The sequence below is a fragment of the Piliocolobus tephrosceles genome, chromosome 18 (genome assembly GCF_002776525.5).
Source record: "Piliocolobus tephrosceles isolate RC106 chromosome 18, ASM277652v3, whole genome shotgun sequence".
In the NCBI taxonomy this organism is placed as follows: Eukaryota; Metazoa; Chordata; class Mammalia; order Primates; family Cercopithecidae; genus Piliocolobus; species Piliocolobus tephrosceles.
Genome location: NC_045451.1, coordinates 50,788,938 through 50,861,026, shown reverse-complemented (window position 1 = coordinate 50,861,026; position 72,089 = coordinate 50,788,938). Strand labels below are relative to the sequence as shown.

Below are 72,089 nucleotides of genomic sequence, written 5' to 3'. Positions count from 1 at the left end.
CTTTCTTTCCATGCCTATTGGCACACCCTGATCCAAAATTATACCATTATCTCCTTTATCTTTATGGCTCTAGGTCAGACTGTGTTCAGTACATGTTAGGCACTAATACCTGCCTGTAAAATGAATATTTGTTGAGTTATCCTTCTTCAGTCACTTCTTAACATTTTTACCAAAATCATCTCTTCTATTAGCTGTAGATTATGGGAAAAATCTATCTTTTAAAAGAATAAATTATAAAAAGATGTGTTATTAACCTTTCTGGGGTAAAATATTAGATACTTCAGCTTCTTGCAACCAAGGCTTGCAACTTTGCATGACTGGATTGAGAATTCTATTCATACTTTTGTCTAATTCTTGGATAAGTCACATAAAATCTGTTCTCATTTCTTTGCTTATTTATAAAATTAAAGAATTTGACCAAATCTGTGTTTTTCAAATTTTTAGTCACACCTCCAATTATGGGTCACAAAGTCAATTTAGCATGCCTATCTAGACCAACATTTTTAATGAAATTTAATAAAATTTTTTAAAAATCTGAATACATCACACAAAGTAAGAGTAAGTATTGCCTTAAAAATTTTGTTTTGCTTCTGTACATGTGTCTGTGTGTATGTGTGTGTACTTGTTGGTGGCATAACTATGTTTTTAACCATGAGTTGTGGTTAAAAGAAATTTGAAAGCCACCAGACTGGTTCATTTTAGGTTTCCTCAGGCTCTCAAATGCTTGAATTCTATGAGTAAGTTGAGAGAGATATAGGAAGGGTTTTAGTGCTAGGAAGAGGGAAACTAGAACAATAGACATAAGGCAGGATCCCCCGGAGCAGAACAAATGCTGTGCATGTGAGAGATACCATCAGTACACTCGATATTATTCACATCACAGGAAGTTAAGCACTGGGTAGGTCCTTTCTACAGAATACCTCTTCTGGAAAAGCCCTGGGAAAATAAGAAAGTCATTAAATCCCTAGAATGCAAGAGGAGAATTTGTAAAAATGAGTACTCAATGATCCTCACCTACTCTAGGCTCACTGTAATCGTTACTAAGGAGAGGCAGTTTATCTACATGGAAATAAGGCTGTGGTTGTAGGTGCATTACATTTCTTCACTCATTTAACTGAAGCCTAGAAAACCCCACTTTTGACTGTCTTTGCTTTGATCTTCAACTTTTGAAATATAAAATTAGACCACATCCTGTAGATGTTGATACATGTCCCCCTTATCTACTAGCACTTTGTCCTCAACTCTGGCAGGCCGTGGAAGGGTAGACCAGTCCCTTATCCCTCTGGGCTTCACAGTCATCACCTTCAAAAAGTGAGTTTCTTGGGCTACATAATCTCTGGGTGTTAAATTGCCCAGTTGTCGCCTATTCCTGTTTAGCAAGATAATCCCTGTTGGATAAAATATCTTTCCTGAATGAGAATGACTTGAAGATTCCAGGCATTTTGTTCAAGAAGAAATCAGTCCTAAAGGATCCTCTTTGTGAGTAAAGCTGCAGGTATGCAATCCCTGGAATGTTTTATAGTCAATTGAGAAAACTGGACAAAACCTCTTGGAGAGCAATGAACAATTGTTCCCTGAGGGACAACTCTTTGAAATTCGAACTCCAGAATTATTTGGGATTTTGTGTTAACCTCACCTCTTTCCCTGTGTTGTCCTTGTTGGGCTGAAAGAGAAGGGGATGTAACACCTTTGTCAGGATATCCATCCCCCTGATCGATGGATGATGATAGATGATAGATGGATCAGGGGAATGATAGATGGATCAGGGGGATAATAGATGGATCAGGAGGATGGATGCTTGAACCTGACCCCAGTAAAGGTGGGGGTCACGTTTCCCCCTAACACACAGTAGTTTGCTTTTCTTCAAGCTCTTGCACAGCAGATTTGAATTAAATCTAAATGAACATCAAGCACTTTAATTAGTTGATTTTTTTAAGAGTGAGAAAAAGTTATGTGGGGACATTTACATTTTTAAGTGAAAATGCAAAACACAAAATTTTCCTTTGATAAAGAGGTTGATACAAGCTTCAGATCCTCATTCTGCCCAGAGGTAATGAGAAAGAGTGAAAACACAAAGGAGGGAAGTAATAGAAAAAAAACACAGAAAGAGAAGAATCAATAGGCAGAGAGGGAAAAAAATGAAATAGCAGGAAGGAAAAATGAGGGAACAAGAGACAGTAGAAAGCCAGGAAAGAGTAGGCTGAGTCCAGAAAGACAGGAAGAAGGGCACACCCTGAAAGATGATTAGAAGCCAGCCCCTCCCACCCAGCCCAAGGCAGAGCAGAGGGAGAGTCCGCCTTCTAGAACACAGTCATTTCCTGGTTTGGAGTTGGGTGCACCAAGTAGCTGCCTCTTCTGATTCCTTAAGTTTCAGACACTGAAACTTGCCCATATCCTACTGTCTGAATTGATGTCACTGACCCTGATCTTAGATTTCCTCCCAGGACCCCTCAGCTCTGTTCTTTGATGTAACCCTCAGAGGAATGATTTCTAGCTCATATTTTGCTCAGGCTTTTAATCCACTGAGTTCACTTCAGCTCAACAAATATTTATGCAGTATCTGCTATGAATAGACTAGGCATTGGGGGTACAAAGAGAATCCCACACTTGGGGGAATCAAAGGCCAATAACAGAGATCAAATTTAAGCAAACATTTCAGTATAACCTTTAAGAAAACTCTACCTGGGTGCTGTGGGCATGCAGACACAGAGCACAGGCTAGTATGCGAGCTCAGAGCCGGGTATCTGGAGAAGACGGATCCTGAGCTTAGTGATAGGGAAGCAGCTAGGAAGGGGGTGGGGGAGTCCTGTTCCAGCAGTGGTGGGGGAACCACCAGCAGTCTGGTATGTCACACACATAAAGAGCATAAAGTCATGCCAGGGAAGGACAGGAAATTAGACTGAAAATGTCATTGACCAAGCTTTGGAAAACCATGTGTCACTCAAAATAGCTGGAAGTTTATCTTACAGTATTTGGGAAGACACTCAAAACACTTAGGTAAGGGAAACACATGTTCAGGTTTGCATTTCAGATGTGTATTTTTAGTGCCTCTTTGGTGCTGGCACTGAAAAGACACATCTGAAATGCAAACCTGAACATACGTTTCCCTTACTTAAATTTCCTTTACTTAAACTTACTCTTATTATTTGTGGAGAGTAAGTTTAGATGAAAGCAGGAAATTGGGCTGGTCCAGCTTTCAGGTCTTTATTTCTCAGCCCGTCTAGACCTGTAACAGTCTGGACCTATTGGGCACCACTGAAGTCAGCTGCACAGATAAGCCGCTTTGTCTTTAGACCTTGAAGCGTATTACCATGAGCTAGTTTAATATCTTTAATATTTGGTGTATTTTTGCAACTGTTGAAATATTTTGGAACTTGTTTCACAGGTTAAATAGACCATCACTTCAGATCACTAGACTCTCCCTTGGGGTCTTCATTCCTATTTAACCTGAATCAATTAGCAGCATTCAGACAAAAAAAAAAAAAAAAAAAAAAAGCCAAGTATAGTAGCTCATGTCTGAAATCCCAGCACTTTAAGAGGCCAAGGCAGGAGGAAAGCTTGAGCCAAGGAGTTTGAGATTACCCTGGGCAACATAGCAAGACCCCATCCAACCTTATTTCAAAAAAAAAAAAAAGAAGCAAGTGGGTCAATCATATGTTATGCTGTCTTCCGATAAGATGCAATATGAAGTATTTAGGATGCATTCTGGACAAAAATATTTAATTAGAATTTGACAAACCTTTAAATATAGGAGTAAAGCACAAGGGATTAGAAATCCAAGGATAGAGGAACAAGTTAAACAACATCCCAAGACCAATACAAAAGAGGAACATTTTGTGGGATAACTGCTTCAGTTTTTTTCAACAAGTTGATATTAAAAAGAATAATTCAATAAAAGGACACTGCTAAAGTTAAAGAAATTTGAGGAAAAAATTGTGTTTCTGAATCAGATCCTGATTTGGACAAATGAACTATAAAATCATGTTCTGTTTATTTGAGGAAATTTGAATATGGACTGAGTATTAGAGAAGATAAGTATTTACTGACATTAAGAAGATGAATATTTAATGAGTTCTAAAAGGTAGAGCTCATTCACGCAAAAAGCAAGTAACAAAACAGCACTTACAGTAGAATCTTACCTTGGTACAAAAAGACAAGTAAATGTGAATAGAAAAGTAACTGGAAGAATTTCAATCAGGAAAGGGAACTAATATTTATTAAGTACCCTCTATGTACTTAAATGTTACGCTAAGTATTTTTTTAACATCACTTGTTTAATTATTTAATTCTCCCAAACACTTCTTGCAAAGAAGATGCAATTTATCCCATTTTACAAACAAGACATGTACTTTAAGGTTTTAATAAAAATACTCTCTGGTAGTCAGAATTTGGTGACTTTAATTTCCTTTTGGACTGGGTGTTCTAACTTTCTGCAATGCATATTTACTATTTTTGTAATACTAAAAAGGGTTTTTTTAAATTGTGAAGACACTTCTAAATAATACATGGGTCAAAGAAGAAATTTCAAGATAATTTTAAAATGTTTCAAACTAAACTTATGATATTTGTGGAATGCAGAGAAAGGAGTGGTTAGAGGAAAATTTATAGCATTAAATGTATACACTAAAAAAAAGAAAAATCTAAAATCAATCATTTGAGTTTCCACCTTTGGAAACTACAAAAAAAAAAAAATCAAATTAAATTCAAAGTAAGCAGAAGGAAAGAAATAATAAAACTTAGAGCAGAAATCAATGAAACTGAAACCAAGGAAAACAATAGAGAAAAATCAGTGAAATCAAAAGGTGGTTCTTTGAAAAGATAAAAAAAAAATCAATAAAATTCTAGCTAGGTTGAGTAAGAAAAAAAGAGAGATGACACAAATTGCTAATATCAGAAATGAAAAGGGGACATCACTACAGATCCCATGGACATTAAATGCATAGTCAAGGAATAATACGAATGACTCTATGCCCACAAATTAGAGAGTCTAGATGAAACAAACGTATTCTTTGAAAGGCATGATCTGCCAAAACTGACACAAAAAGAAATACACTGTCTGAATAGGCCTGTATGTGTTAAAGAAATTTAATAAATAATTGATAACCTTTCCAAACACAAAGCAACAGGCCCAGATGGGTTCACTGGCGAATTCTATCAGATATTTAAGGAATAAATTATACCAATTCTCTAAAGTCTCTATCAGAAGATAGAAGCTGAGGGAATACTTCCTAACTCAATCTATGAGGCCAGCATTCTTCTATACCAAAACTGGACAAAAATATTACCAAAAAAAAAAAAAAGAAAACTACAGACCAATATCTCTCATGAACATAGATACAAAAATCCTCAAAAAAATAGTAGCAAATAAAATCCATCAACATATTTTTAAAAATATATACCACAACCACATGGGATTTATCCCAGTATGCAAAACTGGTTCAGCTTTTTGAAGTCAATTAATGTAATTCATCACATCAACAAGCTAAAAAAAAGAATTCAACCCTCATTCATGATTAAAAAAAATATATATCAGTAAACTAAAAATTGAGGGAAACTGTCTCAACTTGATAAAGAATATTTACAAAAAACCTACAGCTAACATCATACTTAATGATAAGAAACTCTAAGATTTTCTCAGTAAGATCAGAAAAAAGGCAAGAATGTTTCCTCTCACCACTCCTTTTTAATGTCATATTGCACTAGTTAATGCAGTAAGACAAGACAGTGACATAAAAGGAATATAGATTGAGAAGAAAAAAAATAAAACTGTTCTGTCTATGTAAAGAATCTGAAGGAATCAGCCAAAAAATTTCTGAAACTAATAAGCAATTACAGGAAGATTGCAGGATACAACTTAAAATAAAAAAATCAATTGCTTTCCCATATACCAACAATGAACAAGTAAAATTTGGGATTTAAAATACAATGTCATTTATATTATCATCCCCCAAAATTCAGAACTTAGGTATAAATTTAACAAAATATGTTTAAGATATATATGAGGAATACTACAAAACTTTTGAAAGAAATCGAATAAGAACTAAATAAAATGGAAAGATATTTCAGGTCCATGGATCAGAAGCCTTAATATTGTCAAGAAGTCAGTTCTTCCCAACATGTCCTGTAGACTTAGTTATATCCAAATGAAAATCCCAGAAAATTATTTTGTTGATACCAACAAGCTGATTTGAAAGTTTAAGTAGAAAGGCCCAGGCACAGTGACTCACACACACATGTAATCCCAGCATTTTGGGAGGCTGAGGTGGGCAGATCACTTGAGGCCAGGAGTTCAGGACCAGCCTGGCCAACATGGCAAAACTCCATCTCTACTCAAAAAAAACAAAAAACAAACAAACAAAAAAAGTTAACTGGGTGTGGTGGTACATGCCCGTAATTCCAACTACTTGGGAGGCTAAGGCAGGAGAATTGCTAGAATCCAGGAGGCAGAGGTTACAGTGAACTGAGATTGTGCCATTGCACTCCAGCCTGGGCAACAGAGTGAGACTACATCTCAAAAATAATAATAATAATACAAACAAACAAAATAAAGTTTATGCAGAAAGGCAAAAGATTCAGAATAGCCAGAACAATTTTAGAGAAGCAAAAAGTTGGAGGACTGGCACTACCTGACTTCAGGACTTGCTATGAACCTTGAGTAATCAAGACAGTGTGATATTGGCTAAAGACTAGCCAATTAAATCAGTGCAACAGAATAGAGCCCAGAAATAGACCCACACAAATATAGTCAACTGATCTTTGACAAAAGAGCAAAAAAAATGCAATGGAGAAATGACAGTCTTTCATCAACTAGTGCTGGAACTGGACATCAACATGCAGAGAGGTGAATCTAGACACAAATCTTGTACCTTTCACAAAACTAACTAAAAGGGATCATAGAGCTAAAATGTAAAATGCAAAACTATGAAACTTCTAGAAGATAACACAGGAGAAAACCTAGATGACCTTGAATATGGCAATGACGTTTTAGTTCACAGAAGGCATGATCCGTAAAGGAAATAATTGGTAAGCTAGATTTCATTAAAATTAAAAATGTCTGCTCCGCGAAGACAATGTCAAGAGAATGAGAAGACAAACCACAGACTGGAAGAAAATATTTGTAAAAGACAAATCTTGATAGAAGACCGTTATCTAAAATATAGAAATAACTCTTAAAATTTAGCAATAAGAAAACAAACAACTTGATTTAAAAATCAGCCAAAGACCTTAATAGACAGCTCACCAAAGAAGATACATAAATAGCAAATAGATATGCTTCACATGATATATCATCAGGAAAATGCAAATTAAAGCAACAATGAGATAATATTACATATCAATTAAAATAGTCAAAATACTGATAACACCAAGTGCTGTCAAAGATGTGGAACAACCGAAACTCTCATTCATTTCTGATGCAAATGTAAAATAGTACAACTTCTTTGGAAGACAATTGGCAGTTTCTTAAAAAACTAAACATACTCTTAACATATGATTCAACAGTCATACTCCTTAGTGTCTACTCAAAGAAGTTGAAAATTTATGTCCATGTGAAAGCCAGCACATAGATGTTTATGGCAGTTTAATTCATAATTGCCAAAACAACTGAGAAGCAACCAAAATATTCTTCAGTAGGTGAATGATAAATTAACTGGTACAGACAGACAAAGGAATATTATTTATCACTAAAAAGAAGTGCACTATCAAGCCATAAAAAGACATCTAAGCACTATAAATGCATATTGCTCAGTGAAAGAAGCCCAATCTGAAAAGGCTACATTCTGTATGATTCTAACTATGTGACATTATGGAAAAGACAAAACTCCGGAGACAGTAAAGATCAGTGACTGCTAGGGGTTGGGGAGGGAGAGAAATAAATTGGCAGAGCACAGAGCATTTTTAGGGCAGTGAAAATACTCTGTATGATACTATAATGGTGCATACGTGTCATTACACATTTGTCCAAATCCACCAAATGTATAATACCAAGTGTTCCCTAATGGAAGCAATGGACTATGGTGATTGTGATATGTCTGTGTAGATTCATTACTGTTACAAATATGCCATTCTGGTAGGGGATGTTGATCATCAGGGAGGCTATGGGGGGTAGGGAGTATAGGGGAAATCTTCTGTGCCTTCCTCTCATTTTCACTGTGAATCTAAATACTTCCCTTAAAAATTTGTCTTTAAATTTTTTTTGAAAAAAAAAAAAACAAGTAACTCATAACTAAATATTAAGATATTGTAATTCCTTGATTTTTTAAATATAACTTCAAAGATAAAGATTAAAACAGTTTAAGAAGAGAATGAACACAAAATACACAAGTACAGTATTTTTCAACTTTTATAAACCCACATCCCCTTTTGATAAACATACAAATCTGTAGTTATTTGAAATTCTAATAAATACCATGATTTTTAAAAACCAAAGTCATAGCAGATAAGACTGCTTTGTTTTCAGTCTGCAAATAAGGGGACATGAAGACTAAAAATGTACTCTCTACCAAATTATGAACTGTTCTCTTATGTAGTTATACCTTTCCTTTCAGAGTCATTGGTGCTGTGGGAAAAGCATGAACTTTGAAGTCAGACAGATCTGGTTCAAATATTCAGCTACACCACTTACCAGTATGGTGATTTTGAATAAATTACTGGGTTCATCATTTCTGAGTGTTTGTTGCCTTGTCTATAAAAAGAGTTAATAATCTTTTTTTTTTTTGAGGCGGAGTCTTGCTCTGTCACCCGGACTGGAGTGCAGTGGCCGGATCTCAGCTCACTGCAAGCTCCGCCTCCCGGGTTTACGCCATTCTCCTGCCTCAGCCTCCCAAGTAGCTGAGACTACAGGCGCCCGCCACCTCGCCCAGCTAGTTTTTATATTTTTAGTAGAGACGGGGTTTCACCGTGTTAGCCAGGATGGTCTCGATCTCCTGACCTCGTGATCTGCCCATCTCGGCCTCCCAAAGTGCTGGGATTACAGGCTTGAGCCACCGCGCCCGGCCTAAATACATAATATTTTTAAAAATAGCACCACAATTAAGTATATAAAGGGTATTCAGTAAACATCATCTCCCTTGCTCACTTGAAATAAAAGTGTATTTGGGTGTTCAATGATCTTTAGAGTATAGCCTCAAGGGGATTATGGGGACCCCCCCCCCCCCCCCCCCGGCTTCTAGCTTTTATTTGACTAGCTCTATCTGGAGCACAGCTAAGGATCACAATTCAATTCCCTCCATCTCTACTCCCACATCCAGTGATTCATCCTTCCACTTATTTACTCAACAAGTAGCTGTTGAGAGCTAAGTAGTGGACCAGGTGAGAAGTGGCAAATGAGAGACTTGACCCCTGCCCTCTGAGAGCTTACAGTCTAGTTCCTCCAAAGGAGACCTACTCTTTTAGGCTGCATGCTTTTTCCTAAGTTGCTTGCATGAATTCAGGATTGCTTTGATTTATGATCCAGCCACACATCTGAAGCCACTGCCTAGAGACCCCACTTCCTGTCCTGGTAAGCCTCTTGAATTAGACCCATTGGAGAGAGATGCTGGCTCACAGCTGACAAGACTCTCCCAGATCATTGCCTTGGGCTTGGTGATGAGGATAACTAGCCTCTATGCTCACCTGCTGGGAACTACCCACCTGCTATGGGCCAGAGTTTCCAATGGTACAGCTGGGATCACTTTTTGAAACTTTTTGTGCTCCTAGAAATTGCTAGTGAATCACAGTGCCCCTAGTAATGTCACTTTTTTATTGACACCCATTGCCAGGACAGCAATTCTCTCCCTCTGTCTTCAGCAGTAAGAATGCTATTTCCAAAGTAGTGAAAGATGCTCTTTGGGGATTTCATTTCAAACTGCTAGTAAAAATAAGGTTCTTCCCTATTTTTTCCCCTGTCTCTTTTAATTCAAGTGCACATCTCTATCAGTCATGTGAAAAATAAATGAACATAGTTGATCACTCTGTCAATACCTTCAGCAGCACGAGCAGAACTGAAGCATGTGTTTTCAGACCACATTGTTCTTATTTAGCGCAAAACACATAACTCAGAGAAATCCAACAGCAGAGTATTTTTATGCTATTTTTGTTACTAGACAAAGCTCTAAAATAACAATTACACATGTATATATATATAAAACTTTTTCTAAATAGTTTTAAACATCAAATAGTAAAGTTCATCTTTTTTGAGATTGTTTTAAACATCAAATACTAAACTTTCTTTTAATAGTTACTACTTTGAAAGGAAATATATTAAACATATCAATGACTTTTTTAAATTTTAATGTTTCAAATATGTATTTAATTTGACATAGATGAATAAATGTGGTGTTAGGATACGTATTCCAGAGTTCTCAGTGAAATCTTTTTCCATTTCCTTTATAGCTTAGCTACCTCTCCCCTCAGTTAAACACATCATAGTAGTGTTTTCTTGCATTAAAAACCCACTCTAATAGCCTGTCTTGATCCTTCACAGTTTTTCTATGTTCAAATAATCACTTACAGTCATATACAATACACACACACACACACACACACAATATTACATTCATTATTCTACATCTTGCTCTTCTCACTCAACAACACTCAGTACGTATACCTCTAAGTCACCTGGTATATCTCTAATTAATTATTTTTGTTACCTGCAAAATATTATACTTTATGTATTCTATGTATCTATTCCTAGAATAATGACATATCTGTTAAATGTTAGGGAACCAACATATTAGATGCAAATGAGAAATAAGGTATAGAAAAGAGATAAAATATATATACATAAGCTTTATAATTTGTAACATAATAGATGTGGGTGATATGGTTGAGATGGGCAGTCACAGTGAGCATCCTAATACTCATCTCAGAATTGAATTTTCTCACCCAGTCACAGACAACCCCCACAACCATGGCAGAAAGATGGAGGGTGCCTCTTTGAGCTTATAGCTAGCATAAGCACAAGATGCGTCTTGTCAACAGACTGGCTTCAAAAGAGAGAAAACTCTAGATGAGGATTCATGGGGGCAAGGACAATGGGCTGAACCAAGTAAGTTTAGTTTCTTCTTCCAAGCTCATCAATCAGATGATTTCTTCCTACATCCAAAAACAGGCACGAAGGAGAGATGGGGAGCAAGGTCAGCTTTCCTGTAGCTGAAGCCTCCCACATAGAAATGTGCGTTCAGAAACAATAATTATATCTAACAGTTGCTTTTTGAATAATAGTATCCTTATAGTAAATTTTGATATCTGGTAAGACAAAACCCTTCAATATTCTTCATAATTATTCTTTTATTAGCTTTTAGGTACATATCTTCTTTCACATAGACTTTCAGATTTTTTTCATTCTCTCCCATCTCTATTCCCCACTTATACTATGGGTCAAGTCTGAGAATTGCATTAAGCATTTTTTTAGTAATTGATATTTTATAATAGTAATTATTTTCATCCAGAAATCTAATAATGTCTTTCTATTTTCTTTGATCCTATTTTATGTCCTTTATTAATATTCTTCTGTGGATTCTCAGGAAAGTAACTTGCAAGAATTTTACAATTTCTAACTGAGATTGTGAATAGATTCTTTTTTTCGATTCACTCTCCAGATCCTTATTACTAGGATAAAGAAAAGTTATTCTATAAAAATTTACTTTAAAATTTCTAAGAAAAGTACTAAGTGCACATATGTAATAATAAATTTGAAAACATTGGGAGATATAAATAATTTCCTACAAAATGTAAATTATCAAAATGTAGCCCCCAAAAAGGAAAACCGTAATAGATCAATTGAATATTGAGGAGCAGCCTAGCACAGCAGCTCATACTTGTGATCCCAGCACTTTGTGAGGTCAAGATAGGTGGATAGCCTGAGCCCGGGAGTTCAAGGCCAGCCTGGGCAACATGCCAAAATGCCATCTTTACTAAAAAAAAAAAAAAAAATATATATATATATATATATATACACACACACACACACACACACACAAAAATATAAAAAATTAGCCAGGTGTGGTGGCATGCACCTGTGCTTTCAGCTACTTGGGAGGCTAAGGTGGGTGGATCACCTGAGCCCGGAAAGTCTAGGCTGCAGTGAGCCATGATCATGCCACTGCACTCCAGCCTGGGCAACAAGAGTGAGACCCTGTCTCAAAAAACAATAATAAATAAAGAATACTGAGGAGGTTCAGTATAGCAACACTTAGTAACTGGAGATAAAATTTCATAAGCTCAAAGCACTTCCCTTAAATGAAAGCAGACCAACCCAATTTAGCAGAAATTGCATCACTTCAGAGTCTAAAGAAATAAAGAGGTGTTCTGAGAATCTGTCCATCCTGACTTCACACTGAAGACTGACATTAAGCCACCATGTTGCACAAGTTGAGCAACAAACATCCATAAAATTGGCCTGGTGTCTAATGCATCAAAAAGGAAGCCTAAACTGACTCATGGACATGCTGTGCTAATGAAGAAGAGCAGAGGTGGAGTTTTCTCTACCTTTAATCTCTTTTAGGCGTACCTTCCAGAAGAAAGGCCAGATATGTTGCAGCTGTGCCAGTCTCAGATCAAAAACATCAATTTATGCTGCAAAAATTGTGCTTTGAGAAGCACACCTAGAATTCAGACTGAATGAATCCATGGGAATCTTAAGAAGTTTCAATAAAGAAATTGAAATGATGTTAAATGTTAATATGAAACAATAAAGAAAAAACTATAGGCTAATAACGCATTTTTCTGTAAGACAGATTTTAATTTAAGTAGATAGTTTATTTGAGTTAAGCTAGAGGATTGCAACCCAGGAGCATAGATATAAATTCAAGTTGCCCTCAGTATATACTCCAGTTAGCAACAAGTGGATTTGTAAAGGCAAAAAATGGGGACCAGGAATAGGCTGATACAAAGTTGTTTGTCAGAAATTCTCACTGGTTTAAAGAAACAATACTGATTCACGATTGGCTATACATTGTTAAGCTCTAGGATAAACTTGTCCAACTTGCGGCCCATGGGCCACATGTGGCCCAAGACAGCTCTGAATGTGGCCCAACACAAATTTGTAAACTTTCTTAAAACATCATGAGTTTTTTTTTTGGATCATCAGCTATCATTAGTATTAGTGTATTTTACATGTAGCCCAAGACAATACTTCTTCCAAATGTGACCCAGGAAAGCCAAAAGATTAGACACCCCTCCTGCAGGTTACAGGTTATGGTGTCCAGTGCGGCATTATTAAGTTAATTTACAGCTGCCTGTGGCAATAGCAAGGAGTTTCAGGAGATGAATACATAGCTCAAAGGGGAGAGTAGGGCGTGACTGCAGTCTCATTTTAATGTATAAGACAGATTTATTAACAATTCTGGTAAGTAATAGATTCTAATCATCTTCTTAATGTCAGTGAATAGAATATTGTGTTTATTCAAAGGAAAGTCAGTTAAACATGTCCAAAACTGCAGAGAAAACAGTCGTGCGTGTAAACTAAAAGTTTGGTGCTTTCCTAAGCACTACAGATCCACTTGAGATAAAAGCGTTATTCTGTCACCCGAAAAATGCAGCCAAAAAATAAATAAATAAGACACTAGAAATGGCTGTTCTCTCTGAAATTAATCTTTTCAGGAGGTTTTGTAGTTCCTTCTTAAAACACCAACACTAAAACACAGAGTACAATAAGTTGTGCAAGTTTTACAGGTTTGACAAACGAACCTGGAACTTACTAATCATAAAAGTATCAGTCTATGATGCCCCACTAGGTAAAAAGCCGGTAATACATGAGTCTTTGGTAGAAAAATGCGCTGACTCTGAAGAATAAAGAATGACAGGCTCCTCTTTTAGAAGCATTTCCCTTCCTCCTCATGGTAGAGCTAGTGGTTGTCAACTGCAGTCATTCCTGAAATCCTTGGAGGTCATTTCTCCTTAATGCTCCACACTGTTTTCAGACTCCATTCTTCTACAGATAGGCGTCTGCGGCATGGCAAGAAACACAGATGCTGCTTCATACATTTCCATTAGCAGGCAGGACTCCAGGCATGTGGTTTCAGAAGCTGGTGGAACTGTCTACATGTTATTCCTTCCCATGGGTGGAGATCTAAATTAAAACACTCATAAAAAAGAAAATCTCCCTCCTCAGAAATTACCAACAATAAGACAGATACAATATGATTACTAGAAAAACAGAAGCCAACTCTCCCATGTTACTTAAAAATACTTGAGGACTTCTGAGAATTGTGCTCTTTATCATCAAAAGGAAGATGTAAAATACACAAATGAAGGGAACATAGCCGAACCAAAGAGTGTAGTAAATTAATATATGACTTTGCATAGTTGGTTCTCATCTTTTCATATCATATCATCCTATCACCTGACATGATGGAAGAGTTAGGACAATGTTAGGTTCAGGATGGATGCCAGGTCCCCTGAGTCTGACCAAGATCCAGAACTTTCTAAGTTCTCAATCTGGTGTCTTAAGTTCATATACTATTGATATACTTTACCTTATTTTAATTTCTTATGTTGTAATAAATTATTAGAATATTTAAATAACATTTAAATTTCTAACTAGAGCTAAAATATGTTTTTTCATGAGTGCTATTTTTCTCATAAAAGAAACAGAAAAGATTTACCAGTAACAAACTTTATGGGAGGGAGACAGACAAGGAGGAGGGACAGGCATTCTCTTACATTATCGATGGGAACATAAATTGGTATAGTCTTATGGCTGACAATCTATGAAAAATTTGGACTATATGTGCCTTTTGATCTAACAGATATATTTGCACAGATTTTTTAAAAGTAATTTCATTTATTCACTCTGCAAACTGTTGAGAATATTCTAATCAAAGGAATAGACATGATTCCTCCCCAGTCAAGCTCACCGTTGAGTGGTGGAGAAGGGCAATACAAGCAACCCAACTAAGAAATAAATTCTGCCGTGTATACTAAGCACTATACAGGAAACAGACTGGGATAAATGATTTTTTAAAATAGGGATAAGGGTGCTCAAGTGTTGGGAATAAAGACATCTCTGAGAAGGTCTCATTAGCTACCACTAAATGATGGGGAGGTTCTGCGTGAAGACTTGAGGCAGAAAGAGCTTAGGGCTTTGGAAGAATTAAACGTGTGCCTATGAGAGAAAGGGAGTGGGCGATGTGCCTGGAGAGGATAATGGGGAATGGGTCAGGCAGTTCCTTATACGACATGACAAGCAGTTTCTGTTCTGTTCCAAGCACACTGGAAGCCGTGATCTTTTTAGAAATAAAGCACACTCAGTGTGCTAAGTGAGGGACAAACTGGACAAGAGATGAGAAAAAAGCAAAAGTTCAGTTAAAAACCCACTGCCCAGGCTACATGAGAGATGTTAAATATTTAGCTAATGACGAAGCTCAGAGAAGAGAACTAAAGTGGATTCAAAATACATTTACAAGTAAATCAAAACTTGTCAGTTGTACCTCTGACAAATAAGAACTGAGGAAGAGATTTTCCTAAAAGAAATATTTTCTTAAAGTGAGCATTAGGTTAATTTGGAAAACTCCTTGTCTCACTTTTTATAACCTTACAAATATACTCCCACAAATAAGCAATTACCTGACCAGACTAATTCAGAGCAAAAAGAGGTTGACTCTGGTCCACAGCATAAGTAAAATGTTTAGAAAGCTATGTTTATCTACATTTACTCTTCTGAAGTCTGGGTTTAAATCAGCATATGATAAAAATTTTGCAAATCTTTTTACAGAAGTAATTCCAGGGATCAGAGAAGCATGGTGAACCATGTTACACACCATCTAAAAGGAAATTGGGTCAACAGCTCCTTTTACTAATTATTCAAGTACAGACTGTTCTCTACAGATGCACAATTATTGCATTTTGTTAACATTTCTGGATATTTTCATATGATGATCCTAAATGGAAGAGTTGTATGATTTCAATTACTTCGAATAACAAAAAGTGATGATAGATCGTTATTTTTGCAAGCCATTTCAAGATGTATGTGTAACTTTGGGTTTTTTTGTTTTGTTTTTTGAAACAGAGTCTCGCTCTGTCACCTAGGCTGGAGTGCAGCGGCGCATTCTCGGTTCACTGCAACCTCCGCCTCCAGGGTTCAAGAGATTCTCCTGCCTCAGCCTCCCAAGATTACCCTCCTGGGATTACAGACTCGAACCACCACGCCCAGCTAATTTTTTGTATTTTTAGTAGAGACAGGGTTTCACCATGTTGGCCAGGCTGGTCTCAAACTCCTGACCTCAAATGGTCCGCCACCTCAGCCTCCCAAAATGCTGGGATTACAGGTGTGAATTACCAGTGAAATCTTTAACCTGTGTTCAGGTAAGCTAACAGTGGAATGATCATTACCATTTTTAAGCACTAATTAATTAAAATTGTTAACAAACTGGAGTTTTAGAAAATGCAAATCATAACAAAGTGAATCATATCTAGAATTTAGTCCACAATGCAACTTAATAGGTATGCTTACAAATATAATTCACTGGCTATCATTTTAAAAAATCTCCTTTGCCTTCATCACAATAACACTCTGAAGAGTTGCAATATATTAAATGATGGGGAAGAAAAAATCTAAAAGCGTATTGTTTGTCTCTTCTTCCCTGCCTCGAAGCTTAGAAAGCTATTATTCATAAAGGCCAGCTTTGTTCACATTATTTTTCAAATAACTTTCTTTTTTAATTATTAAAAAAGGTATTCTCATTAAAAAAACAAAATCAGAAAATATAATATATAAAGATGCAATGAAGAAAAAATAAAAAGACATCTACAATCCCCTCATTCAAAAAATAAGTTCTAGTATATTATGGGGTTTGTCCATGCTTACATATGTCCTCAAATTTTATTATAAGAAAAAAGCACCCATATACATCCACATGAACCCAAACTCTCACCACTCTGAAACAAATTCAAACACTAAATTCAGAAAGGTAACCAACATTTTGGTCACTGAATTCCGCATTATATAAATCACTGACAAATTCAATAGTACTCAGCTCAGATTTTATCACATTTATTTGTTAACTAGTCTAGTCACAGAGAAATCGCCTCCTAATTTAGAAAAGACCTTGTCCTGTGTCTGAGTTTTCTCATGTTGGAAAGGATTCAGTAGTAGTTCACTTTTTGATTTTAGTCAAAAAGTGCATAAAATATGATATATAGAATTTAGCGGGAACTCTACAAAGAACACCAAATCTGGTCTTTTGAAAATTTCCTTCCTAGTGGAAGCAGATTTTAAGGGTTCCCTAATTATTTCTCTATTAGCATCAACACTCATCAGATTTGTTACAAATACCATTTCAGATATATGGTATCACTCAGGGATGAGCAATTTTTCTTTTTTTCTGTAAAGAACAAGAAAATATTTTTGACTTTGTGGCCGTACAGTCTCTGTCCATATCAACTCTGTTGTTACAACACAAAAGCAGCCATTCACAATGCATGAACAAATGGGCATGGCTGTGTTCCAAAAAAACTTCATTTACAAAGTCTTTGTTTCAAAAACAAGACTTTTCTGGAAATGAAGGGTGGTAATGGTCGCGGTTGCACAACAATGTGAATGTATTTAATACCACTGATTTGTACACTTAAAAATAGTTAAAATGATAGATTTTATGTTATGTATATTTTACCACAATTTAAAAAGTAACAAGAACAAAATTTTGCTCACGAGATATTTTTTCTAACTCCTAGACTATACAATCCTTTCTGCTTAAAATACTCTGTGATTGGTTGGGTGCGGTGGCTCACGCCTGTAATCCCAGAACTTTGGGAGGCCGAGGTGGGTGGATCGCCTGAGGTCGGGAGTTAGAGACCATCCTGGCCAACACGGCTAAATCCCGTCTCTACTAAAAATACAAAAATTAGTCGTGCGTGGTGGCGCGTGCCTGTAATCTCAGCTACTCAGGACGCGGAGGCAGGAGAATCACTTGAACCCGGGAGGCGGAGGTTGCAGTGAGCCGAGGTCCTGCCATTGCACTCCAGCCTGGACAACAGAGCCAGACTCCATCAGAAGAAAATAAAGAAGAGCAAAGAAAGAAAGAAGAAAGAGAGAGAGAGAGAAAGGGGAGAAAGGGAAGGGGAGGGAGGGAGGGAAAGAAGGAAGGAAGGAAGGAAGGAAGGAAGGAAGGAAGGAAGGAAGGAAGGAAGGAAGGAAGGAAGGAAGGAAGGAAATTCCTTTGTCTGTACTACTCGGGAGACTGAGGCAGGAGAATTGCTTGAACCCGGGAGGCAGAGGTTGCAGTGAGCCGAGATCGCACACTGCTCTGCAGTCTGGAGGACAGACCAAGACCCCAATTCAAAAAAAGCAAAAAACAAAAACACTCTGTGATTAAGTGGTTTCTAAAACCTGATGTGTAATACTTGAAAGATAAAACTGCTCTTCCACCAAAACTTTCTTTCAATATTTCTGAAACTGTAAAAAGTACTTTAAATTCTAATGTTATAAGCAAAGTAGCTAAAATGGGGTTGGTAATTTTTCCCCTCTGTTTATCTTGAGTTAGAGTCGAAATATTTAAGCACCTCCGACTATGTAACAGCAAGCAGGTTCACCACACTGGGGAAAATGTCTTGAGTAATGAAAAGAGCACCAAGATAATCTACCTTATTAGGCAATCTAGGCTTTTTTGAAAGTTATAAATGAAAAGAAATACAGTATAAAAGATGTCATTTGAATATTAATGGAGTAATTTTGCAATGCATTATTTATATATTTCAAATATCCAAAGCACCATATAACTGTTCAACTTTATTTCTTTTTTTTTTTTTTTTATTCAAAGCCTACATTCATAGTTGCTTAATGGGATGTTTTTCTTTTCTTCACATTTTTAGTGCCTTTCAATAAGATATATCATTTCTTAACATCTACATTTTGCTTAACTTTAGATCTACCCACACATACTGAGGCTGAAAATAAATGCTCTTTTACAAGTTAGATTTTGGGGGATTTTGTATGTTTTGCTTTGCTTTTCGGTTTTCATTGTAACCATAGTCAACTAGATTCAGCCATAAGACATCAACACTGACAAAGAGTAGTCCGGACTAGCTTTTGCACTTCCACATCATGATTAATTTACTATTCATCTGGTACCTTCCTATTAAACTTTGTCTTTAGCCTGTGAACTTTTCTTTCAGCTTCCAACAAAGGATTTCATTGCTTTAGGAATTGAGGTGTGGCTAAGTTTTTACCTGGGAGCAAAGGTGATGCAAGCGTTTCTGGTGAGACCTACCCTTGGTTTAGGGTGGGGAGGGATCGCATAACAGACCATCTGTAGACTCCTTCGGAAGGCAGCAGAGAGGAGACGCCACCGAGGGCTTTTCTTAGCCATCATCTGCAGACGGCTGGCAGGATAGAAGCAGCGGCTCACTTGGACTTGTTCACCAGGGAAATTGGAGACAATGATGGGGCTCTTGCCCAGAACCACAGGGGCTCTGGCCATCTTCATGGTAAGTCCTGTATTTTCCTAATAATCACAAACTTCCCTGCTTCATCCCTTGTTAAAGAATATTATATTTGATTGCTCAATCTTTATTATAAGTTCTAAAAGGAGTGCGGTGCAAATCCACACTTTAAAATGAAATTGTGAAGATTACCAATTTCCTTCTTTTGTTGTTTTCTGTTTATGTTATATTTTACATAGAAAAATAAACCGGAAAGAAATGAGTTTTAAAAACCATTTGGAATTTCTTTTTAGTTAATGAATTAAGTAATCTTAATCACAGGTTATATTTTCCACAACATTTTCACTTTCTTTAAAGTTATGCTTTTATTAGCTTTTCTAACCCACAAACAAGAACACAGGAGCCACTTCTATTTTCCAAGATTACATGTCTCTTAGCATATAGCTAAGAACTCTACACGCCTGGGCTTGATACCTGACATGCTTTTAAAAGTAAAAAATCGCAGAATTAAAATCAAAGCAGTGTTTGACTCTAGAGAAGTTGGGAGGATTATTAAGTAAGTATTTATGTTTAGCTATTATGTGCCAAAAGAAAATGTCAGCCTTTGGGAGTGGGGGTAAAGACATAGAACATTTTAAAGCCAGTTTTTCAGAAGAGAAATACTTCTGTTGATTGAGAAAGTTGTACATAGTATTATCTAAAAGAGAAACGGAATGTTACAGACTGTTTAAAACCTGGATGTTACAGTTTAACTTACTCCTTAACTGTGTTCTTATAGCAAAAAAAAAAAAAAAAAAAAAAAAAAGTCACAATATTATCTCTTATATGGAGATATCAAAGTAGTTAAACATACCTTAAAAATGAACATCAAAACAATTTCTAATGCTAATTGTAATGGTTTCCATGATAAGCTGTGTTGGTCTAGGCATCAATTTACCTTATTTCTTCATCTAAAAACATTGAGATAAATGGACTTCAAGAAGTCACACGAAGATAGATCTCAAGAAAGGACTTTCTTAGCTCTCCCTGAGATGATTATTATTATTGTTATTATTATTATTATTATTATTTTGAGACAAGGTCTGGCTCTGTCACTCAGGCTGGAGTGCAGTGGTGTGATATCAGCTCACTACAACCTCCGCCTCCGGGGTTCAAGCTATTCTTGTGCCTCAGCCTCCTGAGTAGCTGAGATTACAGGTGTGCACCACCACAACCAGCTAATTTGTTTGTATTTTCAGTAGAGATGGGGTTTTGCCATGTTGACCAGTCTAGTCCCAAACTCATGGCCTCAATGGATCCACCCACCTCGGCCTCCCAAAATGCTGGGATTACGGGTGTGAGCCTCTGCACCCAGCCTCTAAAATTCTATTTCTATTACAACAATGTGACTGTTTTCAGTACCTGATGAGTTTATTTGAAAGGAGGATGTTGTTCAAGAGAAATGTGACAATTGTATGACTTTCCCACCTTTCCAGATGGGAAATGTGGGAGCTGAACTCCAGGTAGTCTGATAATCCCTATGTCCAAGCCAATGGCAGAGCTCGGGAAGTTAGGGGCCATGCAGCATGGGCTGTCAGGATAGTGTTGCCATGAGGACATAGGATTGGGCCACCACAAGCTAAGGAGGCCTCTTTTTCTTCTGCTTTGACATATAGGCCACTCTCACTTACCCCTCTGATTCTGGAGTGACTGTGACATCCTTATATTGAGGCTAATTTTTATTTTTATATTCCCAATGCTTATTATATCTATCTTAGAGTGGACATGCAATTGTTTGAAGAATGAATAAATGAATGATTTAATGAACCCTCTCTAAACAATAAACCTCCCCCATAATGTCCCTATAATTCTAGTCATAAAGGAAACTATGAAATGACATACATTTGGTTCCACTCAGGAATATTTTACATACACACACACGCTATTTAAACAACAATATCACTTCATACATAATTGTTCAACTGAGTGGTCTCGACCTACTCTGTCCAATATGGTCCACTAGCCACATGTGGTTTTAAACCACTTGAAATGTGGTTGGTCTGAATTGAGGTGTGCTGTTTAACATAAAATATACATCATAATTGGAAGAAGACTTTGAATGAACAAAAGAATGTAAAATATATCATTAGCAACTTTTTATGTTGATTACATGTTGAAATGGTAGTATTTTGCATGTATTAGATTAAATTAAATATATTGTTAAAGTGCATTTCACCTCTTAAAAATGTTTTAAATGTGACTAAATTTTTAAATTATATGTGGCTAGCATTTGTGATTCTTATCTTTCTATTGGACAGTACTGGTCTACTATTAATGCTATTGATAGAAGGCAGGGTCAGTCAGGAGTGAGGCAATCAAGTCCTTATGGATTCAGTGAAATTTGAGCTGATTTGGGATAAGTATAGATGCGCAGGCCAAAAGGAGATCTCGTGGGTTGTCAGAAGAGTATAATCAAAGGCAGGCACAGTTAGGACATTTGCCTAAGGGAAATGGACACACCGGTTTGACTAGAATGACAGTTTGCTTTGGAGAATCTGGACATGAATTGGAAAGGCAGCTGAGGGTCAGATTGAAAGGTGCATTCTGTGAAGGCTCATGGAAACCTTTTACAAGTGGGGAGCCACCCAGAGTTTTAAAACAATGTGGTTATGGGGGGGAAAAGCAATGTTTTCTAAAGCATTCTCAGGTGGGAATGCTCATCTTTTGTTGTTGCAGGTGGGGTGTGAAAGTTGGCAGATGTGTTTAAAGGTTTTGTAATAATCCACCATCCATACATGGGTTGCCTAGAACAGTGAGAAATAATAGCAAAGTCATAGACTTAAATCTCTGGCTATGCCACTGACTCACTACAGGCTTTGTTTCCTCAACTGTCAAATAAGAATCATACCCCACCCCCTGTCTAATGAAAATGGCCATAGTGAGAATAAAGCAGCAGTGCATGCAAAACAATTTAAAAGTGCTGTGAGAAAGATGAAGTGGTTTGTACCCTCTAATTGTTATCACTTGTACTATTTTTCGTAGTGGGGTAATTCTTAATATCTTCTTCATATTGTGTCTTACTATCTTAAATAACCATGGATACCAGTGTTACTAAACCAAGAAAGAGCCTACATTTGTCTTCATCTAAACAGTATATCAAAAACAGTTGTCATATCAAATTTTAAATTGACAGGAAAAAATAAAAGCTGTATTTGGGAGGAGAAGAGATGGGGAATAACTGTCTACGTTAAAAAAATGTAATATTTATCAGTTTCTTGTGCTTGTTTGATCCATTTTATGCAAAGTAAAATAAACGTTTTTGAGGAAAGGACTCGTGGTTGAAAATGCTTATCTTCAGAGATTTAATCTTTTGAAAAAAAATTTATTTTCAAAGGAAACCATTGTGTTTCATAGTCCACCAAATTCAAAACAGTTTGTCATCCAACACTTCTATGAGCATTTGAACAATTTGCTATATAACTTTATGTTACTATATTAGGTAAAGCTTTCCTCACTAAAAATTAATAGAGATGTTTGAAATCTAAAGATTTTTAGAGTACAATTTTTTTAAAGAAGTTGGTGGTAGGAAAAAAAAGAGAGAAGTAGTTTAAATACCAAGTTTGAGTTAGCAAGTGCTCTAAATAGAGCACAACTATCTTCAACCACTTTGTTTTCTATAAAATATCTAAAAAAGAAAATCTTTAGAAAAAGAATTTTAGGCTAAATGGCCCAAATGTATAACAAAATGAAAAATCTCTGAGGTATCTCTTCTTCTCCTGATTGACCCAGTTTCTAGTACTGCTAATACATAGAAAAATAATGTCCTACTGAACCTCTCAAAAAGTTAATATTCTAAAATCAGAATAACCTTGCCAAGTGGTTCTTCCAGCCCTGCCTACTTGGGCAGAAGTCGGGAAAGATGTAATTACTTCTACCAATTAGCACTCCCTCTTGCTTCATACCTGAAACCGGTTTTCATCTGGAGCTAGAACACTCAGTGCTCATGAAGTTTCTCACAAACCTTTTAGCCTTTGGCTCTTTCTGTCCAGTTAAGAGTCAATCTGGTAGCCTAAGGTGAGGCCTTGCCTTGAGTAGTTCATCATAAGAAAATTATATAGACAACTGGTTACTATCCATAATCATAAGATGAATATTTGAATCTATCTAATATATACCTTTTTCTTGGAGAGCTGCTGTGCAGCTGGCTAGGTTGTACACTGCACAACTCCAGGAGTTGCATTCACATAAACTACAGTGTGAACAGTGCCCTGGCATTATTCAAGGAGCAACCTACACAGTTGTACAGTGGAGTACTATTTCTTTTCTCTTTCTCGTGGTCAAGAAAGAGAACATTCTTATGCACCTTGATAATGAATAATAACAGGTCACTTCATATAAAAATGGCTCTTTTAGCCTGGGCGCAGTGGCTCACACCTGTAATCCCAGCACTTTGGGAGGCCAAGGTGGGCAGATCACGAGGTCAAGAGATTGAGACCATCCTGGCCAACATGGTGAAGCCCCATCTCTACTAAAAATACAAAAATTAGCTGGACTTGGTGGCACACATCTGTAGTCTCAGCTACTTGGGAGGCTGAGGAAGGAGAATCGCTTGAACCTGGGAGGCGGAAGTTGCAGTGAGCTGAGATGATGCCACTGCACTCCAGCCTTGTGACAGAGCGAGACTCTGTCTCAAAAAAAGCCCTTTTATACCTCTTTTTGAAGTTTGGTGACAGAATTGGGTTAACATTTTATTAAATTTCAATGTCAATTTAATAAAACTAACTTACTATGGGCTAGGGCCCACCTATGTGCTTTACACCTAATTAATTTATTTAATCCTCACAACAAACCTGTAAGGTAAGTAAAATTAATATTCCTGTTGTACAGATGAAGAAACTGAAAGATTAAGGAATGTTCTCAAGTTATATGCTAGTACATGGTTGAGAGTTGGATTTAAATTCAGTGATTCAGAATCCAGTATCCAATTTTATATTATCATACTTGACTGCAGCCTACACAGCATTTCAAATGAGCATTTAAGAATATCCAAGGATATTTATTTTTCTTAGCATTCTGTCATGATACAAGGCTTAACTTTCTAAATTAATTGAGTTTACTCTAAAAATCAGTTATTGGAAATTGAATTCTTCACAAATAGTTTCCATGTAATTAGACATATATCAACTTTGTTCAATTAAGAAATTTGCCTTGATAAACACAGAGTTTATCGCAATGTTTAGGGTTTTTAAATTTTAAATTTCAACATATATAGAAAGCTGTGAGATATTATGAAATATGCTAATATGAATGATATTACTTACCTGTGTATATTTCATGACATTTTTCCCAAAAAAGTTTAATAAATACAAAATCATGTTTTAAATTTGGACTGATTTATTTGAATTATTTAATTCATTCTACAAATTTCCACAAGAATCCCCATACTAGAAATCAGAAGTGTAGTCAGGCCCTAGACCTGGCTGGGATGAGCTCCCTGCATCTAATCCATAGTCTTATGTTCTGTCCCCTGCCACACTAAAGTATGAGGTAACCCTAAACAAGATCTCAGCCAAAGTAAAGAGCAGGTGCTATTATAGTTGTTTTTTGTTTAATCTAGCTACCCCTATCCTCAGATTATATTTGTTGTGTACATACCATATTCAATAGGAACCTTAATGATATAACCATACACCTTTTTATTAACAAATAGAGCATATGGATATCAAATTGCTTTATTTCATATATTTTTAAAATTTAATAATTAGATTTGCTTTTGATAATATTTGTAACTCATATCTATACCAAGGCATTAAGGCTATATCAATGCTTTAAAAATCATATAATTAAAATTTACAAAATAACCAGAAAACAAAAAGAAACAAAAGTACAGTAATTCTCAAAATAAGGGAGGTTTACTCCACATTGGTATTTCCAATCCGGGCCACCAAAAGAGACAACTTAGTTCATTCAAATCATCAGAAAACTATGTAAACATTTATTAGCTTGATTTAGTCATTCCACCGTTTATACATACCTCAAAACAACATGTACATGATAAATATATACAATTTTGCCAATGAAAAGAAACAGATTTACAAACAAAAACACATAAATTGTTTTTAAAATATCCAAAATTATTATATTAGTAAATTAACTAAAACAAGTAGCCCTTATATAAATATTAATTAACTAAAATAACTTGTTTTTTAAAAAATACTATTGAAAATAATGTAAGGCTGTGATGTCCTGTAAAAATCTAAAGATCATTGCAATATTCAGAAATGTCTCCTGCCACCTACTTCCCAGGAAAACAGAAATTGTACCTTATTGTCTATTAGAAGAATCATTCTCTGTGGGGCTAGTCCAAGCATGATTCATATTTTCGGGATGACTCTCCAGTTTTCCTGTAAAGGGGAGCCTGCCTGGCCCATCCCTCCTCTCACGTGTAGCTGAGTCGTTCTTATTCTCTGAGAAAGGAGTTGTACAGTTACTCCCTTGCTGTGGTGTTTTCTACCAAGTAACTCAAGGTACTTGAAAAAAAGAGCAACAACGTTGGAAAATCATTTTGAGATTTGTTATAACCACAAGTAATTGTTCTTTTCCATGACAAATTTGAACACATATTCTTTGGAATCAAGGTTTCAGCTGGAATGTCTAGAACGGAAGAGTTCTGACTTCTTATGTCTGACATAATTACTCATTTGGTTCAGACTTGGACTAGTCTATTCATTTTAACCCCAGAAAATAAACAATGTAATAAATCTACATTGTTTCAGGAGCAACCACAGCCTTTGGCCAAATAGAAATCTGAATTGACTGTCATATAATTGTCTTTGTACCATTAGTTTTTGTTTGTTTGTTTGTTTTCTATTTATGACAACTTTCGTTAGAAGTTAGCAGTAGTTGGCTCACACCTGTAATCCCAGCACTTTGGGAGGCGAAGGCAGGTGGATCACCTGAGGTCAGGAGTTCAAGACCAGCCTGGCCAACATGGTGAAACCCCATCTCTACTAAAGACACAAAATTAGCCAGGTGTGGTGGTGTGCCCACGCCTGTAATCCCAGTTACTCGGCAGGCTGAGGCAGGAGAACCCCTTGAACCCGGGAGATGGAAGTTGCAGTGAGTCAAGATCGTGCCATTGCACTCCAGCCAGGGCAAAAAGAATGAAAAAAAGAATTTAGTAGTAGGTACCAGAGGTACATGCTCTGGAGTTAGGCTGCTGCGGTTGCTGTCCTATTATGGCTACTAGCTAGGGCAAAGTATTCATTGCCTCACATCTCCAATTCTTCATCCTTATACTAGGGCTTATAATACTAGAATCTCCTTCAGGTGCCTGCTGTAAGTATTACATGAGGCAATAAGTATAAAGCTCTAGGAATAGCAGCTGATACCAAAACTACACAATAAACATTAGCTACTGTTATTACTCTTCTAGTTTTTTTTTTTTTTCCTTTTAACTAATTTTCCACCATTATTTTTCTACAGATTCATCAGATAATCAGTGGATTAGCAAATACTTGTTAAGCACCTGTGAGGGTTACAAGAAAAAAAAAACTAACAGCACTGAATTGGAAAGTTTACAATTCTCCTGGCTTAGCACAGAAATTCTTTTCATGCTCATAAAACAAGAAATAATAAACTGTGGTAAACCATCATGGGCTAAATTTCATTGTACAGAATATGTATTATACAAACGCAGAAAAAGAGACATCAGTAAAGACAGTTTCAGGGAGGTTGTCGAAACTTGATGGATCTGAAAGGATGAGCAATATTTAAGTGGGTGGAGTAGAAAGAGGTAATGCATGCCAGGCAGAACAGAAGATGAAAAATGACACAGATGAACATCTCATATACTCTTGAGAAGGTGAAGACCCTAACTTACATGGCTTCATTTTACTCTCATTTAATTTTTTTTGGACCAATCTGAAAATTAAGTTCAATATTTAAAGTGAAGTAACAGAGCAGAGATGAACAGATCCATGCCTCACTGCAAACAGGGTTTGTGACTGGAATAGCAGATCCTCATCTTTTACGTTTTGTTCTCTAAACCAGACTGGTTCCATTCCATTCTTTTCACTTGTACAATTAGAGGAAATGTTCTGTAATTGCAGAGGACTAATACAGGATCGCCTTCCTACAAATCAGTTGGGTGGCTGATGGTTTCTAATAATCCCCTGTGGCCCCGTTCTGAAGCATTTCACAATGGTGCTTACCAATGTTTCCCAAAGTGATGATTTTCATAGCTTCTGGGAACTGTATGCAAACAGCCAGGTACGAATTGTCTGGTTGCTGCAACTGACTATTAGGCATAGTTTTTGCAAAGTCCAGTAGGTTCTTCTTTATATCATCAAAATTCTGTAGTCAATTAAAAAACTGGTGAAATGTGTTTATATTGACAGTAATATTCCTTTTCCTAGTAGGAACTTACCCTTTGATTATTGTTTCTTGAAACTTACTTCTTTTGAAATAGAAACAAATCACAATATGAACAATGGAATATAATAATCGGGATTATTCATTGTATGTAATTCCTTATTTGAAGAATTCACATTTAATTTGACTTTATTTAAATGTCTGCAGGTGGTCATATTGGTTCACGGAGAATTGCGAATAGAGGTAAAGTATGAAAAAGGTTTTTGTATTTAAAATAATAGTTTAGTTTAAAAAATTAAATTGTGTTTAGGAGAAATAAATAGTTAATATCTAAAATTATTCAGTAATTGTGAAAATAAATAGAACTAAAATTCTAGTAACTGACAATATTTAAAAACTAGTCATCTATAAATGTCATTATTATAATTTATTTCATGCATTCTTTTCCTCTTATCTTAAGCAAATCAACTGGTCAAACCCTATGGGCTCAGTAAGCTACTGTGGAGTATAAAAAGAAAATACAAAATATGACTAAATGCTAATATTAAAAATCATATAGCTTTGTAATTATTTTAGTTATTTAACATTTATCACTTGCTTGACAAAGTATCAAGGAGAGCTAATTAGACACCTAACAGTCTTAGAGATCTTGAAACATAGGGGGTTCCTCAACCTAGGTGTCTGTAATCAATATTCTAAGTAAAAATTACCATTAATTTGCATAACAAATGGAATCCCTTTTTACATAAGACGAAAGGTCAATATGACGAAGAGATGACTGTGCAACAAACTAAAAGAAGGCAAAAACGTGAATGGGTGAAATTTGCCAAACCCTGCAGAGAAGGAGAAGATAACTCAAAAAGAAACCCAATTGCCAAGGTAAGTTATATCGACAGGGGCAGTATGAGTTTTTAGAATAAATGTATAAGGTGTAAATTAAAATAATATGGCAATTCCAAATAACAAAATGAAGACTGGGGAGTCCACAGAACAAGTGAACTGGTATCCTCAACAAAATAGTACAATAATAATAATAATGAGAGAAAGAGAGAGAGGAAGGTAGCTTCTAGGGTTATGAAAAAGAATTGAGACATACTAACCAATTTTAACATAGAAGGCTTACTTGGATACAGAGTGTAGCAAACAAATAGGAAAAATAATGCATGTATAAGACACAGAAATGGTTGGGAGCAAAATTTGGATTGGCCATGTATTGATAATTGTTGAAGCTCACTGATAGGATGTATCAGATTTGTTATACTATTCTTTTTTGTTTGTTTGTTTGTTGTTTTTTTTTGAGGCGGAGTCTTGCTCTGTCGCCCGGACTGGAGTGCAGTGGCCGGATCTCAGCTTACTGCAACCTCCTCCTCTCGGGTTCAAGCAATTCTCCTGCCTCAGCCTCCTGAATAGTTGGGATTACAGGCGTGCGCCACCATGCCCAGCTAATTGTTTTTGTATTTTTAGTAGAGACAGGGTTTCACCATATTGGCCAGGCTGGTCTCAAACTTCTGACCTCATGATCTGCCCGCCTCGGCCTCACAAAGTACTTGGATTATAGGCGTGAGCCACCGCACCCAGCCTGTTATACTATTCTAACTTCATATGTATTTCACATTTTTCATGTTAAAAAGCTTTAAAATTACCATAATAAAAAGTAAATTATTTTAATACATATTTTAACCCTACCATATGATCTCTTTCCCTTTTTGTCTCTCTACTTCCCCCTATTTAAACTAAATAAATATCTTTTGTTTTTTAATGTTGTCAGGTAAAGAGGGAGCCTTTAGGAGTAACTTTGTCAATATTAAATGTCTGACTTTCTTTTAACATTTTAACACTATCATGTGGCCACAGTCTGTGCAAATATTCTAACACCAAAATGATTAGCACACATTGGTTCAGGCTGGTCGTCAAAAGCAACAGTTTGATTTTATTTCATATTCCTAGTATCTATCAAGGCAAAATGTAAATGGCACAATGTCAAAAAGAGTGAATCGAATAAACAGATGACTTTAGACTATGGAAGTGGGGGCGGAGAGGGAAAGGCTTGAGTAATGGTCACCTCAACATTTTGGGTATTTGGGACTGTAGATTACTTCAGATTACCAAGCAACCCAGAAAATTACCTACCGAATCTCTGGAGTGGGAATTGATCAGCCGCCTTTTGGAATCTTTGTTGTTGACAAAAACACTGGCGATATTAACATAACAGCGATAGTTGACCGAGAGGAAACTCCAAGCTTCCTGGTAAGTTTGGGTCCTCAACATTGGGCTACCCTTCTCCTTGTATACCATTGCTTTAGAAAGTGACAGTTTTCTACTGGTAAATTTAGAGGAGAGTTCAGTACATGAATCAGTCCACCAGCAAATAATGCTATTAGTCCCTCCACAGAGCCTTGCCTGAGGGAACACAGCAGAGGGTGCATGAGTGAGGGTTGAAATCTAGCATGCCAAGTGCTTCAGTTTGCCATGACACAGCATTAGCCTGGTGGAAGGGGCAATTTGCCCAGTTGGTCTGCCCAGAGCAGGCACCTTTTTCCACTTTGTCTACCCCTGGGAAACATTTATTCTTTGCACAAAATTTATGTATATGCCAACAGAGGCCTTATTATGTATATGCCAACAGAGGCCTACAAGTTTTAATAGTATGAAAACTAAGATTGCAAAGTAATAATCCACATTTCCCTCTGTTGCTAGATCACATGTCGGGCTCTAAACGCTCAAGGACTAGATGTAGAGAAGCCACTTATACTAACGGTTAAAATTTTGGATATTAATGATAATCCTCCAGTATTTTCACAACAAATTTTCATGGGTGAAATTGAAGAAAATAGTGCCTCAAGTAAGTCTTTTACAATACTTACCACTTTCAATTTGTCTGCTTTCAAATATGAGTACCGCTACAATATGTCATTCTTATAAACTAATTTATGCTCTTAATCAATTGTTTTGAAAAATAAAATTCATTAAGATAAATCTGGGTCTTCCTTTCTAAAATGTGTATTTGAGCCAATTATTTACTATCATTGTATTTCTAGGTTATAGTCTGGTTATCAGGTCAATAGTATCTTATTCTATATATACAATTTATATGAGCATTTGGCAGTCCCAAAGCTAAACAGGCAGCCTTGGGTAGCCTGGATGCATCAGCTGGGCTCTTTTAGGTTGTAAGGGACAGAGACACACTCACATTACTTGGATAATTTGCGGAAAGGGGAGAGTTATGACAATCTATCAAGGGAGAAAATTGAGATAGAATATAGCCTCAATCTCAACAAAGGTAAGGCTTAGAGAGAACTGAAGGTTTTTAATGGAAGGAAGCGCAGTTCTACCTGGTTGGGAGAGACGGAAAGAGATATCACAAGTGATATGCAATTTTTTGAACATATAGATGATTTTAGGATATTTAGAAATAAGCATCAATGTGAACTTGTTTTGAATATTTAAAGTAAACATAATGTCAATTGTTACATATTCTTTAACAAACATTTTCCTGTATTCCTAGACTCACTGGTGATGATACTAAATGCCACAGATGCAGATGAACCAAACCACTTGAATTCTAAAATTGCCTTCAAAATTGTCTCTCAGGAACCAGCAGGCACACCCATGTTCCTTCTAAGCAGAAACACTGGGGAAGTCCGTACTTTGACCAATTCTCTTGACCGAGAGGTACAGCAAAGCACTTGGGGGAACTTTCAAGAATAAAGGGTTTGATTATAAGAAAACCAAGAGAGGTGACTCCATTTCACCTGAAAATAAAAAAAAGAAAAGAGGTTCTCAGTACCTAACTGGGCTAATCTAGGGAAATTGTTTGCATTTCTGAGTCTGATTCTGGTGAGGCGAGATGTGTACTGGGCACCTGCAGAATCAATTGTACCCTGAACATACCAATGGTAGTTAAACAGGGTCAGTGAAAGAAGGCATTGACATAGACATACATGGACAAAGATTGAACTACGACTAACTCCTCATGTGATGGAGGAGAAGCAAGCGTCTTAGATGAAGGGAGAAATTTCTGTCTAGAATAAAACCTTCTTTTATATCACACTTTTTCTCCTGACTCCTTTTAATTTTATCCCTGCTTCTAGAGCACTAAAGAATCTCCTTCTCCAATCTCCCTCATTACTTACCACCAGCACCTTCTATCTCCACTACCACAGGCTACCCTGTCAGACTCCATATTATTTTTGTACAAATGGCTTTCCCAATAGACTAACAGAGAAGCTCCGTAAGTGAGCTTATTACTCCCACCCTACTCACTGCCCATTTTTGCTCTAAGGATCGAGTACTGTCCTGCCGTAAGAAGCTCACAAAAACAGAAAACCTGCCCTAGCCCCTTAAAGACCTCCACCCAACCATCCAGAGCCCCACAAATGTCTTCTACATAAACTTGAATATTTACACCTCCTTAACCATAGAAATCAAGTAGTTTCCAATTATAATTCTTAGAGATTGATTATTTTTCTTTATTTTTTACCCAAATTTAGCAAGCTAGCAGCTATCGTCTGGTTGTGAGTGGTGCAGACAAAGATGGAGAAGGACTATCAACTCAATGTGAATGTAGTATTAAAGTGAAAGATGTCAATGATAACTTCCCAATGTTTAGAGACTCTCAGGTATACCCATTGCTCCTTAAAGAATCATTTATATATATATTTTCTAATACTTTGAAATCCTAATTCAGTACTTGCCTGTTTGTTGGCTCTTATTTAAGTTCTCTGCACTTATCTTTAAAGAAATATGCTTTTTTAAAAATAAAAGAATTCGGTAATCAGAAGAAGGAAATACAGAATTTGAGAAATAAGGATTACCATTTAGAAGAAACATAATCCCTTCGTGTAAAACCTGTCATTGAGTCTTTAATTCTGCTTCTCGCCTTTTCAGTATTCAGCACGTATTGAAGAAAATACCTTAAGTTCTGAATTACTTCGATTTCAAGTAACAGATTTGGATGAAGAGTACACAGATAATTGGCTTGCAGTATATTTCTTTACCTCTGGGAATGAAGGAAATTGGTTTGAAATACAAACTGATCCCAGAACTAATGAAGGCATCCTGAAAGTGGTGAAGGTAAGGTCTGATTTCCCTTCACTGATTTAAAAAAAAAAAAAAAAAATCTGTATTAACCAAAACAATCATTTCTACGGATAAAATGTATTTATTTGTTAATATCACTTCATTATAGAAAACACATAGAAGCAGATTGAATTTTTTTTAATCCCCATAGAGCCCCATAACCTGAGGACAACCTCTCTTAACATCTTGAACTCTTTCCAAGCTATTGAACTTTCTGTAGTAAACACAAACACACTAATATGCTATGGGAGTGACTATGTATACTTTAAGCACATAGTAATATATTATGGCTGTCCATACTTTAAGCACAAGAAAGCAAAACACATTTCTTGACTTAATCTCATTCGCAACAATCAGATTGAAGTTAGGATGAGATAAGAATAGGTGGAATCATGGCTTGCCAATTTGTCAATCTGTTTTAAATGGATTAGCTACAGTCAGTAGAGAAGAAATTGCTACTCTTCCTACAAAATGGGAATGTATGAACAAAATCTGCAAAATAAAAGACAAATAATTGAGTAAAGCTTTTAATATTCTTGGCTATGACAGACTCCTTATCTGAGAGTGTGACCTGGGCCCCTTCCTTGGTACAGCACTTTGGTTTTTTTGGTTGGTTGGTTGGTTGGTTTCGGGGTTTTTGGGGTTTTTTTCTTTTTCTTTTTTTTTTTTTTTTTTTTGAGACAAAATCTCACTCTGTCACCCAAGCGAGAGTACAGTGGTGTGATCTTGTCTCTCTGTAGCCTTCACCTCCCAGGCTCCAGTGATCCTCCCACCTCAGCCTCCTGAGTAGCTGGGTCCACATTGTGTGATACCATGCCCAGCTAATTTTTATAGTTTTAGTAAAAATTAGGTTTCATCATATTGCTCAGGCTGGTCTTGAACTCCTGACCTCAAGTGATCCACCCACCTTGGCCTCCCAAAATGCTGGGATTACAGGCATGAGCCATTGCACCTGGCCTTTGGTACAGCATTTTGGATTCCATGGGAGCATCCTTATTTAAACCTTAAATCCAGTTGAGTGACAGACCATATAATGCCTTAACAAGGGGCTGCTGAAAGCTGTACATGCAGACCTTTGTTACTCTACTCTTCAGAACAAGTGCTACAGCCATCCCCACTTGCAAAGGTTTTGTTATAAACTCCCAGCAATGCCTGGGAGTGAGCTATTCTCTACCTCATGTATTGGTGTCATTCAGTCTCCCAAACTAGAAACGTGGCCCTTATCCCTGAATCGTGGCATTTCCTCACAGCATACAGCCTTAGAAATTGTCCTCTACCTTCTTACTGCCTGTGCCCTGGACTGGCTTTGCCTTTCTTCTCTTAGACGATTGCAGTCCCTCCTAATAGATATCCCTACCTCTTGTCTCTACTGACTTTGTTCTCCTCGTTCTTACCAGTTCGCCACCACATTTTTCTTAAAAACAGTTTGGATCCCTTACTCTTCTCTTTAAAACCATCCCTAGCTCTACACTGGCTATGCAGTTGGCCCTCAACCCTAATTACCAACTCAAGTCACCTGCAACTTTGCTCGGACAGTAAGGGTGTAGGAACTATTGGAGAAGCCCAGGCAGCAGTGGGTCCTTAAGCCTCCTCAGGTGACTCTACAGTCAGCCGGCGTTGCTAGCTGCTAGCCCTTTAAGATGAAATTCACAAGGCGATTTGCCATCTGTATTCAGCCTGCAACTGCTTTCACCTATGCCTGGGTAATTTCCCGGCATCCTTCAATACCCAGCTTAGATGAATACCTCTCAGGAACCCTTCATAGCTCTCCTAAGTAGAATTATTCCTTTGCTTTCACACACAGACCCTATAATCTCTTTTGCCTCTTACCCTTTGTATTATAGTTCCCTGTTTAGACACCTTTCTCTTCTGCTTCACTGGAAAATACTTCAGCACACAAAGCCAGTCATTGCAAAGTTAAAACTTAAATCCAGATCTCTTACTTGAATCACTGTGAGTGATATACAGGTGTAACCAATATGAGCATTTTCTCATCTCATCACTCTCAAAAAAAATGTACTAGTGAATGAAGAAAAGTTATCCTGGGGTTCCTCAGGCCTTGATTTGGGCCACCTCAATAAGGGGATCAAACAAATGGCTATCATGCAAGACCTTCTGAAAATGGGTCTACAAAGAGTTGCTGGGCCACCCACTTACTGCTTTGCAGGGGCCTATTTGCCAACCAAGACTGTGAAAATAGTTTGCCTTTCCCACCTAGGAATTTTTAAAGTCAGGAAAGACACCATTGCACATAAATCCAATGAAGATTCTGCAAATGACCGTAACTGCCAGTTATAAGAATGTATTAGGGGGCTTGATTTGTTCAGTCCTCACTACATCCTGATGAGGTAAGGCTTTTTTTTCAGAAGTGGAGAGGTGAGGATCAGAGAAACCAAACATTGTTCTCGGAGTCACATAGCTATTAAGCAGCAGAACCAGGATTCAAATCATGTTACCATAGCAAACTTGGGGTTCTTTCCACTGCACCTCAGAGCCTAAAGAGACTATGATGGTGTCTCTCTGGTCTGAAAGAGGTACCCTGCTTTGTAAATATCAGTACCAAACTGAGGTCTCATGAGTTAAGAATCCTAAATCTTTCTCTATCTCAACATTACAATAATTTCTGAGGCTGTTTTGGTATTTAAAAACAAAAGAATTCATTCACAGCATCTTGCATAGTGTGCTGTCATCATCTACCGGGTTTGCGGGAGTATGTTTTTGTGAAACTGCCTTCTAATTCTATTTTTTCTCCAGGCTCTAGATTATGAACAACTACAAAGCGTGAAACTTAGTATTGCTGTGAAAAACAAAGCTGAATTTCACCAATCAGTAATCTCTCGATATCGAGTTCAGTCAACCCCAGTCACAATTCAGGTAACAAATGTAAGAGAAGGAATAGCATTCCGTCCTGCTTCCAAGACATTTACTGTGCAAAAAGGCATAAGTAGCAAAAAATTGGTGGATTATATCCTGGGAACATATCAAGCCATCGATGAGGACACTAACAAAACTGCCTCAAATGTCAAGTAAGACTATTTTTATTTATATCTTATTTCTTGATGAGGTTTTAATCTATAAGCTATCACAACATAACACATAAACTATTATGTACCAAGAATAGAGATATGACATTGATAAAAACAAGAAACTGGGTAACTCAAGAAGTAGCACTTAGCTAAATCATTAGGTGATCATCTGACTGGACTGGAAGCAAAGATAACGTAAGCATAAGTTAAGTGGAAACCAAGAGAAGAATGCCTTAGCCTATCAACAGAAATGGGGAACATGTCTCATGGAAACTTACAGTTGAGCCTTACAAAGGAGTAGAAGTACACCATAAGAACATGTTTTAATCATATAAAACAGCACATACAAAGACATATATGCCTAAAATATAACGGCACCATGCAAAATAATTGCTATATTATGTGGAGCAAGGACACAGGTATTTTATTTTATTGTGCACAGCAGAGTTGGAAAACTCAGCTAATATATGCTTAAGAATTATGAAATATGGGCCTGGCACAGTGGCTCACACCTGTAATCCCAGCACTTTGGGAGGCCAGGTGGACAGATCACCTGAGGTCAGGAGTTCGAGACCTGCCTGACCAACATGAAGAAACCCCATCTCTACTACAAATACAAAATTAGCTGTGCATGGTGGTGCACGCCTGTAATCCCAGCTACTCGGGAGGCTGAGGCAGGAGAATCTTTTGAACCCAGGAGGCAGAGGTTGTGGTGAGCTGAGATCACACCATTGCACTCCAGCCTGGGCAACAAGAGCAAAACTCTGTCTCAAAAAAAAGAATTATGAAATATGGCTCATCCATGCTATGTTAATTTTCTGTTGCTTTTTATAAAAGCATATTTCCATGTCAACGTATATTAAATATGAATATACTAAATATAAAATGAGTCATTTTCATTAAATATGTAACATTCCACATTTGAAAGAAAACTATTTTTTTTTAATATTATGAAACAGGTATGTCATGGGACGTAACAATGGTGGTTACCTAATGATTGATTCAAAAACTGCTGAAATCAAATTTGTCAAAAATGTGGACCGAGATTCCACTTTCATAGTTAACCAAACAATCACAGCTGAGGTTCTGGCCATAGAAGGTAAGAAAACTATTTGAATCATTTTAGAGAAATGTTATTGTAATTGATGTTTCTCTATGCATAGATGATTATGATTATTCAACATATTATCTTTACCACTAGAGAGAGAGAATTATCTTTACCACTAGAGAGAGAATTATCTTAGGAGCATTGGGCCTCAAGTCTGAGGCAACTGAATCCAGGAGAGAAAACTAAGAGTTCCAACTTCTCAGTAGAGTTTGAACCAGCGAATTCTGTGTTAGGTCCCTATGGTTTGCAGTGGTTGAAGCAGAAATTTTTTGACCAACAGAAATCCCTGGGTTTGAGGGGAGGGGTGAGGATTCATAGACAAAAAACATCAGGGAAGCTCAACTTGAACGTGAGGTCCTTTAGTGAGGTACCTATAGAGACCTCATGTACTTTTATCATTGAACAATACAATTTCCTCTTCTAGAATGTTTTAAAATAATATTCATTGAGTATATGTGTTTCCCCAAGTATAAAATTAATTTATGTTGAAGGTAATAAAAAACATAGCCCCCCCAAAAAAATAAATATCAAAAATATTTCCATTTGGGAAAATAGGAAAAAAAGTAGTAAGGGTAACAACAGAAATGACTCATAATGCCCCCACAGCGAGATTTTTATTTCATTATATTTTATTTTCAGCATTTAAAATTTTTATTTAATAAACTTTTATATCTTCAGTATTAAAAATATATAATTTTTTATTCCAAATAAAAAATGTGTGCTTTAGAAGCAAAAACCTTTCACACATTGATTACAAGTGAAATCAACCCATTTAAGAAAGTTATTATTTTTGTGCTGATTTCATTTGAAATTAGTGAATTCATCATCTTACCGGTCTTGGGTTCAAGTATGTTATATTGTTTTTCAATTAATTATAATTGGAGACATCAGCCTGTTTGGTAAATTTCAATTTGCTTTTTACAAGATGCAGAAATAGGATGACATTTTTTTACTTCTGAGGATAATATAGTATTTCATGAGAAGACACACTAAGTTGGCTGCAGAAAAGAGAAATGTAAAGATTCTCCCTTTTTGTACAACTTTGTTCTATACATTTCTTTAACTCTAAAACGTTGTTCTTACAGAATCCACGGGTAGAACTTCTACAGGCACGGTATATGTTAGAGTACCCGGTTTCAGTGACGATTGTCCAACAGCTGTCCTCGATAAATATGAGATTTGCAGTTCTTCACCTTCTGTGGTTGTCTCCGCTAGAACACTGAATAATAGATACACCGGCCCCTATACATTTGCACTGGAAGATCAACCTGTGAAGTTGCCTGCCATGTGGAGTATCACAACCCTCAATGGTGAGTAACAGTAAAGTTGCTTCTACAAATGCAAACTGCTCCTTTATATTTCCAGAAGGATAAGGAAGATCATTTAAGAGGAGGTCCTTCCAAAAGTAACTTGAAAAATTCTTTGCAATGAAGATGTGGTTGTAGCCTTGTGAATTATTTCTCTTTTCAGAAGAGAAAAGGAATGATATGCTGTTAGCACCATTCAATATTTTATTTTGAATCCTTTTTAGGGTTCATTTGATATTTTAACATTTTAAATCTGTTTATTTCTACTTCCATAGTGCACCCAAAAAAAAGATTAGAGTCAGGCATCTAGGTGGGGCACGGTGGCTCATGCCCGTAATCCCACTACTTTGGGAGGCCAAGGTGAGAGGATCACCTGAGGTCAGGAGTTCGAGACCAGCCTGGCCAACATGGTGAAACCCCATTTCTACTAAAAATACAAAAATTATCTAGGTGTGGTGGTGCACGTGTGTAATCCCAGCTACTCAGGAGACTGAGGCAGGAGAATCACTTGAACCCAGGAGGCAGAGATTGCAGTAAGCTGAGATCGTGCCACTGCACTCCAGCCTGGGCAACAAGAGTGAAACTCCATCTCAAAAAAAAAAGTCAGATATCTAGTTATCACAAAGCTGTTTAGATTTCTAAATACTAAATACATAAACTTGTTCTAATGGAGCAGTCTATGAGCAGACATGTAGCATGAAGAAGTCAGCCTGCTCAAGGCTCACAGGGAGTACCACTTACACTGTCACTAATCAGGAACCTTGAGAGCATGGTGGACTGAAATTTGCAAACCCTTTATCCAACAGGGAGGAGCTAATTCATTCTTTCTCTTTCCTAACCTTTATCATACTTATTTTACATTGTGCTTTCCAGAAGTGTCATAGAAATAGACATTAGACTTCCTAAAAGTCTCCATCCTTTCTGGATTTTATAGTGATAATGAGATCACTTCAAACCCTTAGTAAACTCACTTTTCCCTAGCTCCTTTCTGAACCAGCCTTGCTTCCTTTCATGAATGTACATGCTGTTAAAGCATGTCCTTCAGTCCTAAGTAGCAGCCACTGCCAGAGTTACCAAAAGGATCCTGGTATCCATGGTCATCTTCCCTTGGGCCCTCACACTTCTGGCATAAAGATCTATCTCCAAACTGTGCATGTAGCATTTTGCTCCAAATGAGTTTACTGGATACGTGACCAATGAAGAGGCTGCCAAAAAAAGATCAGAGAGGGCCAGGATGTGGCACAAGACACACCTGCCCAGGTGTGACTGGGCAAGGCAACAGTGATTAGACTAGGTGGGCAAGGCACAATGTCAAAGGGTGTGGTGGGATCAAAAAGGATTCAAGAAATGCAATACTGAACCTTACAGGAACTGTTGTGGGGTCCACTTTAAAAAAGGCAACATAGCAATGGGAGATAGAAAACAGTCTATTCTCAGGACTCAGATAGGCAATAGGCCATCACCACAAAGAAATCCCATATCATAGACCTGCAGCTCATGGTATAAGAACTGGGAAGAGCAGTTGAGGTAGTAGCAGCTAAAGTTGAAAGTCTTGATAAGTAAAACACAAGAACACAGAGTCAGGAACACATACACACTCAGAGGGCCACACAAGTCCGAGGATGGGTGCAGACATACAAGAGAGTGGTTAAGCCCCAGAAGAGGAGTGCCTGACTCTAAATGATGCTGCCCATCTTCTTCAGTGGGAAAAGCAGAGTAGAACTGAGTTTCGTGGGGGAGAATAATGAGCCTACCTGCAGCAGAGAGGACAAGGAGGCAGGTATAGACAGATTTACCCACTTGAACCAGTTATAGTCCTCATCACTGCTCAAACCTCTCTCTATTATCAACCCTACTGTTTGTGGCAACTCTAACTCTGCTAATGAAAATAAGTAGTAAGAGCGTAAGACACTGCTGCGGTTGGAATAGGTCTTCCAAAGCTCGTGTGTTGAAAACTTAATCCCCACTGCAACAGTGTTGAGAGGTGAGACCTGTAAGATGTAATGAGGTCATGAGGTCTCTGTCCTCATGCATGGATTAATGGTGTTACCATGGGAGTGGGTTCATTACAGAAAGAGTGAGTTGTTTTAAGGGTGAGTTCAGCCCCCACTTGCTCTCCTGCTCTCTTGTCCTTCCGCCTTCCACCATGGGATGATGAAGTTCAAAGGCCTTTATCAGATTCTGACACCTTGATATTGAACTTCCCAGCCTTCAGAACTGTGAGAAATAAATGTATTTTCTTTATGAATTATCCAGTCTGTGATATTCTGTTATAGCAACATAAAACAGACTGAAAAGACACCTCGTCCCACTGTTGATTTGCATGATTCTTTCTCTACAGCTACCTCGGCCCTCCTCAGAGCCCAGGAACAGATAGCTCCTGGAGTATACCACATCTCCCTGGTACTTACAGACAGTCAGAATAATCGGTGTGAGATGCCAGGCAGCTTGACACTGCAAGTCTGTCAGTGTGACAACAGGGGTGTCTGTGGAACTTCTTACCCAACCACACGGCCTGGGACCAGATACGGCAGACCGCACTCAGGGAGGCTGGGGCCTGCCGCCATCGGCCTGCTGCTCCTTGGTCTCCTGCTGCTGCTGTGTGAGTATCCAATGTTTCATTCTCTGTTGGATGGGGTGTCCTCATTTGCAAAGGCCTCCATGCTGCCCTGCTCATCTGTGTAATGGGGAAAGAATATTCTCTGATGTTTTATAGGTAAAGCTAGGGGGAAATGGCATTTTCAGAAAGAATCTGAAATGTATAACATGTCACTTGCTAACAGTCTATATTAATATAGCAACAGAGGTTATATATGTCAGACATTTAGAAGACAGCACGAGCTAATCAAGAGAAAAGCAAATCATGAATACTTTCTACACACTGTTAGTAATGTTCATGGTCAAAATTATGGCTTTATCCATGAGTGTGACACTTTCTAAGATGTTTTCTCCATATTCATTTCATCTCATGAGACTCTAAGATAAAAAGAGAACACTAGTCAAACTTAGGGAAATACAAATAGGGTATCATAGGCTAATATTAATTAATAGCATATGATGTTAATATTAACCAGAGTTTTCTGGTTAATTACTGTTTACTAAGAGATAATTAGAGACTAGATTGCCAAAACACCATTGTGCCCACCTAAAATCTGGACCATTCTGGTCATATATTTATCTGTGTATTCACCTGACACAATATACATTGTGTGTATTCACCTGACACAATATACATAGCCCCAAATGTGCAAATAAATGCAATAATCATAAAAATATATAAAAGAAAAGGATTGAGGAGCCAAATAGCCACTTTCACCATACATCAGTGCCTATTTTAAGACAACATACCAAAAAAAAAAAAACAACAACAAGAAATGATCTACTCTGTCTCCTTCAGTTTCATAATCCCATGAAATTTTAGTGTGCTTACTGTACCAAGTTTCATTTGTAGAAACTAATTTTGGCTTTCATTAGGAATTTTCTACAAGTATTTAAGGTACTGTATTTTCTTTGTAACATTTCTGACAATTATCACGTTAAATAGTTCCTAAATTAGTCAAGTGTTTTGATGTTTTGTTTTGTTTTTCACTAGTGGCCCCCCTTCTGCTGTTGACCTGTGACTGTGGGGCAGGTTCTACTGGGGGAGTGACAGGTGGTTTTATCCCAGTTCCTGATGGCTCAGAAGGAACAATTCATCAGTGGGGAATTGAAGGAGCCCATCCTGAAGACAAGGTAAACATCCAGTTCATAAATTATTTATTTCAATTAAATAGAAAAAAGGTTTGATTTACATTGAGATAGGAAAAGAGGCAAAGGGACATAAAAATAAGAGATTTCTTGACCTTCAGTTTGAGAGTCAGTGCTGAATAGATGGAGGCTTTTAGGATTTTAGCTCTTCAGATGTCAAATCATAAAAATGGTTATCCCTGCAAGAATTTGCATTTGTTGTAATGTTATCATTTGCAAATTTGCAAGGGGCCACGTGTCACTATATTGTTCTGAAATCTAGTGCACTTTTAAATTAATTTATTTTTCACATGGTTTGCAGGAAATCACAAATATTTGTGTGCCTCCTATAACAGCCAATGGAGCCGATTTCATGGAAAGTTCTGGTAAGTGGACATAAAATATTTGAAAGCAATGGTGAATTAAGTGAGAGATATTCAAAAATAAGAAGTGGTTAAAATTATCTTCTTAATAATTTCATCTGTGTGCACGTCAGGAGCTGTTACCACTGAAATGGAGAAAAGCTGTTTTAATATTCTTATATTAGTCAATTCCCTGACATGTCTGGCTTCAATAAATTAATTTATCCATTGATGCCACCATTTTCAATATCTAAAGATTTGTCATACTTTTTCCAAACTTTAGTGAAGTATAGTTCTCAATCAATTACTAGTTTTTTAATTAGGAAAGACTTCACACATATAGAAAAATGTAAGGGAAAATATAACAAACATCTATGTATCTACCACCCACTTTGTCTATTCCAAACATTGGTCACATTTTCAGTTGAAGTCTCATGTGCACATCCTCAATCCTGTTCTCCTTCTTCCTTCCCCAGAACTAACAGTATCCTGATTTCAGTTCAATCACTAATTTCTTCATTCAGTCATAATAGGACATGGTCACTTATGTTGTCATACAGGTCATACAGGTGAATTTGTTTATTTCTTTGGTTTTATCAAGTGGCTATTTCATTAATATTATCTGAGTGCCACAACTACTCAGTGAACTAAAAGAACAATAATAATGCCTAATATTAAAGTTTTGCTTAATTCCATACTTAGATTGTTTTCAAGTGTCCATCCTGCACAATCCACATGAGATTTCCCCAAATATGTAACTGTCTTCCTTTATCAGATGCTCCAATCCTCACCTGCTTTTCCCATTAGAATTACATAGCAAGAGCTATATAAAGAATTATCTAGAAAAAATAACTTTCCATGAAAGCATAATGTAAAGGTAACAGGCTGAATAGTCGTGATTTGTTAAATTCTCTTTAGGTACCAAGACATGCTAACTTGCATGATTACATTATGTATGTTTCCTCTTTGATTTCCATACTGAGCTCATATGACTGCTGAATTATAATGTTTTTTCATTAAAACGTACAAGCATTGCATTAGAAGCTTCCCATAGCTGTGTACTAAATATCCTGTCTTTTCTATTTCTGGCTGTTGTCACTGAAAATCTTATTTCTTTGTACATTTTTTAAATTAGTATATTTGTAGAGCTTTTTCACCCACTTATATGCCCTCCTTTATGACTCTCACTTAACACACTGTGGGATGTTATCATCTCTAGTCATATAATTGTATTTTCTCCCACTTACTTGCTTTACGTGGTGACTGCTTATAGACACCCAAGACCTGTTCTATAAAAATGCAACAAATAACAGCATAAGATATTACAGAATGTTCTCCCTTGTTTTTAGAAGTTTGTACAAATACGTATGCCAGAGGGACAGTGGTGGAAGGCACTTCAGGAATGGAAATGACCACTAAGCTTGGAGCAGCTACTGAATCCGGAGGTGCTGCAGGCTTTGCAACAGGGACAGTGTCAGGGGCTGCTTCAGGATTCGGAGCAGTCACTGGAGTTGGCATCTGTTCCTCAGGGCAGTCTGGAACCATGAGAACAAGGCATTCTACTGGAGGAACCAATAAGGACTATGCTGATGGGGCAATAAGCATGAATTTTCTGGACTCCTACTTTTCTCAGGTAATTTGGTGAAAAGCTTTGTTTCTTGGTTATCTTATTTACATTAGAGATCTTTTTATTTGATTATATACTTCAGTTTTGTAGTTCTTTTTATTTACAGCTTGTTAAAATGTAAGAAAAAATGGTTTATTAGTTTTTTTGCCAAAATAATACAGATAACCTAAGGTAGCTGTCAAAATTGGGTCACTGATGAAAAGAAGAATGGGAGCCAAGCATAGTGGTACATGCCTGCAGTCCCAGCTACTCGAGAGGCTGAGGTGGGAGGATTTCTTGCCCCCAGGAGGTAGAGGCTGCAGTGAGCTATGATGGCACCACTACACTCCAACCTGGGTAACAGAGTGAGACCTCATCTCTAAAATAAACAAATTAATAATAAAAGAAGAATGAGTAGATAACCACAACATGAAAGCATATAGCAAGTAGCATCTCATTCCTCCAACTGAACAAACAACTGAGGGCAAATCTCTTTTATATGAGAATTTCCAGCATCTTCCTTAGGAATACAAATCAGTTCACTTTGTATTTCCTATACCATAAAGGATATCCAAATACCTGTGTGTATATTTTCCTGAGAGAGTGGTATAGTATTCACATTATCAAAAGAGTCTCTGTCTAAAAAAGTTCAAGAACCACTGAATTAATGAACCCCAAAAAAGGGGAGGCAAAAAGAACAGGATGGAAGATCAGTGATGGCAGGAATGACATGTCAGGAAGCATAGAACAGAAAAGGAACATGGGTACAAAACAGACAAGACTTTGAAAAGTAGGATGCTTGCCTCTCATTTGATAACCAAAGATTAGTGGGCAGACAGGCGTGGTTAGAATGGATCTCACATTGAGTTTTGGTATTGATACTGGTAAGTGCCAAGGTCTGACCTAGTATCCAAGCAGACAAAGAGTGATACTGTGTTTGAAGAAAGACTGCGGGGAAGGGGAGAAAGGGAGGGATTGTTTGAGATGAGGATTCTTGGGATATTTCTAGGTGGGATGTGTGTTACAGTCACAGGTCAGGCTCCCACAAGGTTTGTAGAATCTAGACAAAGGTTCTAGCCCAATTTTGAGGGAATGTCAACCATACTTTTGTCCAAACACCAGATAATTTTTTGAACAAGATTGTTAATAGACAGTGTCCTTTACTTATATGGATTACCTAATTTGGGTATTCATAATCCAAATGAGTTCTGCAAACAGTATTATATTGTTCAATTGACTCTTTCTTAAAATTCATTTTTTCCCCACTTTTTCTCTGTCTTAGAAAGCATTTGCCTGTGCGGAGGAAGACGATGGCCAGGAAGCAAATGACTGCTTGTTGATCTATGATAATGAAGGCGCAGATGCTACTGGTTCTCCTGTGGGCTCCGTGGGTTGTTGCAGTTTTATTGCTGATGACCTGGATGACAGCTTCTTGGACTCACTTGGCCCGAAATTTAAAAAACTTGCAGAGATAAGCCTCGGTGTTGATGGTGAAGGCAAACAAGTTCAGCCACCCTCTAAAGACAGTGGTTATGGGATTGAATCCTGTGGCCGTTCCACAGAAGTCCAGCAGTCAGGATTTATTAAGTGCCAGACTTTGTCAGGAGGTCAAGGAGCTTCTGCTTTGTCCGCCTCTGGGTCTGTCCAGCCAGCCGTTTCCATCCCTGACCCTCTGCAGCATGGTAACTATTTTGTAACGGAGACTTACTCGGCTTCTGGTTCCCTTGTGCAACCTTCCACTGCAGGCTTTGATCCACTTCTCACACAAAATGTGATAGTGACAGAAAGGGTGATCTGTCCCATTTCCAGTGTTCCTGGCAACCTAGCTGGCCCAACACAGCTACGAGAGTCACACACTATGCTCTGTACAGAGGATCCTTGCTCCCGTCTAATATGACTAGAATGAGCTGGAATAGCACACTAACCAAATCTGGATCTTTGGACTAAATTATTCAAAATAGCACAACAAAGCTCACTGTATTGGGCTAATAATTTGGCGCTTACTAACTTCTCTCATAAACTGATCACGATTATAAATTAAATGTTTGGGTTCATACCCCAAAAGCGATATGTTGTCACTCCTAATTCTCAACTACTATTCAAATTGTAGTAAATCTTAAAGTTTTTCAAAACCCTTAAGATCATATTCACCAGGAAATTTTCCTAAACATTCTTAAGCTTCTATTTTTCCACTGCCAAAGGAAGGTGTTTATCATTTTAAAATGCAATGTGGTTTAGTGGATTAAGCAGGAGCGCTGGTTCTTATCTCCGTTGCTTTTTCTTATATCATTGATAATGATGTAAGAATCACAAGGTATTTGCTAAAGCATTTTGAGCTGCTTGGAGAAAGGGAAATAGTTGCAGTAGAGTTTCTTCCATCTTTTTGGTGCTGGGAGGCCACACATGGGTCTTTTCCTCAAGCTAAGGGGTATAAGCTTATGCATTAAATTTGCTACATCTATATTTCACATATTCTCACAATAAGAGAATTTTGAAATAGAACATTTAAGAGAGTTTAGTATAAATAATATTTTGTGTGTTTTAATCACTTTGAAAGGATCTATGCAAAGAAAATATTTTACATTGAGCTCCTTCCTACACACATCTCAGTAACAGATCCTGTGTTAGTCTTTGAAAATAGCTCCTTATTTTTTAAATGTCAGTGAATAGATGTAGCATACATATGATGTATAATGACGTGTATTATGTTAACAATGTCTGCAGATTTTGTAGGAATACAAAACATGGCCTTTTTAATAAGAAAAAAGGGCCAATGACTAGAATAACACATGGGGCAATCTGTGAATATGCATTATAAGCAGCATTTCAGAAAAGTAGTTGGTGAAATAATTTTCAAGACAAAAAGGGATATGGAAAGGCACTTATGAGTAACCTCTATTTTTTTAAGCCTTGCTTTTAAATTAAACAGCTACAGCCATTTAAGACTTGAGGGTAATAAAGCTTGAGAGTAATAATGTTAGCTTAGCAAAGATTTAGATGTATTACTTCATGCATGCTACCATGATAGTAATGCAGCTCTTCGAGTCATTTCTGGTCATTCAAGATATTCGCCCTTTTGCCCATAGAAAGCACCCTACCTCACCTGCTTACTGACATTGTCTTAGCTGATCACAAGATCATTATCAACCTCCATTATTCCTTATTGTATATAAAATACAGAGTTTTATATTTTCCTTTCTTCTTTTTTTGCCATATTCAAAACCTAAATTTGTTTTTGCAGGTGGAATGCAAAGTAATCAAGTGTTTGTGCTTTCACCTAGAAGGGTGTGGTCCTGAAAGAAAGAGGTCCCCTAAATATCCCCCACCCTGGTGCTCTTCCCTCTCCCTGGTACCCTGACTACCAGGAAGGCAGGTGCTAGAGCAGCTGGAGAAGTGAGGCAGCCTGTGCTTCCACAGACGGGGGTGCTGCTGCAACAAGGCTTTCAATGCACCCGTCTTAGGTGAGAGAAGCTAGATCCTGTGCAGCAGCCTGGTAAGTCCTGAGGAGGTTTCATTGCTCTTCCTGCTGCTGCTCTTTGCTTCTCAACAGTGGCTCGCTCTGGGGTCTAGAGCACATGCAGCTAACTTGTGCCTCTGCTTATGCATGAGGGTTAAATTAACAACCATAACCCCTATTTGAAGTTCAAAGGTGTATTCAGGATCCTCAAGGCATTTTAACCTTGCCTCTTAAAACCCAGTTTACCATGAAATGGGAATTTTGCTGCATTGTTAAACTGCAGAGGAAATCATGCTATAGTAATAAAGCTTATATAAGAGAGAAATTGAAATTAAATGTGTTTTTAAATTTCAAAAAAAAATCAGTCTTTAGGATGACTTAAAAATTGATTTTGCCATGTAAAATGTATCTGCATTTTTTTACACAAAACTTGTTTTAAGCAGAAAATTTTAAACTTTACTACTTGATATATTATACATTTTGAACCATATGTATTAAACCATAAACAGTGTAACGTTGTTATAATAAAACCAGCAACACATTTATAAGTAAAAGCTGAACTACTCTCTATATTAGTAGTTATTAAGAAACATGATTATAAAACAGCAGTCCCCAACCCTTCTGGCACCAGGAACCACTTTTGTGGAAGACGATTTTTCCACAGATGGCGACAGGGATGGTTTCAGGATGAAACAGTTCCACCTCAGATCATCAGGTATTATCATAAGAAGCAGGCAACCTAGATCCTGTATATGCGCAGTTCACAATAGGGTTCACGCTCCTGTGAGAATCTAATGCCACTGCTGATCAGATAGGAGGCAGAGCTCAAGCTGGATTGCTCACTTGCCCGCAGCTCACATCCTGCTACGGACTGGTTCCTAACAGGCCACAGACAGGTACTGTTGGGGGTGGGGGAGGGGTTGGGGACCCCTGATATAAAATGACTCACATATGTATTTTTATCAGTATTTTAGCTATTTTTTCTAGCTGATTCCTTTTCTGCATCTTCCAGGCAGGAAGGAAATATCTTGAGATTCAGGATGACATCAGGTGGACATAGTGCAGGAGAAATGCTGGATGAGGTCAGGGCAGAGGGACTTTACTAACTGGATGCTTTAAGTCATTTACTGTTTATTTTGCAAGTTGCAATTGTCTCTCAGGTAACTGAGAGATCATTGTTGTGACATTCAAAAGTTGTGACATTCTAAGATGACTTGGAGAGAAAAGTTGGAGTAAAGAGAAGGTAATGTTTACAATCTAGCCTGATGAAAAACATGTACCATGTCACTGGTGAAAGCCATCAGCCCCAGAAGTGGAACTGTTTTTCCATAAATGCTAAAGTCCTTATGCCTCCTTTTAAAAGATGCCACAGAATAAGTCCCTCCAATGCTTCAGAACTTTCTTCTGGCTGACCTTCCTCCTTAAATATGGATAATGAGATTTGGACATGCAGTATGGGGAGAAAAAAAATGGATTAAAGCAAATATTGAGTAAAGAATGGTAGTTCGCTTAACTCAAATGTTTCAAATCAATTCCAGGAAAATGAAAGTCATGTAGATAAAATCCAAAAATATTACCAGCTTCTTCTATTCATAGAAAGTTCAAGGAACAAAAGTGACAAAATCGGTTAATTTAATTTGAGGACCTTCATACATGAGGTAAGAGTGTGAATGGAGCACGTTCGACTGACTGGTTTCAATGCAACTAACAATTTAGAAACAATTAAAAGTTAAGAATCCTTCTTGTTCTTGCATTTCCATGTTGTCTCGTATCTTCTTCTGGGTCTACAAAGAGGAATACTGAATTAGAGATTATACGGTTTAACAGCGTTCAATAACATAGTCTTAGATGGTTTTATGTAAAGGGGATAATTGATAAGACAAGAAGATAAATAATCATTTAAATTCCAGAAGCCAGAAACCACAGACGTTTTCCATGATGAATGCTGAGACTCCTCTTGCTTTGCTGTCCAGAGTGTGCTGAGATTACCTCCATGGCCAAAGACATCAGGCTGTTATCTGATTGGTGTCTTTACTTTCTTTTTCTTCCACAGTTTGATTCATTTTTACAAATACAAAACAAAAAAATTCAGATACAATAGAGATATAATTAAAACTCAAGAGGATAATGTCTGAAGAACAAGTACAAATGGATACGGTTATCAGAGCAAGAAGAAAAGAGACATTAGTGAAGGTCACCAAGTGGTCAAGAGAGCTACATACTCTAATTCAATTCTATAGTAATCCTTAGATTACAGGCATGGAAACAGAGACTCAGAGAAGCAAAGTAACCTTCTCAAGGTTGCACAATAAGTGGCACAAATGTGAAAGTGTATCAGTAGTTGTCCAGAAATAATAACTATTACTCTCAGAATAATCTGTTCACTTCCAGTCTAAGACTTGAGTAGAACATTCAAAATTAAAAAGATTGCAAAGAAAATGAAAATTATAAAAAGGATTAGAAATCTAGATGTAATTTTAAAGATTAAAGAAGTAGTATAATGTAGGCATATGTATGTGTGGGAGGGAGAGAGAGAGAGTGACAGAGAGAGAGAGAGAGAGAGAATGGTAATACATGATTTGCTGCTATTTTGAAGTACATGTGGAGGTTTTTCTTTCAGGGGTCAGTGACCAGGTCTCTTCCACAACCAATAACTAATAAGAATGAGCCAGAAGCCTAAATTGCAGAAACAAGTATTTACCTGAATTTAAATTATAATTTTTGTATTTTAATACAAAATTAAAATGCAATTTTATACAATTATAACTGATGTTATAAGTACTGAAAAAAACTACCTGGAATCTCTTTCTCAGTAAACTCCCTAAAAATTACTTTGATAAAACACTATTTAGAAGAAGTTGTATGAAATGTATCCAGATATGAAATGATTACCTTAAACAGGTCCTTCCAGCTCAGTGTTTCCATGATTTGTGGAAAAGAACACGTTTTAACAACTACAGATTTTTTACTCCTTGAAGTCAGTTTCGTTTCTACTTTGATTTTCCTGAAGAACATGGTACCACTATATTTTCAATTTTATGCCTCAGAACATCTCTGATGTTTTCTGTTTGCAGAATTCATCATTACCAAGTTAGCAAACAGTGGATTTTATGTGACAACACAGAGAATCAAATGATGATAATATAAGCAACACTGATATTGGAACAATGTGTATGTCCTCATTTTCCCAGAAGGCAGAAGAAGTATTTATGTTCTTTCACAATCAAAAGAAGGATTGCAAGGAACTTTCTTGATTATAAAGCAGTAAAGAATCAGGTAATCCTATATTTATTCAAATGACATAATGACGTGATTTTCAATCCTGCAAGGAGACATTGTTACTAAGTGAAAAATGAGTATTTAAACACAAAATATGAAATTAACTTCAGTCGTGTCTTCTCATGTCCAACTGACTTCTACTGATAATAAGATTTATATGGTCGTAACTCAGATGAAACACACACGCACCCACATTCTTGCCTCAGGTAACCTCATGGCTTGGCATAGCTAAAGCAGGGGCTTTCCATTACCAAATATATGGACCAGACACTAATGCTCAGTGTACATTGCAGACACAAAGTTTCTGCATTTAAGAATTCTCCCATCTAGATTTATTATTTTAGAAAATAATAATAGTCACCTAGATTTTGCACCTAAATTTCTTTAGGTAAGCTATGGTGAAAAAGCCTTATTTAACCAGACTTTTAATTATTTTCAACCAGGTCTGACATCCCCAACATTTAATTAGTAAAAAATATGCAATAAACCCTTAGTCTAGTAAGTTCTGATGATATCTACCTTCCTGCATCTTCCCTCTTTTTCTCAGCTGTTATAAATTGCTATGAATTTTTCCTCAGAACATATTTTGTGGCTGCTAACTATCTGATATCTAAGTTGATTTTCTAACTTGCCACTGTTCCTACATACACTCTCTTGGATCCTGGAAATGTTCTCTTTCGTGCTGGTCTTTGAATATTCTTTCAAAGAGGCAAACTTACAATGAAGGCATATGCTACCAAGACAATAACAGACCTCCTACTTTATGCAACAAAGGCTCACCCAGGGCCTCTCAAACAAGCCAATGCATGCTATTGCTGCTTTTGCCAACGCTGGCTAGAAAAGGGTATCTCTACTGAAGGAACAAGTCAGGAGATGTTCGTGAATATACAGAATGAGTTGTCAACCTAAGAATACCTATTAAAGTTTATTAAAAAAAAAAAAAAAAAAAACGAAACTACTACCAAAGGAGCTAAGAGAATTTTTAAAAATCTCATTCCATCTATTAGTCAATCAAAATAACTGTATTTTAATGATTAACAAAAATTAAACTTGAAAAGGTTTCCTTTTTTTTTTTTTTTTTTTTGGTGCATTTAAATTAATGGTTAAGAGTTCAGGCTTTGGAGACATACTACATACTTGAGTTCAAATCCCCGTTTCCCAACTTACTAACTTTATGGTTTGGGGCAAGTTTCTTAATCTCTCTGAACATCTCTGGACTATTACTAAGAAGATAATAATAGCTTCTATTTCACACAGTTTCTGTAAAGTTACAAGAATGCACTTTGAGCATAGTAAATGCTCATAAAGATTTGTTTTCATTTTTTTTCTGTATTTTAAATCTTCAAGATGAACTCAATCATCTCAAAGTTAAGAGTTCTGATGTACAAACTACTGAAACCACAGAATCTCGAAATATCCCTATCCCTATTGTATGATCCAAAGCGCTCCTTTTGTATGGATGCTTTAATTGAGGCTGAGAAGTAACTCAGGGATCAATTTCAGAGTTAAGAATTGGCTAGGCTGATTCTCTTTCTGCTACTGCCACCACAATATGTCTTTTTTATTAATTTTTTGCCTTAGCCACAAGGATTGTCCTAGTCTTCTCAGCACTGGAAATTTCGATGAATACACAGTCCAATGGAGATGTGCCAGTTCATAACAAATTGTTATCTTGTATACCCAAACTGATCAGAATCACCAGATGATTGCCATTTTTCAGTTCAGCTTCCTTGGAAAAGTGAGTTTAGGTTTCTAAATGAAGACTTGAATTCCCGTGTTCAGGGGGATATCGAATGTGACAGGGTCATGTAGGTTGTTTCTATCATGTTGCAATAGGGTCATGGGCAGGATGGATGGCTTCTTTCTTCCCCAAAGAATACTTACTATGTCATTTCTACCAGCTAGATGGGACAGCCAGATGGCTCTGAAAAAAAAAAAAACAGTTATTTGAAAACTAGCATGAAAAGAATGACGCTACGACCCCGCTTCCATTGGATATATATTTTAATGTTACTAGAATAGTGACAAACTGCATGAAAAAAGACCACATTTTATGTTCAGTTTCTATATGATTTATGGATCATTATCACTGCCGGGCAAGTGAAAAATGAGCTTATTTTTCATAATAAATATTATTTTAAAATATTATCAAAAATGAGCAAATGCCAGCTGACCCATCATAAAATGGAAGGAAGTGAAATCTGTCTTTACCTTTGCATGTTTATTCTTTATTTCTAGCACATGACATGCCTAACGTCTTCATATTCACTGCTACCTGCTTCCTCTAAAAACTGGCCATAAGTAGTTGATAAGTTTTTTAATGTTTGAGAAATTAATTCACAGTAAGGTATAAATCACAAAAAGCACTTTGTTACTTCTCTCTGAAGTGTGTGTCTTTAATGTTTAGAATATTTGTTGACTGCATAAACAAAGTGAATTTTCATTATCATTGAGCAATAGGTTAGGAGGTAAAGCAACTGGAGAACTCAAACTGTCCAGCATCCCTCCAATTGCACATTTCACATCTGTCCATGTAGACCACTTCTGTGCACCTGGGACTCAGGCCTCACATTCTGACCCATTGAGCATACTCTGTAGACTCAAGATTTCAAATATTGAAAATTCTGGGGTATAGAGTAGACTGATTATCCCGCAGTGTCAAACAATGAAAACTTGCTGTGGCAATTTTATGAACCATACAGCAATTCTTCACATGAGGTTTTACACGGATTTCACATTATCCAACTCTGAATCTTTTCTGTAATACTGTTCTGCTTAACCTGTTGTCATCAACTTTACTACTTACTTTAGATTAATGTTCTAATCCCACAGATAAGAAAGAAGTACAATGATACACTTTCTTCCTCTCTCATACCCATAAGAGAATTAATCATAAGCAGTCTTTGTTGACTGACTTAACTTTATTGTAGCTGATTTTGCATAAAATGGGTGTAACTCTCTCCAAAGGTATAATGTCATTCACATATTGTTCCAGCTGAAGAGACAGCCATTGGGAGGAGGAAGATATTACAGTAAGTGTGCAGAAGAGTGCCTAGCTAAGTAAGGGGTCAGCTTTCAAGATACACAGTAATGTTCATAGTGAACACAATCATTTTTCAAAATTTTAACCACAATTGTCCTCAGACAAGCTGAAAAGGGTCATTGTGAGCATTACATCTAAACTATCCAGAGCAACTTTTTTCCCATTGCCTTCTTTGTATCAAACTTCTTTTGCTTAATCAGTTTACTTAATCTTTAAACATATCTCTGTCTCATAAAACCTCCACTTGGAGTGAGAATTAAAAGAGGTGATATAATTCAATCTAGGTCTACTAAAAAAAAAAAAAAGCCTATATAATTTGAACAAAATGGGTTTAAAAACAAATATTTTCAGCCAGGGGCGGTGGCTCACGCCTGTAATCTCAGCACTTTGGGAGGCCAAGGCGGGTGGATCACAAGGTCAGGAGTTCGAGACCAGCCTGACCAACATGGTGAAACCCCATCTCTACTAAAAATACAAAAGTTAGCCAAGCGTGGTGTCATGTGCCTGTAATCCCAGCTACTCAGGAGGCTGAGGCAGGAGAACCACTTGAACCCGGGAGGCGGAGGCTGCAATGAGCTGAGATTGTGCCACTGCACTCGGGAGGCAGAGGTTGCAGTGAGCTGAGATTGCCCCACTGTACTCCAGCCTGGGCGAGAGAGCAAGACTGTCTCAAAAAAAAAATTTTTTTTTCCTGAAATTCTAGACATCCAGAGACAATGTTTTGGTTCTCTTCTATTATAATATCTGAAAGACTACTTCGACTCTCCAGTTCCCTGACTGTGTACAGATAACTAAGTTAATTAAATTATTATTTATCATGTTATGGGGTTTTCAATTACTTTTGCTACAGAAGTAAAGTTACTAGACAGAAATAATTTGCCATTCACAATATCTAACCTGCAATTCAAAAATAACAATATCGTAATTGTAGTCAGCACAGTTCATGAAGTATGTCCTCCAAAGTAGATGACATTCACAAGCTCACACCCTCAGATGGAGAAGCCCTGTGATCAAGGCTAAGGTTCCCATCTCCTTCCCTGATGGAACCCATGTTCTTCCTCAACCTGAGAAGAGTAACAGAACACAAGTGAGTAAGTTCATTATTGAATAGCCTTAAATGTGCTCCAATCATTTTAATAAAGTAAATCATTCACAAATTTCAGATTGTTACTATTAACAAATAAGTACGTTGACTGAAATTTTCAAGCCACCACCAAAAAGACTAATTTGTAAAGTAGATTAAAATAAATAATTTAATTACTTTAAATTCTTGTTTTTTCTTTAGAATGAAAATCATGTACTTTTGAAATTCCGTATCTCTCAACCAAAGTACTTACAATTATCATTCTAGGTCATTTGGAAAGATTTTTAAACCCACTATTTTACTTCCGGTTTACTCTCCAAAGCTACTGCATTGCTTCTATGTCACTTTTTCCTTGCACATAAGAATGTCATTGTCTATCTACGAATGAATGAAATAATTGCCAAAAACCAATTTTGTTTGTTTTTTCTGTCTTCTGAGGATTTCTATTTATTTATTTATTTCTGTGTATCTCCCTAAGCTCATTAGTCACAACGGGTCAGCGTGGTGGTTTCTGTCTGACACTCAGTAAGTACTGCTGTGCCTGCCCTAAAACCCTGCAAGCCCTGTCATGCTGGTGATGGATTCCAGTCCAGGACTGTTGTTAGCAACCGAGGATTCCCCTGCTCTCTTTCTTTGCTATTTCGCGTATCTTTCCAAGAACTTCCATAAACAAAACCTAGGGTGAAACCAAAATAATAGATTTGTCATGAGTAGACAAAATCAACTTTCCCCAGTGTTGCACTCCTTTAGTGAATGCACACTTTGTTCATTTCCAGGGAGAAGGAGGATTTTTCATGTTGTTAATGCTTTCTTCCTGGGTTCTCCCTGCAAGGAAGGGAGCCTTAAAGCAGAGGAAGAACACAGCAGTGTTCTCCACTGGCCTCTGAACTCCTCCACTTCACCCTGTCCCAGCAGTCTTGGCAATGCCCACCCTTGATGAAATTGTGAGGTAGAGCAATTTTGTCCACAGTGAGCCAGGCCTCCCATCACAACCCCACCCCGGTTTGGTGACAGTCACTCATGTCTTTCCATGAATCCAACGTTCTCTTCTCCTTTCCCCCTTTACCCTCATTTTACTCTCTCTCTCTCTCTTCCAAAATAACCTTGAAAATTTCTTCACTTTTTCATTTATTTACACATTCGGCTGGGATTTACTAAAGGCCTACATTGGGCCAGGCACTGTTTTATTTGCAGGATACATGGCAGTTCACAGGGAAAAATCCCAGCACTCACAAAGTTTACATCCTAGGGAATGGCAACAGATAAGAAATAAGTTAAAACACAGTCTTTTAGAAGAGAAAAAGAGGATGGGGAGCTCTGGGCACGGGCGGGTGGCAGGGTGGGGGACGGGGGTAATTACAATTTTAAAAATCATTAGTCAGGGAATGTCCTTATTGAGAAGGTCACATTTGAGGAGAGAAAAGTGAAGAGTGATGGAAAAGACCTTGTACATTTCTGGAGCAGAACCTTCCAGGGAAAAGGAACTGCAAATGCAAGCCTCCGAGGTGAGGCGTGCCTGGTGAACCTGTGGCATTAGACTAAGATGTAAGTAACTGACAATGGATCAGCATGCTGCCCTTCCAGTAATCCACACTCCAAGGAAGGCTTCTGCTGAAGGAATGCTGACATTACTCAGTGAATGGGACAGGCCTTATGTTGGGGCCTTCAGGCCTTGCTGGGGTTTCCCAGGCAGTTGCCTGTTTCATAATTGCCTCAATCCAGCATTATTATATTCTGATCACATTTTTAAACTAGTGTGACTTCGTTCAAAAAAGATTGCATGAGATGTGTTCAACACCCCACTGATTCCCAAGAATAGACCATTTTGTTTCCTCTACTGCACCAAATCCTATTCTGCAACTATCATTGCCTTTCCCTAATTCTCCTCTACTTCATGAACAATGTTAACAATTTCCTTAAAACAGCTTGGCTCAGAGACTTTGCATCCAAAGCAGTCAGTCCATGTATACTGACTCACCAGGAGGAACACGTGGGGAAAGCTCAGTGAGACACTGTGACTCACGGCACTGGGACTCTCACTCTTTCGGGATGTTGACGTCTGTGGCTGTGATCTCAGGGCTGTCTATTTTTGCTCCCCCAGAATGTGGGGACTGTTCATTAAGGACGTGCTGGCTTCTCTGTGCTAGAAAATAGGGCTTCTAGTCTGCTGGGCTTTATTATCCTATGAGTTCTAACTGGGAAAGTCAACATAACTTTTCCCACTCTCTTATTGGAGGCCTCCTCCACCCCCAAGTTGGCCAAGTTCTCGCCACCTAAGGCAGAAGCAGCTCTTGGTCCATTTAACTGGAGAGTCCATAAGAATTTCAAGGTCCTGACTCCAAATGTTGGTGCTGTCATCCATGCCTTGTCTTACATGGTATAGGATCATGGGTCTTTCTCCAGGATTGAGGGGAAGGATGATCCTCTCCCATTTCTCCATGGCCAATGACACGAACTGTCTATTCTCAGCTGGCCCCTGAGCTCCTCCAGCTTCATTTACCCTGTCTGTCTTCCTCCTGACCACACTCAATTCCAGGAGTATCCTGGATACTTAGACCTTTTTTCATTTCTTTTCATAAAGCTTTTTTTATGGAATGGAAAGTTACAGTTTCTAATCTAAACCTTTTCCTCTGAAACTTAAACATATTTCCTCTTAAAGAAGCAATAGGAATATATTCCTTACAGAAATGATTTTTAGGACTTTAACATTCTTTTTCTGATACTGTCACTTTATTCTATTTTTTTTTTTTTTTTTTTTTTGAGACGGAGTTTCACTCTTGTTGCGCAGGCTGGAGTGCACAGGTGCAATCTCGGCTCACTGCAACCTTCACCTCCCAGGTTCAAGCAATTCTCCTGCCTCAGACTCCCAAGTAGCTGGGATTACAGGCATGTGCCATCACGCTCAGCTAATTTTTTATATTTAGCAGAGATGGGGTTTCACCATGTTGGTTGGGCTGGTCTTGAACTGCTGATCTCAGGTGGTTCACCCACCTAGGTCTCCCAAAGTGCTGGGATTACAGGCTTGAGCCACCGCACCTGACCACTTTATTCTTTACCAAGTTAAATATTTCTAGTACTTTCAGCCTTTTGTTATAGATCTTGTTTAATCATCTTTGTATGTGTGATATTGTTCTCAGTGCCTAGTTCAGTTCTGTTTATAGATGTTTTACATAGATGTTTCCATAAGATGTTGTCAATCTGGACCTAGAAAAACATAAAAATAATAGTTGATCTTTCCTGGATACTTACACCTCTTAACTGTCAGTCAGGCCACTCTACAACCCTGACTTACACCTATCAGCTGCCATCCTTATTCTGCCCTGGGCTGCAGTGTTACAGAAAACACATGTACACAAACTAACATGTGTGCGTGTGTGTGCAAATGCATGTACACACACATATCACAGACCAACATTTTCTTACCAGAACCTCTGCTAATTCACCCACAGTGGATATTCCAAATACTTTTCCTCATAATATTCCTTTTTCAGTTAAAATTAATCCCTTTCTGTGTGGTCTTACTTCAACAAATCTTAATTGATCATCTGATATGTACTGGATGCTGAGGGTTGGGCCCACTGTGAATATCATATGGCCTCTGCTCTCAAAGAAGGAACAGCTTTGAGAAAAAGAAATGGGTGGAGTAGTAGACGTGGATAAAATAACCATAAACTACAATGTGATTGCTGCTATGCAGGTTGTGTGAGTCATCTGGGATAGAGTCACAGAGTACTGAAGGAGAGGTAAGTAACTAGACACGGAGAGTACGGAAAAAGGGATAGAGTATGCCACTCAGGTCCTAGCATGAGTGGCCAAGTTCACAAGGCTGCCATTGACTGAGTGGGGCATATGAGGAAGTAGCAAGGTTGCACTGGAGAGATAGTAAAGAGAGGATGTATTAATCTGTTCTCGTGCTGCTAATAAAGACATACCTGAGACTGGGTAATTTATAAAGGAAAGAGGTTTAGTAAGCTCACAGTTCTATGTGGCTGGGGAGGCCTCACAATCGTGGCAAAAGAGAAGCAAAGACATGTCTTACATGAAGGGAGACAAGAGAGAATGACAGTCAAGCGAAAGAGGAAACCCGTTATAAAACCATCAGATCTTGTGAGACTTATTCACTACCATGAGAACAGTATGGGGGAAACTGCCCCCATGATTCAATTATCTCCCACCAGGTCCCTCCCACAAACCATGGGAATTATGGGAGCTAAAATTCGAGATGACATTTAGGTGGGGGACACAGCCAAACCATATCAGAGGGAAAGCTTTTTTGTCAATATGCTGTTTGATATCCCTACAAAATTATTATGAAAGTGTGAGGTTCCCATGAAATATCCAAGTAGTGATGTCCCATAATTCAAGCTTGAGAAAGAAAGCTAAGTTTACACAGTGGAAGTGACCACAGAATCATACCTGCTACTAAGTAAGAAGAAAAGAAGCAAAGTACAGAACTCAGAAGACACACACATTTTACAAGTAGCAAAGAGTAAGAAATGGATTGAGAAAGAACAGCCAGTGAGATGGGAACAAAATAAGGTGACTATTTCTGCTACCCAAATCTATTCGCAATGCAGTTGTCCTTTCTCATTTCAAATGACTTGCTAGGCTTTTCTAATTGGATTTTGTTCTAATGTCTCAAATTCAACATGTTTTTACCAAAAGAGAAGTTTTTACTTCTGATTTCCCTTTTTGTGTCATCATGATGAAAAGAAAGCTTTTTTCACAGCTAAAGCGAAAGCCCTGACTCTTCATCAACAGCGTCTATGCTTTGAGTTCCTCTGCCCAGGCAGGTTCAACACCTGGTTCACAATTACTCATCCTTTAAGCATCACTTCACCAAACTTCCTCTAAGAAGCCTTTTCTAATCCCATAGTCCAAAGTGTGAGGTGGGAAACTTCTTCATTGTTCATATTATACTGCATGTGTAGTTCTACCACAGCGGTTATATTATTTTATTTTGTAAGTAATTATAGTTATATTATTTTATAAGCACGTATTCTTGTTTCTTTGGATACAGGAAAACATTTAATTTTGCATTCCCAATAAAATGAAAATTAAATGTTTGTTGAACAGGGACAAGGTAGATATTGAATAAGCTAGTAGAACTAAACCAAAAAACAGATTCCTCCTTGTATTTCCCTTCTCAGATTACCTGGGAGTATTTCATATTTTGTCCTGTGCCCATACGCCCTTTAGTAATCAACATTCTATGAGTAATCCTCCTGACCATGATAACCTTTTTTTATAACAGCTACACAACTCTATGATTTGTTTATAAGGCATTTTAAAAGGATAGCAACCAGATTTAGCTCTCACCTCTGAAACATTAAATCTAATACAGATACTCATGAAATTTTCACTGGAATTAAGTAGTCAGCCACTTATCAGACCTTTAGCGAAGAAGTGTCCATTTTTAAAGTAATATTTAATGCTAGGATGTGTTGGGAGTAAGGAGGAAGTGTTAGTAGAAAAGAGATATATTAATTTTCATTGATCTTTCTGAAACCCTTTAAAGTATTTTTTGTTTTAGATCATATTAAAGAGGTGATTTTAATGAGCTAATCACTTGAAGATTATTCTCATCTGTGTATGTGTGTGAAGCAAAGTATTCTGGAAAACATAAATTCAGGTAGATATTTTTAATATATCTAGATGTTAAAGGTAATTATTATTTGCATAAAATATGTTTGAACCAATCCATTCTAAATGTCTTAAGAAAAGTACATTTACCATAATGTTCAACTAACTTAGGGGAGGAAAACATGAAAGTTAAAATTTTCACATCCTATTAGCACTTCAATTTATTGTAAACAAATCCTTAGTCCTTTGTTGGTAATGGTTACATTTATTTTTGTGCACAGAGATGTACAAAAGAGATTTATTCTAACCCCAGCATAAAGAAGTTAGGAGCCAGAGGGATAGCTGTGAAACATCTGATTCTCAAGAAGTCCCTTCAGCTCCCTGAGTCATAAGTTTTAGATTTTTTAAAGTAGAACTAATTCAGGAGTGACATTTATGGCATTGGATGACATATTGGCACCTTCTCTCAAAGTCCTGGGGAAAATGTCTTATAGAAGGAATACTACCTTGAAACTAACTTTGACAGCCTTCAGGGGAGGTTGAAAATACAACAGAAATAAAGTTTGCATTGGCTATTTCTCATTCTGGAAGCTACGATTATCTTCATTGCTGAATAGAAACCGAAGTCTTAATAACGAAGCATAAATACTTCTCTATAGGACTCAATTGCAAGGGCACAAATGTAAGGCAGGACTGACATATAGTTTCCTACAATTATTTCTGCAAGTGATTTGGTAAAGCCTCACTTCTTAAATCAGGAGTGCTCCCAGCATAATGGCAAATGAGAAGTGTCACCAAGGTGTGCTAATACCCCCATCTAGCTCAAGAGAAAGCAGTGGAAATTGAGACGTATTTTCTCCAGATTCAATTATGTAAAAAAGTTTACTGAGAGTATCCCACAGTACACAGCACAGGTTGGGGCACTTCTGAGCAGAGTGATGAGCTAAGTCCTCAACTAATTCAGCCACTGTCACTTAAGTAACTGCATGAGAAAATCTACTAAGCAGCTAAGCCCCAAACATATGGACAATGTGCTTCTCTCAGCTCAAATAGGCAGTGGTCCTTGGGGGCCTGGGAAGAAAGAGTGTAAAGAGGAAGTGGTTACCTTACTAGATCTTGAAGATTGGCACTTGGGAGAGAAGGGTGGGAGATGCTGCCAGAGGGAGAGGGGGCACTTTGGACCACAGAAGGAACTCTACTATTTGAGCCAAATTTAATGCCCAACCTCTCTTTCTAGTCTCCAAATAACCCTTTATGCTTATATAGGGGTGGGAAAAAAGTTAAATGTTACATTTGAACTCAGTTGAACATGGACACAAACAATGGTCATCAAGTCCTGGAACAGGTGGTGTGAGCCCCTTGAGGAATTCATCCAGCACTGTTTTGAAGAAATCTCTATTTCAATCTATACCTATACATTAGTTATTGAAAAACAACAGACAATCACAAAAACAAGTTGACCTTTTGTGTTACTTGAGCTCAGTCGTGAAGGGCCCTTGTGACTGGGCCTCATGCCAAATGACTGGTTACAGTCCCAGACTGCACCGAAGCTTCATGAGACATCTCCTTGTCAGTGTACGGATGAGTGGCCGACTCTGGAGACCAGGCTGTTGCTTCCCAGTCTGGTGATGAATCCTCCATAGTCGAGGTAATGTAAATATATATATACACACACATATATACATATACATATATATTTATCTTTTCCCTTCTCTCCTTCCCATTGCAATTTGCTTATTATATCAATTTGCTTATTATATCATTGGCTTATTGTATCATTTGTTTATTATATTCTGCATTGGGATAAAGGTTGTTTACTGTTAAAAGTATTGTGCATGCCTTCTCCCCTCACAGGTCTCCCACACAAAACATTTTTGTGGTCACGAACAGGATCCAAAAACAAAAGCATGCCATTTTTCCACCACAAGGATCAGGCTGGGAGGTCCCCATATCCCGGGAGGATGGGAACTCACCGACTTCTCCTCCTTGGTCACTGAGTGATCCAACGGACCTGGACTGTGTGAAAATTGGGAATCTAAATTAGTGCATTTTGAGCCATTGGCTGTGCATGAGGTGCTGCAGGGAATCCCAGTTGGTAAAGAAGAAACTGAGGGAATTTCCTGGCGTGGATGGTGCTTGCTTACTGCTTATAAGTTAATGTATCAAGATAGGGACTGGTTGCTACAAGAGAAATGTAAGCTGGAAAAGGAAAACGCTAATCTGACTTCCAGACTCATCCTGGCCCAATGCCAGGCCTACGTCTTGACTAATCAGTCTCAAAGCTATCAGACTATTGCTAAAAAAAGCAGTTGTTCAAGTGGCCCAGTCAGGGTAAAACTGAAAAACTAGTGAGCTGGGGATTGGAGCAGGTAAAACCCAGCTCCTGTCTCAAGAATGGGAAATTAACCCCAGTAAAATTCAAGGACCTGCACAAATTGTAAAATTTCTTGGCATCCTATGGAATGCAGGGAAATAGTCCATTTTACCAAAGGCTAAGCTAAAATACTAGAATTTGCAACTCCTACTACTAAAAAGGAGGCCCAGAAATTTATTGCCTTGCTTGGATTCTGGAGACATTATATTTCCCACTTGGGTAACATTTTACAACCTCTGCATGCAGTCACTAGAAAAGGCTATGACTTTCACTGGGGAGAGGAAGAGAGCATGGCTTTTGAACAAGCTAAACAAACAGTGCAACTGGTCCTGGATCTATGGCCTATACGGGATGGGCCAGCAGAACTGCAAGTAACTGTCCTAGATCAACATGCTAATCAGAGCCTTACGCAGAAACAAGATGGGAAGACGGTACATGTGGGGTTTTGGACCTGAAAACTGCCAGAGGATGGCAAAGCTTATACACCTTTCTAGAAGCAATTGTTAGCTTGCTATTGGGCTTTGCTGGAATGGCGCACCTCTGCTTCAACCATGATGTCTTTATGAGGCCTGAAATTCTTATTATGACTTGGATCATGAGTTCCCCCAAAGCTCACTGGATAGGGCACGCCCAAGAAAGTAGCATCATCAAATGGACATGGTACATACAAGACCAGGCTAAGCCAAAACCAACGGGGCTATCACTTTTACATGAGGATATACAAAACTTGCCAGCTCAGGAAACCACCAAGCAAGTCCTACAGATAGAGAAGGAAACCTCCCCCATCCAATGGGGCAAATCCTTTAAAGAACTAAGCCCAGAGGATCAGAAACATGCTTGGTTTACTGATGGATCTACCAAATACATTGATGGGACCCGATGCTAGAAGGTGAGGGCTCATAACCCTGTTAAAAAGCATAAGAATTTCTGATAAAGGAAGGGGTGGGAGCAGCCAGTTGGCTGAACTAGTAGTGGTCCTCTGAGCTATTCAGGAGGAGGCCAGAGGGATTTGTCACTTGAATACCAACTTTTGGTCAGTAGCAAATGTTCTTCCTACCTGGATGCCCCAATGGCAACAAAACAAATGGTTAATTGGGAACAAAGAGGTTTGGGGTAAACAATACGGGGAAGACATCTGAATCCTGGCACACACTACCATTATCACTGTTTTCCATGTTGATGCTCATGCATGTCTGTTTTCTCTTGGAAGACTATTTCATCAGCAGGCAGATCAACAGGCCAAAATTTCCACCATAATTGCAAACTTGAATGCGGATGAATGGATTACAACATGTTCAAGACTTGCAATGAGAGGCTTTATAACCTATGGTATAATTGATAGTGATTACCAGGGAGAGTTAAAGGTCATTTTATACAATACCACTCTAGATTCTTTTGCTATAAAACCTCAGATGCTGGTTGCTCAATTGTTAGTGGAACCTTGTCAACAATTACCCCCGAGGAAATCTCTGCCCCAACAGAGGCTACATACAGAACTGGGGAATTCAGATCCTGGAGCCAAAATCCTGGAGCCAAAATTTGGGTACAGTATCCATCAGGTCCCACCCTTAAGACTGCTGACCTTGTAGCTATAGGAGCAGAAAATGAAGAAGAGTACAATTTCCTAAAGATGAGAAACAATATCATATTCCCCTCCGTTTTTGTTATCACAGGGAATAACCTATCTACTAATGGTCAGCACCTGTGTCTTTGTGTCTGAGGCCAAGATTAAATTCATCAACTGGGTAGCCACCGCTGCAGAAGAAACCAACCGCAGTCTATGTTGGCTATGCGTTGAGTTGCTGGAGGCTGCTGGGAATGGGCTACCTTGGAGAATCCTCCCTGCTAACATTTCTGAATGACTATGTTGCTACAAATGGGACCACAACAACAACACTTGCAATCCAACCTGGACTTTCTTTGACCAAACCAAGGCTTGGTGCTCTGGGGTTTCTACTGCCAGACACTGTCAACACATGCTCCAAATCAACATTATCCCCAGTGAAACACAATCTCTTTCCTACTTTCATAACACACGAGTACACTATGATTACAGTAACTCCATTGCTGTCCCCGGGGGGGCCCTCTGCGTATGCGGATCCTATGGGTGGCAATACCTGCCCCCACATTGGATGGGGAAGATGCACTTGGGGATGGCCATTAATTCCATTCACCATCCGGGATAATATTGCCCTCCCCAGTAATCTAGATGCTCACAAACATCCCGGGTTACGAGTGCACCTGACTCCCTAGGGGTGGTACCCTATCACTGTATTCTCCCCTGCGGCTGATGTAATCCTGCTTCAGCAACAAATTAAAATATTAAGCTTACTTCTAAGAAAAGCTCTTAATGATAGTAGCACTGGACGTATGTTGTTATCAGATGAATCTGCTCAGCTGCGTACTGTTGTGTTGCAAATGGAATGGCATTAGATACGCTTACTGCAACCCAAGGAGGGCTTTGCGCCTTACTGCATACTGGATGTTCTGGGTATATTCCTGACAATTCTCACAGTATGACTCTCCTTGCAAAGCCATGGTGGGTGTGGTTATTAATTTTGCTTTTCATTCTCCTGTGTTTACCCTGTATCTGTAATCTAGATCAACTATGCCTTCCCCATGTATCTGTAGGGGTATTTTCCTGCAGTTGATTATCAAATTGAAGCTGACTGTGGAGGAAAAGTTAAATATTAAATTTGAACTCAACTGAACATGGACAGGAGCAATGGTCACCCAGTCCCGGAACAGGTGGTGTGAGCCCCTTGAGGAATTCATCCAGCTCTATTTCAAAGAAATCTCTATTTAATCTATTCTTATTTGTTAGTTGTTGACAAACAACAGAAAATCGCAAAAACAAACTGACCTTTTTGTGTTCCTTGAGCCCAGTTGGGAAGGGCCCTTGTCACTGGGTCTCGTGCCAAACAACTGGTTACAAAAAGAGCTAGGGTCCCAGAGCGTTCATGAGAATCCTCTGTAGTCTGGTGAGTCAGTGTCCGACTCTGGAGCCCAGGCTGTTGCTTCCCCGTCTGGTGGCAAATCCTCCACAGTCTGGTGAGTGTAAATATAAACATATCTTTTCCCTTCTCCCCTTCCCATTGCAATTTGCTTAGTATATCATTCGCTTATTATATCCGCATTGCCATGTAATTGGGATAAAGGTTGTTTACCCTTAAAGGTATTGTGTGTGTGTGTCTTTTCTTCTCCCTTGCAGGCACAGAACAATAGGCTCGTCAGCTACTTCCAATCGTTACATTTCTTAGAAGTTTCCTAATCCGGAGCTGATTCTAGTGTTTGGATGCCCATACTAAGTTTCTGCTTTTCAAGAAGATTTCAATGTAACATCTTACCTCGCAATCATACTGTTCTAATTTTAACAATTATTTATTGAACGCTTAAATTCTAGGCACTGCAGAATGCTTTACATAAGGTTTTCCAATTTCGTTCTCAAAACATCCCTGTGCGTTGGTCGGTATTAATCCCAGTTGACAGATACGGAAACTGAGGCCCAAAGACGCTAGTCTAGGCCACCCAGATAGTTACTCTTGGAGCGGGGCCTCTGATCTAGCTAGTGGTGTAATAGAATTTGTAAATCATATCAAAGAGTATATATATTTTTCGTAAAACCCAGAGTTTTCTCCCAGGCCAAGAATTGGCCTTTTTGACCTCTGGTGATTGTTTCTCCCTGAGCCAGATAAGCTGCAAACCTGCTGGAAGCAGTTAAGGGCCGTGGAGAAGAGCAGCCTTTGCGGAGACAGCCATCTGAAATTCTGCTCCACAACCTCCGCTCCCTGAGAGGGGGCCGAACGCACCGCGGTCGCAGCTTCCCTGAGAACGCGGGTCCCCATGTCACCAGTGCCACCTGCGCTCCAGGCCCAAAGCACAATCACAAAGCGCGGGACCTTTGGGCGGTGCTGGGAGTCCTGGCCCCGCAGCCACTGGGCAGGTTAGTGCCGCAGGACTCTGCTCTGTGGAGCTTTTGTCCTTGGGCCGGGGCCCTGCAATCCGCGCGCTACCAAGGTCGAGCCCCTCCAGGAGGCTCCGTCCTCCCGCCATTCTCCAGAGAGGAGGGGTTCGGGAAGGAAAGAACGGCGGGGCGGGGCCAGCCACCCACAGTCCCCAACCCAAGGACGTCACGGTCCCAGGTGCGAGTGCGAGGGGGCGGGAGTCCACCCCGTGCCTCCCTCCTCTGCGGAACGCCCCACCTCTGTGAGAGCGGCCCGGGCCGGCCCGCGGCTCCATTTTCTCGCAGCGGCCACACCTGGAGCCGCGCCTTAGGGTTGGGTTGGGCTGGGCTGGGCCGCGAGGCAGCCACGGGGAAGACTGCCTCGGGGCGGGGAGGGAGAGGGGGGCCGGGCTGGCCGGGCCGGGGGGGGCCGGGGCCAGGGAGGAGCCGAGTGCGCGCTCGGGGCAGGCGGCCGCGCGGAGCGGTGCAACGGCAGGAGGCGGAGGCGAGGGTGCGATGGCGCGGAGCCCGGGACGCGCGTACGCCCTGCTGCTTCTCTTGGTAAGTGCCGGGAGCGGGGCAGGGGAGCCACCGCCGGGGAGGGCGTCGGTGGGCAAGGTCTAGAGCTCGCGCCCAGACTTGCCCGCCGCCCTTGTGCGCGTTACCCGCCCGGTCGCCCGCCAGCCCGGCGCTCCCTCCTGCTGCCCGAGGTGGGAAAGGGCCGGGCGGGCTGCGGCGAGATCCGACCTGGGGCTTCGGAAAAACCTCTTGGCTGGAGCCAGGAGAGTAGGTTGCGACCTGTCGAAGTTGTGTTTTCCTTCCCGCGTCACCCAGGCCCCAGCGCCCTTTTCTGTGGTGTGGGGGTGTAGTGAGCCCTGGGGCGGGGAACACCGTTGCTGGGGGTCGGGGGCTTTGTTTAGAGTCTCCGGGATGAGAAACCTGGGGGCAGTAGGGAACAGCCTCGCGCCTCTTCCACGTTCCTTGAATTTCCCTATGATTCCCCAGCTCCTCTAGCCGCCGACACAAGCCAGCGCACTGGGGAAACCAGGAACATACTTGTATTCTTAGAGTGCAAAAAGTTGGCTAAAAGTAGTTTGTTTTTTTAAAAAGGTGTAATTTACAAAGCTTAACTTATAAGTGAATCACCCACATATAGTTTTAACTTAAAGTTCATGGAGTCGGTGTTTCAAAAGTTTTCCAGTACTTAAGATAATAAACATATGTAATAGTTTGAAGACTTATTCATTTAAAAAGTTACAGAAAATGGAAGTGTAGCGCCCCCTCCGCCACGCCCCACCCCTCACCACCTGGAGACGACGTTCAGTCCCTGGATCTAGAGTACTTATGCTCAAATTGGATTTTAAACTGTTGGTTTTCTGTTTGTTTAAGAGGTTGCGCTGTATGTATCTCGCTGATAGGGGTTTACTAAATGGGTTTTAATAAAGTGGACAGTTATTCTGCAAATATAGATGTGAGTTCACCTTCCAGACAGTTCACAAATACGTGTTAACAGAGATTAGATGCAAAATCATACTGTTTTCCTATGTAATAATTAAAAACGGAAATGCATTCACTGTATTCAAAGTTCTAACTTCCAAAACATGAGCCCTTCTATCCTAGAGTTTTGGTGTGATATGGAAGAAAATCGTGTGTGTGTGTCTCAAAACGGAAAAAGGCGTGACTAAATCCAGTCTAGAGATTTCCATGAACTTTCAGGTGGAAGAGCATGATAATTAGGACGTCCAGGCCTAGCACACAGTTCATTTTCATGTTCTATTTATCCATTTCGTTTTGCCCAGGTGTTTGAGGTAACTTTCAATGAAAGTTCATCTGGTTGACAAAACTTTTCTAAAACATGATTTGGGGCTTCGTTTTTAGCCTCCGGGATGGCAAAACAACTAATCCTCTCACTTTGATGTTTCCTTGGTTAAGAAGAATTTCCAAGCTAATATGACACCTAGCTCACTTTGAGAGTTACATATTCTTTCCATATATGAAAACAAAAGACCTTTGATCTTCAAATAATATAGCAATCAGGCCAATTTGTACACTCACAGAGTAGCAGGTAAACAAATTAGGCATATCTTTCACTTTAGCAATTTGATACTTTTACCTTATTGGGCAGTAATAAACGTCTTTAGAAAGTGACTATAGCCAATGGAACAGGAGCAAAATTCTTGGACTGTTCTATGTATTTTCTGTAAAACTTTCTGCAGTATAAATTTGAATATGTTTATTTTTGTCCAGAGAATGGTGGGCAATGCAGCATTTTACCCTCAGTGTGTTTGCAGTTGTAGTTTTTTAGTAAAAAAAAAAAAAAAGGAAAGCAACTCATCTGACAGAAGTAGTTGCCAAGGAAACAGGTCCTTTACTGGAAGGAATATAAATTGTAGTCTGTTAGGTCAGAGTTCAGTTGCAGATAACGGAATTTACTCTAGCTATTTAAAGTAAGAATAGGTTTATTTCGGGGTACTAAACTGACTACCTAAGTGTAGGAAGGATTGAGAAGACTCCCATTTGAGCTGTCGGTAATGACTGCAAAGCCACACAGCAGTGCCACACTGCTTAGGGAGCTGCTGCCTCTCCTGTGACCAGGAACTGCACTGCCACTCCCACAGTCTGGAAACTGCTGTGATCACGGCGCTACTTTCGCTACCACCTGCAGACCCATGCATGCCACATCTGCTAGGATGCATAACAACGTGGATGCTTGTACCTTGCCTCTTGGTGTTCACGAATCTAATAACTAGAGCCATAGTAAGATGACTACAAAGAACCCAGCTCTTTATATCCACATCTGCTTGCCAGGAAAAACCGCAGGCACAGAGCTCTGTTTCACTTCCTTCTTTCAAATCTCATGTAAATACTGATTGAACCCAAACCCCACTCAGAAGGAAGCCTGCCGTGGAGTCTATGATACGTGGCCTTTTGCTTTCCTCAGCAGTACAGGGAGACACACCAGAAGGTAGCTGTGTCACCCACATAGCTATCACACATTTAGGCCAGCTGTATCAAAATGGGAAAAAGAAATAATTTTCTGAGTAAAATTAGAGAATGTTTCCTCTTCAAGTGTTCTTTGTCTGCAATCCATCGACTCCCAAATGGTTCACAGATAGAATTCGAGGGGTTCCTAGAGATGGCAAGGAATTAATTACAGATATATTTTAACTACCTTCTGACTGAAATTTAGTATTTCTTTAAATGATGAGTGTGGGGAAGACACTGCCATAGTAGCGTGAGCAGTAACTGTGACTATCACAATAGAATTCACAAATACCTTTATATCTTCTTATGGTGATCTCAAAATACCGTTTATTCTCAACATCACTAATAGACTTTCTACTAGATCTTTTACTTGATACGTTAATAACAAAATACATGATATTGCTGCATCACAAATTGGTATTTTTAAAATGCTGATAACTATTTCAATATAATTGGGTTCATTGATAATCCCCTGTATTTTATTTTATAAATTTGAAATCATTCATCTGAGAAGGGGTTCAGAGGCCTTGCCAAATTGCCAAGGAGGGCTCACGGGTGAGAGATTTCCTGATGGTTGCTTCAAGTTTGGGTTCGACGAATGAAGCTTGTGCTTTAAAGTCAAACTATATTTTAAGGATTTAATGGCAGCAGATCACACTGTGAGCAGCCATATTTAGTAGGGTGTTAGTTTGCTAGGACTGCTGTAACAAAGTGCTAAAAACTGGGTGGCTTAAAATGACAAAAATGTATGATCTCACAGTTCCAGAGGCTAGAAATCCAAAATCAAGGTGTGGGCAGGGCCATGCTCCCTCTGAAACCAGTTTCCTTCCTTTCCTCTTCCAAGTGTGTGCTGGTTTGTTGGCAATCTTTGTCATTCCTCCTCTTGTAGGTGCATTCATTGCTCCAGTCCTCCATCTGCGCATGGCATTCTCTCTTTTGTCTCTTTATATCGTCTTCCCTCTGTGTATGTCTGTGTCCTTCTCCAGATTTCCCCATTTTATAAGAACATTGGTTGTCCTGGATTATACCCCAAAATAATGACCTCAACTTGGTTAAATCTGCAGAGACCTTATTTTCAAATAAGGTCACATTCTGAGGTATTGGTGGTTAGTACTTCAATATATTATCTTTTAGAGGTCATAATTTGATCCATAATAAGTAGATTCAACTATCTATAAATTATCAATAATATCAGAGTTATGCTTAGTGTTCTAATATACAACTGAATAACACATATTAAATAATACATTTAAGTATAAATTAGATGGTGAATATTGAAGCCATAAGAATAATCAATTATCCAAGGATTTTAGAAACATGGATTTCTTATTGGTTTTTGTTTCTAAAAGTTAGTAGGTAATGGGAAAGTGGCGGCTCTTAACGAAAATTTTCTTTAATTATAACTTAAGGCAAGTACTTTACAAAAAGACATGAGCATTCATTGGTCTACATTCTCTCTGATTATTAGAAATCCCCGATAAGCTAGATTAAGATTTCCAAGGCTAATATTCTGTGGTGTGTGGGTGTAGTGAGCCCTGGGGCAGGCTCACTACAATATAAATATGTATTTATAGAAAATTCCCAATTGATCTAATTGTCAGACAGTTGTAAGCATGAGAATTACTGGTCTATATTTTGCAAAAGAGTTTATGACAGAAAAATTTACATGGGAAAAATTAAACATTGAATACGGATTGCTATTTTTGAAAACTGCCAAATTGTAATTAAAATTAGAAACTTTATGCTGGGCATGGTGGCTCACGCCTGTAATCCCAGCACTTTGGGAGGCCAAGGTGGGTGGATCACCTGAAGTCAGAGAGTTTGAGACCAGCCTGGCCAGCATGGTGAAACCCCGCCTCAGCTAAAAATACAAAAAATTAGCCGGGTATGATGATGCATGCCTGTAGTCCCAGTTACTCAGGTGGCTGAGGCACGAGAATCATTTGAACCTGGGAGGCGAAGGTTGCAGTGAGCCGAGATTGTGCCACTGCACTCCAGCCTGGGTGACAGAGGGGGACTCTGTCAAAAAAAAAAGGAAGGAGGGAAGAAAGGAAGGGAGGGAGGGAAGAAGGAAGAAAGGAAGGAAGGAACTTTAATTGAAAGCATAAAGGACTTTTAGATCTATTTGAGCAATTTTTAATCACAGCTTTTTTCCCCTTTCACTCTGCCACAGATTTCAGTAGCTTTGATAACAGCTGATAAACATATAGTCTGTATATGATGAAAAACTATCTTCTCAGTTTTGTTTTTTATTAAGTTTTTATCATATGCAAAGCTTGGTGATTAGAGTGAAGAAGCTGAAACAACAGAATTCATACCATGGTCTGTAGTGAGATGAGAAATGTCCATAAGAAAAGAAACTAAACACACATGACCCCTATTTAGTGAATCCCTGCTTGATGCTAGGCAATGTGCT

The 72,089-nt window shown here is 38.4% G+C and overlaps 2 protein-coding genes across 2 annotated transcripts in view; both read left to right on the top strand.

Annotated features, from left to right (window-relative positions):
• Nucleotides 1-19,273: 19,273 nt before the first annotated feature.
• DSG3 (desmoglein 3) lies at nt 19,274-46,433 on the top strand. Its single transcript, XM_023207491.2, has 16 exons — nt 19,274-19,404; nt 27,919-27,954; nt 28,462-28,590; nt 29,803-29,958; nt 30,409-30,553; nt 31,217-31,383; nt 32,202-32,330; nt 32,599-32,784; nt 35,545-35,816; nt 36,776-36,915; nt 38,010-38,234; nt 40,573-40,833; nt 41,824-41,963; nt 42,280-42,343; nt 43,669-43,952; nt 45,208-46,433. The coding sequence occupies exons 1-16, from the start codon at nt 19,357-19,359 to the stop codon at nt 45,820-45,822; spliced, it is 2,997 nt and encodes a 998-aa protein (XP_023063259.1). The 5' UTR covers nt 19,274-19,356; the 3' UTR covers nt 45,823-46,433.
• Nucleotides 46,434-67,135: 20,702 nt separating this feature from the next.
• The window catches only part of DSG2 (desmoglein 2), a 66,268-nt gene continuing 61,314 nt past the window's right edge, over nt 67,136-72,089 (top strand). The window contains exon 1 of the mRNA XM_023207744.3: nt 67,136-67,249. Coding sequence (XP_023063512.2) covers nt 67,205-67,249 — 45 coding nt within the window. The 5' untranslated portion in view covers nt 67,136-67,204. The remainder of the gene's footprint in view (nt 67,250-72,089) is intronic.

What these genes read in the sequence shown, in the direction of transcription:
- DSG3 (XM_023207491.2), top strand. Translation starts at nt 19,357, where the DNA reads ATGATGGGGCTCTTGCCCAGAACCACAGGGGCTCTGGCCATCTTCATG. An exon ending in GAGTATCACAACCCTCAATG is followed by an intron (nt 38,235 to 40,572) that starts GTGAGTAACAGT and finishes CTTTCTCTACAG; the next exon opens with CTACCTCGGCCCTCCTCAGA. An exon ending in TGGACTCCTACTTTTCTCAG is followed by an intron (nt 43,953 to 45,207) that starts GTAATTTGGTGA and finishes TCTCTGTCTTAG; the next exon opens with AAAGCATTTGCCTGTGCGGA.